Here is a 72,089-nt window from a genome sequence, read left to right on the forward strand (position 1 = left end):
AAAAGCCGCTGAGAGGTCTAACAGGACCAGAACAGAGGAACAACCCCTGTCCCGAGCCCTCCAGAGATCATCAACCAACGCGACCAATGCCGTTTCCGTGCTGTGTCCAGGCCTGAAACCCGACTGGAACGGATCTAGATAGGATGTTTCCTCCAAGAATTGTGGAAACTGTCGCGCGACCACACTCTCAACAACCTTCGCCAGGAAGCGAAGGTTGGAGACAGGACGATAGTTGGCCAATATTGCCAGATCCAGGGACGGCTTCTTGAGGAGAGGCCTCACCACCGCTTCTTTCAAGGCGGCAGGGAAGTGACCCTCACTCAACGAAGCGTTGATAACACCCTGGAGCCAGCCTCGTGTAACCTCCCGGGAGGCCAGTACCAACCAGGAGGGACACGGGTCCAGTAAACATGTGGCCGCACTAAGTCTCCCCAAAATCCTGTCCACATCATCCGGAGTCACAGCATCAAACTCCTCCCAGGTAACATTCTCAAGACTATTCCTCGTCACCCTGCCCTGATCTACCCAGTCAGAGTCCAAATCCCCCCGGATCTGAGCGATTTTGTCATACAGATATTGTCCGAAATCCTCCGCCCTGCCTTCCAAGGGATCCTCCTGCGCTCCCGGATGGAGCAGGGAGCGGGTTACCCTGAACAGGGCGGCCAGACGATTCCCTGATGATGATGCAATAGAGGCGGAAAAGTAGTTAAACTTTGCCGTCTTTATCGCCACTAGGTAGGTCTTAATATGCAACCTTACCAGTGTTCGGTCAGATTCAGCGAGACTGGCCCTCCAACCGCTCTCTAGGCGTCTTTTTCGGCGTTTCATCTCCCTCAGGCGTTTCATCCCTCCCTGCGAGGGATCGACACCGGGTCAGAGGCCGCAAAGGCACGACTCGATCCAAGGCCCCACCAGCCGCCCGATCCCAGGCAGCTACCAGGTCCTCGGCCGAGTCGTGTGCCAGATCTTCAGGAATTGGCCCAAGCTCCATCTGGAACCTATCAGGATCCATCAGGCGCCTGGGGCGGATCCATCTAATTGGGTCCGCCTCCCTGCGGTGGGGTGTAGCGGTTCGAAGGTCCAGACGAAGGAGTGAGTGATCTGACCATGACAAGGGTTTCATGTCTATATCCCCTATAATAAGACCACTCAACCACTGGCCAGAGACAAAAATCAGGTCCAGCGTGTGTCCCCCCCTGTGAGTGGGGCCATGAACTAACTGGGTCAGGTCCATGGCCGTCATGGAAGCCATGAACTCCCGAGCCATCTCTGACGTTTCACCAATGGACGGCAGATTGAAATCACCCATGACCATAAGCCTGGGTGTATCAACTGCCACCGTGGCTATCACGTCGAGTAGCTCGGGCAGGGCCGTTGCCACGCGGCAGGGAGCCAGGTACGTAAGCAGCAAGCCCATCTGAACCCCATGACCCCATCTCACAAAGAGGGACTCACACCCGGCAATCTGTGGCACAGTGGTCTCCCTCGGACCCAGACCTTCGTTAATAACAACCGCCACCCTCCCGCCCCTCCCCTGGGCCCTCGGCTGATGGAATGCTCTGAAGCCTGGTAGACACATCTCAACCAGAGGGACCCCTCCCTCCGGGCCCAACCAGGTCTCCATAATACCCGCCAGGTCCGCTCCCCCCTCTTGAATAAGATGGTAAATGAGGGGGGCCTTATTTACCACGGACCTGGCGTTGCACAGCATCAGCCGGAGGCCCAGGTCCTGAGTATCTGAGCCACCTAGTATCCGAGGGGAGCCTTGAGGACCAGGGCGTGCAATCGCTCTCAAGTAGCGAGTGCGCACCCCCGGCACAAGATAAGGTCCTCTGCTCCCGCCATATCTGCCCCTCCCATCCACCGTGCTGATGACATCCCCAATCCCTCGTCCTGCGCCCTCCAGACCGTTACCCTGTGCCAGGCTGGGCCCTGACCTAGGTGGATTACCCCCCCCATCCCCTTTGGTCGCCCTCCCAGTTCCCCTTAAAAGATTATTAAAAACCCTAATTAAAAAACCCCTCAATCCCCGCTTTAAAACATGCCACCTCTCGGGGCTCCAAAGCCCGTCCTTAAGGTAGGCCTTCGATAGAGTGGAAGGCCATCGCTGCGAGAGGGGGGCATCTCGCAGCGCAAGCAAATCTGCCGAGGTATAAGCCATACAAGTATGATGAGATGGAAAAGGGGAACCCTGGATGTCAGCGAAATTTAAAGATAGTCATTGAGGTGAGAGATGGCAAAAGAGGCTGGCCAGGATGAAGCTGGGGCCCCTTCACTCTCTCACAGTGATGGGGCGACCAGATCAGATGGTTGCAGTGCAGGCGGATGGCCACAGCCGTTCTCTCACCGCGGCTGGATGTAAAAGGCCAACAATAGTCACTCTCTCCCTGCAGATGGAGCAGCAGTCCTTGACCTGGACTCTCAGCTTCTCTCTCCAGCCTGCAATCTCTCCTCCCCTGAGCCAAGGCCTAAAGGTGGAAATCGGGCGGCAGGAATAAACTAGCCAGCAGCAGAAGGAGATAGAGAACAAACATAAAAATCCAGGAGGGTGATAATAAAGTCCCAGAGTCAGTAGTGATGGAAAAATGGGCCGACCTAATAGAGAGTCCAGGTAGCAATGGGGGGGAGGCCATTTTCATAGGGGGGGGCGAATCCAAGGGGGAAACCAGATGGTAATTGGAAATCCCCCTCTATCACTCCCCAACTCCCTTCGATGTTCTGGGCCAAATCACCCCCAATAGTCCTGCCCGTTTTCTCCGAGCAAATTCTGCCACGATCTTCCCAGGTCTCGGTCCATGTAGGGGGTTTTCAGGCGCAGCTGACCGCTGGGCCATACACCCCGAGCCTCAAATCTGGGCTAAATAACAGTTTGAAGCGGCCAACAGGCCTCCGAGCCTCCGGGTGCCGGGTCCATCACCTTCCCGCACCCCCCCTCCCCCGGCAGCCCAGCTTTTTTTTGGCCACCGTCAAATCGAAGGGAGGCTTGGGTCGCTATAGATGATTCCCTCGGCTCCCTCAGTTCTCCATCCGGCTCAGTTAGACTCTCCAGACCACCTTAACTCCTTCACCTCCTACAGTCAGTCCGTAGGATGAAATGCCCGATCTCCGGGGCTCCACAGCTGTGGAGTCATCGTGGAGGCCGCCATCGCCGCCGCCGCCCTCCTTACAGCGCTCCGATTACGTCTCTTCGCTGTAGCTCTGCCATCCCAGGGCCAATCCCGATAAGGGATGGCACATCCGAACCGTCAGACCATCGGCATGCTGAACGTGGGGCTCAAGATCACTAAAACAGCCTCCGACGTTTCCAAAGTTCTCCTTTTCCCCATCAACCTCAACAGCGAGCCCCTCGGAGGTCCGCCATCTTACGCATGCGCAGAGGAATCTGAACTCAAAAAGTTCACCATCATTACTATAGAGCCGTGATGGCTAACAATGGCACACGTGCCACAGGTGGCACGCAGAGCCATATCGGTGGGCATGCAAGCTCAGCTCCAACACGCATGTGCACACTGGCCAGCTGATTTTCGGGCCTTCGGGGCCCACTGGAAGTAGGGAAACAAGCTGTTTCCCTGCCTCTGGAGGGCCTGTGTGGGGGGGGAGGCCCGTTTTTTGCTCTCCTAAGGCTCCATAGCCTTTCTAAGAGCCTGGGGAGGGCAAAAACAGCCTTCCCCACCGCCCCAGAGGCCCTCTGGAGGCCGGAAATGGCCCATTTCCAACTTCTGGTGGGCCCAGAAGGCCCATTTTTTGCTCTCCCCAGGCTCCTAGAAAGGCCATGGAGCCTGGGGACAGCAAAATCACATGCCAAAAGCGTGGGGAGTGTGGGGAGCGTGGGAGGGTCGCGTGCACATGCGCAGGGAATGGTGCACATAGAATTATGGGTGTGGACATGCACACACGACCCTCCCCGTGCGACCCCTACTTTTAGCATGTGCTGGCAAAAAGGTTAGCCATCACTGCTATAGGGTACCTTTAACCAAGCAAGAATATATAGTCAATGGAATTCCAATTTACAGAATTCATATACTGACTATGTATTTGACAAATTAAAGCGAGCACAAATGAGGGCTACTCTGTTAGAGAATGCTACACTAATGCTATTTGTACCTGACTTGGAGGATGGGGTTTCGGGCACTAAAGAATGTATTATACATTTTCATTCCATGTCGTCACATAAAACTTAAGGGGGTCGTTTTGCCTCTGACCTATTTTGTTTATCCATTTTTCATATTTCCCATTCTTGCTTTCCTGCTCCTTACACCCTGTCCTCTCTGTCCCACTGTGAAGCAGACAAAGGTTCACAGTGCCCACTTTTGTTGGATTTATGATTGTTCTCCTTTATATTTAATGTCAAAGGCTGAAGCTTTCAGAAGTGAGAAGAAGAAGAAAAACTACTTCTCACCTTTTCATCTTCTAAATGGAAAGAGATATACGGCAGAAGGAGTTCTTTTTATGCAAAATGTTCTTGCATTTTTCAGGCAGGAAACTGAAGGGAAAGTTTTAGAGGAGGGAAGCTATGGTACCCATCTCTAATGCTGTGGGACACCTCTAATGCTTTGAGGGCAGGAAGGGTGCAGAAACCTTTCGAGCATTTTGTCACTTTAAATTTAAATTTCATATTGATAACCATTGCTTTAACTTCTTTCCATTTTTTCACTCTCTTACTTTTCTACAATTTCGGTTCGCTTCTTACCCTCTGTTTAATTTGCTCTGTTTTTATTTTTTGAAAGCAACAGCTACTGCTCATCCACTCAGAAGCTACATGCCCCCCAGAATCCTATCCTTCCTTGGGAAGGGTCATGCCAGTGACATAGCACAAGCTTTGCAGGCAAATGTCTCTGGTTCAAAGGCTGGCATCTTCAGGTAAGGCTGAGTAAAACACCTGCTCCAAAGCCTAGAAATCTCCTTGGTGTCAGTGAGGGCTACACACTGTAAGATTCATATGTTTGTCTCTCTGTAGCATTACCATCCTGGTCTAATATGTATATGTGTACAGCATTAAGAGTTGTAAATTTAATTTTGCAAAGCTTTTTTTCTGGAAATATTGTACTGCTAATTAGAGCTTATAAAACTTATGCTAAACCAAACTTAGAGTATTGTTCAACTGTTTGGAGTTCCCACCATATATCTGACATCAGTACAATCGAGCGGGTCTGGAAGTATTTCCCGAGAAAAGTTTTGCACTTTTCTGTACACAATAGAATTCCCTTTGCTACTAGGCTTGAAATTCTTGGATAACTTAGAATTGCATTGCTTGCGGTCAGATGTAGGTATTGCATACAAAATTATATGTAATGCTTTACCTGTAAATGACCTTTTTTGTCATTAAAGCAGTGGACAACTGCTTTAAACTCAATGTATATCATTCTAAACTTGACTGTAAAAAAAATATGATTTCTGTAATAGAGTTGTCAAAGTCTGGAATGCTCTACCTGATCCAGTTTTCTCAGCTTCAAATTTTCATAGTTTCAGTTGCAAATTTACTTCCGTGGACCTTACTTCATACTTAAGTGGTCAGTAGAGGGGGCCTGCATAAGTACACAATCGTGCCTATCATTCCTGTCATTGTATTTTTTCTTTTATTCTTGTTCTTGTTTTTGTTTGACAAATTCTAATAAATAAAATAAATATGTACATGTACATCAGTGGTGGGTTCCTCCCGGTTTGGCCCGGTTCGGCCGAGCCGGTAGCAGTGACGATATGATGTCACCAAACCGGTTCTTTTTGTTCGGGAGCTGGGGCCCCCTGCCCCCTGCATTATTCTTACCTTTTATTTGGCCCTATCCCCAATCTATTGCTGCCTCCCAAGTCCCAGCTGATCAGCTAGAAGGAAAAAAACAGTTTAAACTCTTGCCATGGGGCTTCAAAGGGCCGCCCTACAGTTGATCAGTATTAAAAGGCAGTGTGGTGGTAGACCGGTGCCTCCAAAAACAAATGAGTAGACCGGTGCCTCCAAAAACAAATGGGTAGACCGGTGCCTCCAAAAACAAATGAGTAGACCAGTACAGCTCTGCAATGAGTTAAAAACCTGGTAGACCAGTACCTCTGCTAAATCCTAAAGAATTGTCACATGACCATCAAGCCATGCCCACAAAATAAGCCACGCCCACAGAACTGGTAGTAAAAAATTTTAGAACCCACCCCTCATGTACATGTATATTCATGGATGTGGATGTAGATGATGTAGAGGTAGAGATAGAGGTAAAGGTAGATGGAGTGTGATGGCTCAGAGGTTAAGATGAACAACAGGGTGAACTCCCATTCTTGCCCCAGCTCCTAGCAGTTCGAAAGCATGCAAATGTGAGTAGATAAATAGGTACCACTTTGATGGCTCTGTGTGCCTCGATGTATAGTCATGCTAGCCACATGACCATGGAAATGTCTTTGGACAACTCCCTTGACTAAGAAAGGGCACCACCCCGTAGAGTCAGACATAACTGGACAGCGGAAACCTTTGCCTTTATATGTATAAATATCAAATAATTTTAACAAAGTTAAAAGATAAACACAAAAAAAAAGAAAAACAAACAAGAAAGATAAAAAAATATTGAAAACAATAAAATGTGAGAAAATAAAAAGGAAATAAAATATTTAAAGATGCACCATCCAATCTTTTTTACCACAGTTATGGATATAGTGAATGCCCCATTCAAAACTACACAGCAGAGTTCCCTTCTCCCACATGCATCTCCGTTTTTTAATTAGTGAATCCAGAAATCACCAAATTATTTCCATTTTCAGCAAAAAGTCCATAAAAGTTTTCCCAGTCTTTTATAAAAGTAGTTGTCATTCCCTCCCTGACCAAACAAGACATTTTAGCTGTTACCACCATGATCTAATGTGTTTAACCATTCATAAGAGAAATAATAGTGTTCTTGTTTTTCTTTTTATCTGCTTTTTGGCAAGATCACATGCCTAAGCCCCAACATATTCCCCCTCCCCCAACCATATACTTCATCTTTGGAAATACCTTCTTCTGTCAGCTGCACTGAGGTGATGATGCTGTGCACATTAATCATAAGGGAAGACATCTTTCTTCACTGGAAAAAAATACCTTTAGAAAAACATAACTGATCTATGATAGCTTATCTCCCCAGATGCAATTTGCAAAAGAGCAGATGGAAGCTATGAACTCTTCTATAGTACCGTCAATCCTAGCCAAGCTTAATTGAACATCTCATTGATGTCAGTAGGACACTGGGTAAAATTAGACTGAGGTAAATAAGGAAAGGCTTAGCGACCCCCCCTCCCCTCCAGAAAGCATTATATCATAAATCAGAGATAAGCAACTTACAACTCTAGGGCAGTTACTGTCATTGGATGAATTTAAAATAAAACCTTTAAAAAGAATCAGAGGTCAAAAGTATTTGACCTCTGGAAAAAGTTATCTGTCTTTTCTTAGGCACTACACTGTGTGAAAAGGAGGGGGGGAGAAGATACACCTTACCATATTTTTTAGCTCTGGCTCTATTGCAGTAGAGCTGCAGAAAAGTTTTATTTGAGGAAATAACATTGAGACAACTATTCTGTTAGCTGCTCGTTTCCACCACCCCTCTTGTCTTCTCATGTGACTAATTGTTCCGGGAGTTTGACAGGTCATTTTTCTCATCCTTTGCTTTTACACCTTATCTCAGTTATTTACACTACTCATAGCTAGTGCTGAAGGTCGTGTCTTCCATTTTTAGACTGTAAACAATTTATGCAGTGAGAAGTTATAAAAGACAGATGGATCCCAGGGATACCTTTTTTGAACCTCACTGTACATTAAGCTTGGGATGGGGTCTTCAACCTTGGCCACTTTAAGCCTGGCAGACTTCAACTCTTTGCTGGCTGGGGAATTCTGGGAGTTGAAGTCTGCCAGGCTTAAAGTGGCCAAGGTTGAAGACCCCTGATTTAGATTGCATGAGAGGCAATTTGGTTAAGATACTAGACTAGAAACCAGGAAACTGAGTTCTAGTCCCACCTTGGGCATGAAAACCAGCTGGTTGATTTGGAGCCAGTCACTCTCTCTCAGCCCACCTTACCTCGCCTCACAGGACTGTTGTTGTGGGAAAAACAGGAAGAAGAAGGAATATTAGGTTTGAGTTATTTATAAAAGTAATAAAAGCGGGGTTACACAAAAATCTTTAAAAAAAGAGAGAGGAGCTTCCTGTTAGTACGTTTTCTAAACAGTTAATAAGCTTTTGACCCAAAAAAAGGATAATTTAGAGAGAATCAATAGGGAGTAGAACCGAAACAGTGAAACCTCTGAAATATGAAGAAGATTCATTTTCTCACACAGAGCCGACAGCCATCAGACCTGACAGCGTGGAACAATCTTGCCCCTTGGTTCTGATTCATCTTAGACCAATTTTTTTTTTAAATTAAACTGTTATCAACAAATGTGCTAGCCTCACTTGCGTTCCCTTGATGCAAAAAATCATTGTGATGTCTTGTTTTTATAACTACCAGCAAATATTACTGTATTAACAGGATCAAAACCAGTGCCAGCAGAGACATGAATAGATAGCTGTGACATTCTCACGAGTGGCTCCTTTCTTCATATTAGGATTAATGTCAAGGCATCTACAATCTCATTGAATTCACTCTTCTGAGTGTTGTAGGACTGAGCGCTTGAATATATCTGGAGGGTGATTTGCCCCCCTCTGCATACCAAAGTTCCAGCAGCTGAAGGAAAGGAACCCTGCTGATTCCAGACAAATCACTATAATCTTTGCTTTCCATTCCTTCCACTTGAGGAAAGCTATGTTTCTTTCCCATTTAAGTAATAACCATCTGTTGGGAGAGCTTCCAGCATTGATAAAAATGATAGGTAACTTGCAGGTACTGTGGTGTTTTGACTCAGATTTAGTGGTGTGCTTTTGAGTGATAATGGAAAGGCTTCCCCCCCACTCCCAGAGGCCTCCCAGAGATCCTCTGTTGTGACAAGAAGACAGACTCTTAGTACCTTAAGTGCCAGATCTACAGTAAAGTGGCAGTGCTGTCAACTGAAAGGACTGTAGCTGTTGGTGCTGCCAGGATGATGGGTGCTCATGTACCAACAGAGCTAGCTTAAGAACAAAAGGTAATAAATATGTGGTGTTAGCACTCCTGGCTGGTGCTTCTTGTCTGGATTTCTTCTAGGAGCTAACATCAGTCTTGCAAGCCTGAAAATACATCTCTTCCCCTTCGCTTTTACAGCCTAAGAAACTAGGGAAGGTCCCTTCTGAGATTGCTAAACTGCTTCTTATTGCTTATCCTATGGATCTTCCTAGTCCCCTCTTTTAAGGATATTCTCAAAGATCATGACACTTCTTTGCCCATCTGAACAACTGAGTCAGTGGTGAAATCCAAATTTTTTACTACCAGTTCTGTTGACATGTCTTGGTGGGTGTGGTGTGTCTTGGTGGGCGTGTCTTGGTGGGCATGGCAGGGGAAGGATATTGCAAAATCTCCATTCCCACCCCACTCTGGGGCCAACTGGAGGTGACATTTGCCGGTTCTCCAAACTACTCAAAATTTCTGCTACCGGTTCTCCAGAACCTGTCAGAACCTGCTGGATTTCACTCCTGAACTGAGTGGGGGATAAGCATGGAAGGGAAATAGAGAGGGGAAGTGTCATTGTTTTGCATGCTATGCTCAAGTTCAGACAGCAAGACTGGCAACAAGACCTAAACTGAGGGCCTGATGGAAGCTCACTGACTGTTTTGAGGCCATTTGTTCTCTCTCTGAGCCCAGCCAATGGAAGAGCACTCTTATTATGTCACTTTGAGCTCTTGAAGAAAAGACAGGATATAATATAATATAATATAATATAATATAATATAATATAATATAATATAATATAATATAATATAATAATATATATCACTACAAAGTTATATTCTCCTAGGCCAGGGGTGGGCAAATATGGCCCCTTTATGACCTGTGGACTTCAACTCCCAGAATTCTTGAGCCAGCTTGGCTGTTGAAGTCCATAGGTTGTAAAAGGGCCACATTTGCCCACCCCTGTCCTAGGCTAAAGTGAAAAACAGCTACAAAGGGCAGCCTGCCATACTTGCAATTATTCATGGATAGGAAATGTGATAGATTATTTCTGCAAATTTTTCAAGAGAAGCAGCATTTCTCCAGAAATTTCACAAGGGCAGGACACTCTTTTAGGTGTGACAACAATATTGCTCCTGAAAATGCTTCACGAGGGAGATCTCAGATTATATCTTCAGCAGGGAACATGAGAAGCCAAGGAGGCTTCAGACCACTGGAGATAAGATAAACAAAAGACTAAGTAGACACATGCATCCTGGCTGATGAAATGAGTATAGCAACATCGTACTTCATTTAAGATATTTTTTTCTTGGAAAGAATTTCTAGAACAATTTGATTAATGTAAATTGGGATTATTAGTGGGAGGGGGAAAAAAGAGGATATTGCAATAGCAATAGCACTTATATATTGCTTCACAGTGTGTTACAGCCCTCTTTAAGCAGTTTTACAGAACCAACATATTGTCTCCAACAATCTGGGTCTTCATTTTACTGACCTCGGAAGGATGGAAGACTGAGTCAATATTGAGCCTGTGAGATTTGAACTGCCAAACTGCTGGCAGCTGGCAGTCAGCAGAAGTAACCTGCAGTACTGCATTCTAACCACTGGCCACCACGGCTCTTGTTGGTCAGTGAAAGCTAGACAGCTTCATAAGCCACACTAAGGAGGGATAGAATTTAATGGTGTTCCCTGAAAGCAGATCATCTGGGGAAACTTCATTTCCACAGCATATAAAAGGGGCAGAGAAGTGGTCTGGATTGTAGCTGCAACAAAGAAAAAGTCACCAATCCACCAGGATGTTACCAGTGCTGACTCCCTCGTGTTTCTGCTGCTCTTAGAAATTGAGTGGTCTCTTATATTTTTACAAGATCAAACATGAGGTAGAAGAGAAGGAATTAGGCAATGAACAGCCTGCCCTCAACTTGGTATTATCCTATTTCTTCTAGAGAATAACTTCCTATTTGCGTTATTTCTGTAACTTCAGCCTACCCTCATAAAATTGAGAGACACTCTATAATGAAGATGCAAGAATATATGCATGCATGTCTTTTCCCATATATAATCTCTTTCCTTTCTACCTTTCCTTTCTATCTAGGCCCCATTCATCAACATCAAAAAGAGAAAGGCAGATTGGAAATGGCACAGCAAGATTAAACTGCGGCATACCCCTGTCACAGTTGCTTACAGTGATGCCTTCACTGGCATTCATTCTTTAGCCAATGGAAATACAAAATTGGGGCCACAGTGATAATGGTACCCATAAGAGACTTTTTTAAAGTAGGGTCAGGGGATTTATTAGATTGAGATAGAAAGCAGGTATGTTGAATTCCATCATCCATCAATCAATATGGCCAACAGTAATGGCAGGAGCTGCAGTTAAAAAACAAGGGAAGGACCATTGAACTCTCACACTGTGCTAGAACATGAAAGGAAGAAAAGAACAACAAGCAGTTGAAGATCTCAGTGGAAGAACTAACCAGCATTGCATGGTCTTTTCGTCCCCACCAGCATAATATTGACTAGTGCCACTCAGGTATTGGGGCTTTACTGTACATTTTTTAAATTGTTATTTTCCCTCCTAAAAGAGTTCAGTTTGTTTTTCAGTTGAATGGTGTAGCTTATATGTCATATTAAAGATGGAAACAATTCTGAAGTGATTTCTCCTGGTCTGATTTTTTTTTTACATCTCAAAAAACATGACATATTAACAGGGGTCTAAAATTTAATGGGGGTTTAAAATTTTATTTCCATTGTATCTCTCAGACTATAAAGATGGACCACAGCCTGAGAGAGATGTCTACTGCTTTTCAATGCAGCAGAAGAATGGTGTTTTCCACTTAGCTTCCTATGATAGAAACCATCAGTGTCGCCCCCCCCCCCACCACAAAGGAAATGAAGGAAAATGTATACAATATGTGCTTAAATACAGAGCGGCAAGGTGGTGATGGGGACTAGAAGTTTTGTTTCTCCTCTTTCATGTAGAATAGAGGTGAGAAGATCTTCTTTGGTCCTATAACTGAGGTATGTAGTCTCCATGTTTCATTTCCAGTTCAGACAGTTCCCTCATGACTTCAGAATTTTGACAGTTCCAGAAGTGAAAATTAACACAATAACTATAAAGAATCGGGAACTCAAAATGGAGTAGTGTGAAACTATTCACAAACATCAGCATTTTCTGAGGCTTACCTACTCCAGCCAGGGAGCTTCTGTCTATCTTCATTCCTTCCAAAGATCATATTTAGGTCAAAATTTGGCTTACTGAAATCCTAAAGTTTGATTTGTTTTACTATAAAACCTTGCTTGAAATTAGAACAAGAATCCAGATGCAGTATCTCAAAGCTTCTGACTTGTTCTTGCTAACTTGCTCCTCAACCCCCCCACTCCTCCACCTTTGCATTTCCTGCTAGAATGCTCTCCGCATCTTTTCTGAAGTCTGCTGAAAATAATTCCTGGCTGTTTTTTCAGTTTCAGTCTCCCTCACTGGCAAATGATTTCTTGAAGCCTTTTAAAAAGTGTATCATCTTTCAAAAGAGGAACTGATAAACCGAGGTGGAAAGGGAGGGACAATGCCATATTCCTCTGTTTTATGCCCATTGCTTCCTGGCCTTTTATGAAGATATATAGGCATTTATTATGAAAATAAATTACCAGCTGCACTCCAAAGTCCTTGATAGGAAAAAGGCCCAAAGTGTCAAGCTTCGTTTTCTGTCTTCAGACATCCTTGTGCTCCCAAGCACGGAAAGAAGCATGTTAGCCAGCCAGCAATCTATCAAATTTACTATCCGACAGGGCATTGCACACCCAGATAGGAAAGTGTCCATGGGTAGTGAGGCAAATTTTTGGTTGAATTAATGATGAAGGGTCAACGCAGATTACATCTTGAGTCAAAGGGTGAACAAAGTGAAATATGAATCTAAGCTGGTCCATATTCTGGTCCAGCCTGAGCTCCTGTCTATGAAGAAAAATTTTCCAATCAAATGCATCAGAAATTGTCCTCATTTTAATTTTCCAGAATGCCCACTATTATTTCAAGGCATTTTGGGAAACTTGAGATTCAGAATCCTGCCACAGCCTACCACAAGAAACTTAGCCCAGCATTGTCTACCTCTCCACCCCACCATACATTTCAAACAACGCCGTTTAAATTTTATTTTAAACATTAAGATTCAGTGCTTGTCTAGGACTTCATTTTAACCCAAGTCTCATCAGGGCTTTGCTCCAGAATCTATATTCTCGGTATTTGGAAAGGAGCCTGGATAGAACCCTGGAGCATAAGAAATAAGGATATGAATTTAGGAAGCTGCCTAATGCAAGAGAGTGCAAGCTTTTGTAAACAGGATTCAGGAAAAGAACTTTCCTACCACGTAATGTTTACAGGGGAGGGCAGAGCAATACTGTGGTTGGAACCTGATTTATTCTATATGCAAAGCACTGTGATGCCTCTAATCAAAAGTGGCAATCTACAGCTTTAGAATCCTGGGGCCTTCGGCCTGATTTCAAAAGCCCTTTGTAAGTAATCAAGTCAGATCAGATCTTTTCCAAAAGCAATTTATCCTTTTCTTTGCAGCGGAAGAAAAACAAGTGTGTGTGTGTGCGCTTGATGTCTCTGTCTACATCCACTTTTTGTCTCTTGCTCTGCCCACCGGTGCCACCTCTAGCAGATTACTTCTGTACGAAAATAGCTCTACAAAAAAAGAAAAGAAGGCTGTATATCTTTGCCTTAAATAAATTGGATTATATCCTCCGTCTTTCATTCTCCCAGAAATACTGCATAATCTTCAATTCCCAGTAGCCACAGCCAACCTGACCAACCTCCAGGAATGTCTAGACCTGTGATGGTGAACCTATGGCATTCATGCCACAGTAGCATGTGGAGCCCTATTGGTGGGCACGCGAGCGTTGCCCTAGCTCAGCTCCAGCACGCATGTGCACTCTGGCCAACTGATTTTCGGGCCTTCTGGGCCCACTGGAAGTTGGCAAATGGGCTGTTTCTGGCCTCTGGAGGGCCTCGGGGGGGGGATGCTGTTTTCACCCTCCCCAGGCTCCTAGAAAGCCTCTAGAGCCTGGGGAGGGCAAAAAACAGGTCTACCGGGTCCACTATGCCAACACATGCCAAAAGCGCGGGGCGCACAGGGGCCACGTGCACATGCACGGGATGCAGGGCACATAGAATGCGACCACCCCACACTCCCCCCCAATTTTGGCATGTGATGGCAAAAGGGTTAGCCATCACTGGTCTAGACCATCAGCATTTGGAAGATCAGCCTTAGATCTATGAGGTTATGAGAAAAGAGATCCTGTGCTTAAAAAAAAAAGGGGGGGGAAAGACTTTTAAAACCTCAAACCTTTTATTTTCAGATTAATCTCTTGAGATCTATTCCCAGCTCAGACGATTGCCTCTAAAATGGCTAAAAGAAATAATACTCTGACTTACTTCTTCCTCTTTTAATTTAAATTTTCCCTCTGCTTTTATACATATCAAGCAGCATAGCAATACAATCTCTCACTTTCCTCCCATTACCAGTGAGAAGGTGGAGAGCAGTAAATCACCAACCTAGATACAATCTATATTGCTTGCTTAATGAAGCTAAGTTACCAGAGATAGTTTAAAATGTTAGATACATTTTAAGCTATTATATATAGCTCTGCAGCTGGGTGAATCCCTAACAACGTGTAGGGATTTTCTGCAGGTATAAATGACCCTTTCTGAACCTTTAAGGTAGTAGGAAATATGAAATTATATCAATTTTATATTCAGTACAGGAGAAAATATAAGCAATGTCTGTGAGGGGAAATTCTCTACCTTTTAAAGTGACCTTTCTTTCTTTCCTTCTTCAGCAGCAGTAACTCTTACCCATTCATAAAAATAAATTTTAAAAAGAAGCTACCTAGTTTGTACTATGTTCAAGATCCTTAACCAAATTAAAGACAAAGCTGGTCACTTCTCAGGCAATAGCAAACTTTTCAGGACACAGGCACTGCTATTTCCCTCAAGGTGATGAGCACAAACTGGTTCTAAATTTTAAATACGGGTAAAAATCTCATAAACTTTCATGTGATAACAAAAACTTTGCCCATTGTGGCAGTAATCCTTCAGATTTGGATCATTTGATTCCTTTTTAAAATATTTAATTTTGGAGATCCAGGTAGAGTTGTGGGCATTATGACTTCTGTAAATGCCACATTACCAAGTTAGCCATTTTCAAAGAGAAAGTATAGCTCAAGCATATTTTGTAAATTTATACAAAGAGGCCCAGGTCAACCATATTATTGGGTAGGGCCAAGTTGGGAGGGGTGTGTGCTGTGATAACACACATTTAATTTGTTATGATAAAACACTGGTAGGATTTTCCACTTGGGTACTAAAATTATATGCAATCCTGCACATTGATTTGAAGGGAAGAGGGCTTATTTTGTTCCTAGTTTCCTGAAAACAAAATATCAAGAGCTGGCTGAACTGCAGGTGAAATATTTTGTGGAGACAGAAAATTGAGAAATTGAATTGAAATGACTCAAGGCTGAAATGTGAGGTTCTTGGTGCTCTCTGAGCTTGATTGTTTGCTTGCAAATGTTTTACTCCTGGACTAGTAACATCATCAATGCGTGTGTAAGTTTACTGCCTGCTTATATATAGTGCATTGCAGCACACCTCATATTCAGTTACATTAATGTTGTTACCTAGTTGGGTAATGAAATGTGTCTGCAAGCAAACAAGCAAATTCAAAATACACCAAGAACTTCACATGACTGAATTTTTGCCTGACATGATGTTCTTAAAGGCTTAAAAATAATATATTGTCATGTTGAAGGGATTTATTCATTTTACTGAGGAAACATTGTGGAGGGAATGACTAGAAATAGATTTCATCTCATCTGGAAGAAGCTCCAAAGTAGCCTATCTAGGAGATCTGGGAAGAAATCCAGCTGGAATTATTTTGTACTACCTGAACATTTATTCTCTTTGCACATCCTCAAGTATTTGAACAGGTGGTACAGGCCAAGCCTTTCTTGGAGTTTCTGTTGTGAGCTAAATTGGTTAGAAAGCTCCTGGCATATATAATCTTTTCAGAATATTTGGTAATTTATTTCCATTTTCTGTTCAAAGTTGCCTTTTCCCCCCATAGATATTTCTTCATCCTCATTCCACAGGGAGATGTATGATACATGCTAGTCAACTAAATAAATAAATAAATAAGCAAACTCCTTGAGGATTGTCACCATTAGCAAAAAGGAAGAACAACACAGGTGCCTCATTCAAGGAAAACCTTCACATTCATCTCCTGTGCTTGCACGTGATTTGACTCTAATATCTATTCGCTGTGCCTGCTGGAATTAATTCACCTGCCCTGTTGCAGTGCCAAAGAAGAAAAAAGAACTTGGTGTCTGAATTTCCTTGTGCACAGAGCCCTCTTCAGGAAGAAAAGAGAGAAAGAAGAACCACAACTGGAGATAAAAGAGGCAAGATTATCTATAGAAAGGAAAAGCAAGACGTGGAATAGTCACTGCTCTTTCATACTCAAGAAAAAAGGAGTTGCTCATTTCCTAGCTGTAATTCATTATTACAATCACCATGCACATAAGTAATCCACCTTCTAAATTTAGCTACCATCTATACATTATGCAAATAGCATAGCACCCACAATTCCTCTTTTCGATTGTTCCGTCTTGCCCAGCTTAAAGAACAGCAAAGAAATGCAGAGGTCACCACAGCCTGAATTTTGCACTAAATGTTTGTTTAAATACTAATTTATAGTACAGTATAGTATAGTACTTACAGGACAAGGTAATTACTGCAATTAAAAAGACAAAGTAATCTAATTAATTCATAAGAATAATAATGCATAAATAATTCAAGTAACAAGTAAATATAACAATAGAAACTAGAATAGATTATATATTAGCTAAAACAGAGGGTGCTAGAACAGAAAGTGATTCTGCATAGATTGGCATCAATAAATCTTTATTTCTACTCTGGTATTCACACATTTTCAGACTGTATTTCAGAATTATAATAGCTCAGTGCTACTACTACTGATATTATTCCAAAAAAGTACACTTTATACACTTCTTCCTGCATAGCTGTGGAATTGCTACCAGCATCAAACCTTGATTATATTCAATGTTATCTATAATTTGTTTGGAGTTGCTTGTTAAAGTCACAGTCTTTCTATTATACATATTCCCAATAATCTGGGGAAATCAGTTCATGTATCTCCAATTTTAACATGAGAAATTAGGATCACACTAATTTCTGAGTGTGAGCCAAAGGATCACACTAGACATGCTAGCATTCCTCACATCCCTGAGCTTAAAAAACAAATTGTGAAAGGTTTGTAAACTAGGTAGGTATAAAATATTATTTTTTAAAAAATGTTTATGCTTTTCCATTTTTATTAGTTTATAATATATAATACAAAAATAAAAAAGAAAATAGTAGGAAAATAGGGGAGGGAAAATGGAAGGGAAAACTGTAGGGCAAGGGGAAAAAAGAAAGAAAGCATTGACTTCCAATTCCCTTTGGTGCAGTAAAATAAGATAGTAATGTCAAGCTTCAACTTTTACATAATAATATTATAAACAAGTCATTTCTATAACAATAAACCTATTAATTGGTAAAACCCAAAATCAAAGTTTCATTTTTTCCCACCTCAAGCACAAAGTTGATAAGTGGTTTCCAAGTAGAAACAAAAGTAATTGTATTTTTTTCTTTAATCAAAGCAGTCAATTTGGCTGTCTCTGCCAAGTCCATCAGCTTTTGCAACCATTCTTCCATTGTAGGCATCAAAGTGTCCTTCCATTTTTGTGCATAAAGTAATATTGCTGCCATCAACGTATATAACATCAAAGTTCCATTTTTTTCCCCAAGTCTTTTTCCATTAAGCCCAGAATAAAAGTTTCTGGTTTTATCTTTATATTCACTTTGAGAATCTTCTGTATTAAGATGTGAATCCTACTCCAATATTTCTTTGCTTTATTACATACCCACCATAAAGGATAACAGTCCACTTCTTTATCTTTACATTTCCATTCATTTGAAATACCTTTATACATTATTGACAATTTATCTGGTGTTAAATACCAAAGATACATCATCTTATAATTTTTTTCTTTTAAATTGTAATTTAGTGTAAATTTTAGGCCTTTCATCCACATATTCTCCCATTGTTCCAGTATTACACTATATCCAATGTTTCTGAATCATACAATGCTTTACATATTCATTCTCCAAAATATTCAAATTCAGATAAACATTTCACTCACAGGCCAGCAGTTGGCATTCATTGTTTGTCCCCTCATTGCTGTCTGGTCCTTTCAGCTATGCATGAACTAACCCATGATGGGTTCATGTCTTATACTTTTACCTTAATCCCCACAAATCAGCTCTACTACATTCAGGGAGGGCATCACCATTCTTCAAAGTGCTATGTCTATGGACATAGTTTCTCAGTCATCCAGGTCATGGTTGTCTCAAAAGTGTTTTTTCAAAAGGCAACTGGGCTTTGTTTTTCCTTGAAGATACTTCGCTTCTCATCCAAGAAGCTTCTTCAGTTCTGAAGAAACTTCTTGCATGAGAACCAAAACATCTTCAAGGAAAAAGAAAGTCCAATTGTCTTTTGAAAAAGCACTTTTGGGTTCCTCAGAACACTCTCCTTTTTGCAAAATATCTCTCAATCTAATCTGAGAATTATGGATGTTTCCCACCAGAGTAACCACTTACTCTGAATAATTTAGGAATTATTCTATTCCTAAAATGACAGAATTGTAGGCACTTTTCTAAATAAAGAAATCAAATTTAAAGGATATTAATTCAATCCCCCTATATGAATTATTTTGATAGTGATCTTATTTAATTCATCCATTACATGTATAGCTTTCCTGCAAATCTCATTTTATTCTGTAACAATTAAAACAAATGAGCACATGTTTCTTCCATGTACTAGAACTATACATACTATACAATCTCTATGCAAGAAGAGCTCTCTTCTCTCAGAATCCACTTAAAATCATGGATTAAAGTCAGATTGGATCTTTCCAGTGAATTAGTTCAGATGATATACTTTAGGAGTGCCGGATAAGACTCAAAATTGACTTGTATTTTTTTTTTGCCATGTATATTCCTTATTCTGAATAAGAGTACATCTTCTATATCTTTGAATGCCATCAGCTTCCAAACCTGTCAATGTTAATATTATAAGCTATTTTATATCAAGCTATTTGTTGGGCCATCCAAGCTAGACTTTCTTACTTTGACTGAATTTTCTTTCTTTGAATAGGGTTGCCATTTGGTGAATTTAAGACTTTTCATATCTAACAAATCTTTGGTATTTTTCCAAATTGTATAGTGGGATTCATAAGAAAAAAGAAAAGCAATAGAGACACATAACATACCTCCTGCTTCTGTTTTATGTTGATAAAATAAAAACAAAACCACAAGTGTAAAAGACCTCAAGATGTTTTTCATTTTTTTCATTTGAAAAGAAAAACAGTTATTTCTCCATCTGTTTGTATCAGTGTGGAAAACAACACACCCGAATTCTGGCTAAGTGTGCATATGGGAGTGTATTTTAATAACAAGCAACTCTTTACATCTCCTTAAACAAAAATATCGTACTACTCATTAGCATGCAGGCATCATTCTTACAACAATCCAGTTCTTCATAACCACGTTAAACAAATGTTATTATTTTACAGAACTCATTGTATAGATGAAAAATTCAGACGAGAAGGAAACAATTTTCCCACGATCACTATGGTCAAGATGGAATTTGAATGTAAGTCTTCCAAAGCAAAAAAACAAAAACAAAACTAGCTTTTGATCCTCTAGGCTAATGAATGTTTCAGAAGAAAAGAGAAGTAAACAATTATCCATCTGTAAACACACTTTTCAACTGTTCCAACACTGATGGACCAGCCAACTCAAAGAACATAGGAACTAACAACTCATTGCATTGATTATTGTTTAGAGCCTGACTTTGGCTGGAAGATTCTGTCCTAAAAAAAACCCTAACATTCAGGATTACCACCAACTTGGCAATAATTCCCAGCTCCAAACCAGCCATTTGCCAAGCTCAGCCACACAGTAATGTGTGTTTATTCTGGCCAGGTTTCACAGCATCTCTTGAGTCTAATAGTTCACTTTGTCCTTCATCCTATTATTCCAAGTAAATTTATCTCAGATAGCATCATTATTCAAGAAACTTCAAGACAGTGAGTCAGAGTAGGCAGGTGTCAATGTAGAAAAATCTAGTCTTACAGGTATTAAAATATTGTTGAAACCATTCCCTGGTTTCCATCATCCATACCTAGGCACATGCACACAACTATATCCTGCTCCATTTACTCAGAAATCCGTGCTTGTTTTCTGTGCAGAAAGAATTCCTGTACCAGTTTCTGATTCTGCATACGCTGACTCTAGAAAATGGAAGCAGGCCACTGATCATCCTTTCATTCTCTTGTCTGTCTCAGAGATGGTTGAGGAATTTTGCCATTACAGACTTCAAATAAATATTTTCTTGGTGTTAATCATCCACCAAACAAGGTGGTACAAGCCAGAAGGTTCATTTTTTGCTGGTAACTTTTTTCTTACGAGCAGCAACCAAGTCATAGAAGGGATCTCTAGTGATGCTGGTTCTAAAATAAAGAAAAATAGAAAGAATATTAAGATTTGGCTGTTAGCAAAGCACTGATTGCCTCCTTCACAGAACACAGTGAAATCTTTAAGCCTGAAGCTGGGAAAAGCAATGTGATAGCTATGTATTTCCATGCTTCTATGTACTTCCAACATCTTCCATGTTTAGAGGTCATGTGTCATTGAAATTATACAGGCAGGAGGGCTTGACAATGGCCTTCATATTCTTTCTAGGGAACCTTGGTGGTTACCCTAAAAAGTTGGATACTGGGTTAGAACAGGGGTGAAATCTACTTACCTTGCCTACTGGTTCAGAAGTGTGCATGAGTATCACATGCAATTTTAGACCCTCTGCGCATGTGCAGAGGGTCAAAAACAGTTTACTTCCTGGTTAAAACCAGGAAGTAATGATGTCCGGGTGGGTGGACGGAGCCTCGCGTTACCACCGCTACCAGTTCACTGAACCACCCACCACCGCTGCTACCGGTTCTCCCAAATCAGTATGAACTGGTAGCATTTCACCCCTGGTTTAGAGAGTTCTTCTTATGCTTAAAATGATCATGGCAATGAAAGTAGGAAATAAGAAAGAGAGTACTGCTGAAAGGAATACAAAACATTATTCCCTCCCAGTTTTTGGTAGTTAAGTGGATATTTTTTATCAATTTTTGAAATGTTTGTCAGAACTCTCTTTTCTTTGATTTATAGGATGAAGTGACCCTATCTCTTCTCACTCCTTGGCAAATTTCATCACCAAAAGTATCCCTCTTGTGTCATAATTTGTGGGGAGGAGACCTCAAAAGTAAATGTGGTCAGGTGATTAATGCATGCATGTTTCTTACTTGATGATTGCATAGGAAGTCAAAAACACCAGAGAGAATAATGCAAAATTTCAAATACAATATCTCACAGAAGAGCCGTTTCATGAAATGATGATAGGTGCCTCTGTTAAGCCCATACTAAAATATTGTGATATTCCTTATTACTGAACTCTCTCCTTCTGGGGCCTTCTTTTCCACATCATTGTTATCCCACCAAAGAATGACAGCCTTTCCTCCTTACTGTATGGCTTCAATCCACAGGTCACGGTCCTCCTGGGAGGTTGCAGAGATCTTATAGGATTGGTGCTTGCCTTCAACCACCCTTCCATCCCCATCAGTCTTGCAAGCTTTGATCTTCTGCCCTTTGCAGTTTGCATTGAAGAGCTCAAAGCAATTCTGAGAGGAAAAAGGTAGAAAGCAGTGAGAATCAACAATGCTACTCTCTCCAATATCTGATATGGATACATCTCTTTTGTGTGCTGTAGGTGAGAACCATCCTGGACCTCTAGGTGGAAAATAGTTAGAATCAACAATACTACTCTCTCCAATATTTGATATGGATGTGCACATCTCTTTTGTGCTTTGGTCCTGGATCTCTCTATGACCCAGGACAAAGATCCTAAAGGACTTTCATTTACCTTGACCTGGATAGCTGGGGATGATAGGGCTGCTAATTCAATACATCTGGAAGAGGATGCTATTTTGCACACTTGTTTCATTTACATGTGGATTTATGTATTCCAACTGGTTTCACCTAGTCCGCCACTTATGGACTAATATGCAGAATGGAATGCAGTTAGTTATTGCAATTATTATCTTACAAAATGAGAATTTTGCATTTCTCCAAATGATGCAGCATAGTTCCTAGACCACCCCCATCCATAAAATACCAACATTTATTTTAAAATGTACATCATAAGAGGATATTGGGAGCTAATTACATTCAGTTCCAATAAAATGCTAAATCATGGAAGATATTACATGAAGGAGTCCTCTGCTCAAGCACTTTCCCCTCTCTGTTTTCCTCCTGCGCTTTCCTTCTCTTCCATTAGTCATTTGATGGATTTCAGCATGCCCCAGTTTTAATTGCATTTTACCATTCTTGTATTAGCCACCTGAGACCGTACAAGGAAAAGCAGAAAATAAGCATCTTAAATAGATCAATTGATTACTGCTGGACCGGCAAACTATGGTACATGCGTATTTTGTAGTCCATGAGTAGACATTAGTTCCTGTTTTCTAACCTTGGTTTTTGATTTGTTGAAAATAAGGAAGTAATCAAATCAAAGAGTGAAGGGATAGAAGGACGAGGCATCAACATATAAATAAGCTTGTATTCATTGGATACTTATCTGAATACATCTGAACAGCCCGGATCCTATGTTAAGTCCATTTTTAATTAGATTTTGAAGATTTGGGATACAGAAAAACTGATTTTGTGGAAAAGGCCATAGTTGAGATTTCACTTGAATCCCAGATCTTCAGAATGCTTGTGAACTGGGAATAGGTCCATGTTATACCACCAATCTTATGCTGATTTTTTTTTTGAAGCAACTCCCAGTGAGTAAGCCTGTGTAAGCTTGGCATAGTGTCAGCTATTTAATGAAAGGAAAACACTGGCCAGGAATTTGTTTTTGATCATACTTAACTGGTCCTTGGCAAGAATCAGCCATTTGGTCTCATTAGGATTATCCATCCAAATTATATGCAAGAAGTTAAAGGATCTGATATCAGCTTTGTAAGGCAGTTTAGCTGTTTTAACTTGGTCTACTCCTTTAATAATTTTCCAGCATGGCATATGGCATTATGAATAATTGACAAAATTTCCTCTCCCTTCCATTCTGATAAATACACTAGGAGACAAGGTAGGAAACTGGCTTCTGAACTGGTAACCAGTTTTTCTCCAGTGGAGTTTTCTGATGAGATCATCCTGACCTCTGTGAAGTCTGTATATCTTAGGTCCTTGAGGAGTCCAAACATTAAAACAAAGGGCTTCAACTCATCTTTTGAAAGACAATTTTAATGTAGATTTCACAAAACATTCTCTTAGAAGCTCCGTTCCAGGTTGGATTTCTCTTTAACCAGCTTCCACCCATTGCTTTTTGCCCTGCCCTCAGGTAATTTGGAGAATAAGACTAATCACTTCTTCTTTGTGACTGCCCCTAAAGTACTGAAAGATCTCTATCATGTCATCCCTAATCCTTTTCCTCATTAGGCTAGATATATCTACTTCCTTTGATCACTGTACAGTTTAGCCTCCAAACTCCTTATCATTTTGTTGCTCTGTCTAGGGACTTTTTTTCTATTATGGCAATCAGAACTGGATGCAATATTCCTAGTGTGGCCTCACTAGTGCAGTACAGAGCAGTACTATCATTTCTCGTGATCTTGAAGCTCTCCCTCTGTTGATGTAGTCTAGGACCACATTGATTTTTTTGGCAGCTGCATATTGGCAGCTGCATATTTAGTGGGGTTTCGAGCAAAGAAATTACAGAAGAAAAGGCCTTATGGGAGAAAGATATCTTTAAGAAATTCATGGCCACTTCAGTTTCAAGTTTTGTTAACCTCCATTCTGAAATTATAACCCCTGGAATTTCCAATATGACCAACTATGCAGGACTTTGCAGATGAGTCCCATCTATTGTATTAATCCAATCCCAAAGAGATGTCTTGAGAGGCAATCTTGCCTCCAGACTGAGGAGGCTTGAATAGAGAAATAGCATGAAGCCTGGATTGAAATGCTTTGCTGTGCAACATATTATTTCTGATCTATGATATATTGGAATCCTAAATCAACAATGTACAACACAGGAACAAAGGGAATTTAGGGACTGGATTCCATAGATTTCATGGTCATGACTAACTTCTAAAGAAGAAGTTATGTGGGGGAGGGGGCATAACCCAAAAAAGGAAGCAAGTAAATTTTTACAATTCAGATAATTAAATGGTTCATATAACACACTAAATTGTAAATATGAAATAATAAAACATATTTGTTGAATTTCCATATCATGCTATGCCCAAACAAATAAAACATATATTTAACATAATGATCTTGTTTTCACATACTATTTATATATTTGTATTATACTGATTATATTTTTATTTTTGTGATAAAAACATAATAAAAAATTAACAGCAGTTAAAACACAAAATTACAATAAAAATATAATAGGTGCTATGGCTGCATCTAATAAAATTGTTCCTGCAATACACTGAAGCAGAAATTAACTTATTTTAGCCCAATCTAGCATGTTTTACAAACCCAACGGCAATGACTTACTGGTTTCTTGGGATCATCTACTGGTCGGACTGATAGGTTTTCCAGTGGGATAATCCCTAGAGGCTCTTTGTCCTAGTAAACAGCAGAAATCATAAGTGAATTGTCCCAGTGTACACATAATATCAGTGAAATTAATGTAAATCTTAAGTCTCCATTTCAACATGTCTGGTAGAAGACTTAATTCCTTTTTCTTGCATGGGATTCCAGTTTAGCAAAAAAAAAAAAAAAAAAGAATTGTCATCTTACAAAAAGTCCTATAGCTGGAATGGGAAGCAGAATAAATGATTTTTTAAGAGTTTGGAATTAAGATTAAGACTAATCTTTATTGCCATTTTGTACTGTGGGCACACTAGCACACATTAAGAATGAAATTCTATTGCCTGCTTTCAAAAGAAGGTGTATATCTAGTCATACACATACATAACACACATATACACATGCTACACACACACACACACACACGTGTGTGTGTGTGTGTGTGTGTATACCAAGGAATGACAAACCAAGTCATACAACTTCTGCTTTAGAAAGGAATCAGGGGAAGAATTTATTCCAGAAAGACAAAGTAAATGAGAATGTGATTGGCAGGTGATACACATTCCCCCATATAATTTTGAAGAGCTACAGAGCCTTCTGCAAATGCAATCAGATTGTTGTGGCCTGTTGGACACCGGCCCCTCCAGCAGCTGAATCAAAGGAGGAGGAGGAGGCATGGGAGTCAGGTCATCATCAGGCAACCTGAGAGCTCTGAGGAGGAAGAGGGAATGGAGCTGGCAGAAAGAGAGAGGGGGGGGTGGAGCCTGGGCCATCCGTCAGCCCTCAGATGGAGAGTCAACAGCCCCCAGGTCTGGAGGTGGCTGATGAGGAAGAGGAGGATCAGTTGGGTCCAGTGCCTGACGCGCGGATGCACAGAAGGCAGAAAAGAGGAGAGCAAGGTAAATCTATGGGCCTTGGGACAGAAGAGCCAACACTGCTAGCGAAGCCCCACCCTAGCTCTGGAGATAAAAGGCAGGGGGTGGAGATGAATAGATGTGGCAGACAACTATTCATCTTCCGGCTGGACGGACTTGTTCACCTGCGGTGAGAGAGAAACTTTTTGCCAGGGCTGCTGGCGCTCCTAATAAAGGAATCTTTGAGTTAAATTCAGAGGGTGTGTCATGTTTGAAGAGCTGGGTCAGAACACAGATATCCATTCACCTCACCATGAACTGAAACCATCATCTCAGTGTCATGAAGGATTCAGCATCCTTTCATCAATTTTTTTCTCATGTTGATTGCTTACCTCTACAACCAGAAGTTGTGAACCAGGCATAAACAAACATGAGGTGTGGTACAGGGGTGCTATTCAGCAGGTTCTGGAGAACTGGTAGTGGAAATTTTGAGTAGTTTGGAGAACCAGCAAATACTATCTCTTGCTGGCCCCAGGAGTGGAGAGGGAATGGGGATTTTGTAGTATCCTTCCCCTGGAGTGGGGTGGGAATGGAGAGTTTGCAGTATCCTTCCCCTGCCATGCCCACCAAGCCACGCCCACCAAACCACACCACACCCACAGAACCGGTAGGTAGTAAAAAAAATTGAATTCCACCACTGGTGTGGTAATGTGAAAGACCATAAAGCTGGAAGACTTCTGCTGGGATATATCAGCAAGATAAAGTCAGACTTTCCTCCTTACTCTTCCTGAATACAGCTATGGCTCAACAGAGCAGTCAATGTGGAACTTGATTCACCTAAGCTCTAGTTTCTAGCCAAGAAATCTTATACATCGAAGATCATCTCGGAGGATGCTCTTACCGTGGTGTATTCAAAATAGTAGAGGCAATTATCTGTCAGAATGAACCAGCGGCGTTTCCAGGTCTTCACTCTGCCTCCTGGAACAAAAAGAGAATGAAATGAGCTAATTAGGGTTTTTTTTTTAGATATATAGTGGTAAAACTTCTTATCACACATCCATAAAAATGTGAGGTACTATCTATCTCAATATGAATTAACGAACAAACAATGATGATCGCAGGGCTCAGCTGGGATCATCAGAGGCTTTTAAAAACATTTTTTCTACAACCTCTTTCCTACAACCAAAGAGGTTGTAGGAAAAAAAATGCCTTTAAAAGCATCTGAGTTGCCTGATCGTCAGAGACTTTTAAAAGCATTTTTTTCTGCAACCTCTTAAGGTTGTAGAAAAAATGCTTTTAAAAGTAAAAAAAAAAAAGTTGGACACGCCCAATCAGTCACATTACCTCCCCCCCACCAAGCCACACCCACAGAACCGGTAGTAAAAAAATTTAGATTTCACCACTGAATACATGCCACAACTATGTGCTCCTCAAACAAGGCTGCAGAGCCATATTTTAACCCTGTTTCAGAAGGCCAGTGTCAGGGTTCTAAGTAACACTCCCAACAAAAGAAAACTCCGAGGCTTGAGTTTCCTCAAAGTCACATTTTATTAGAGATGTCATAATGGCACATCTGGGGAAACCCGAATCTGAAAACTTCCAGGGTTTCCCCACCCAAAGGAAAGTTCAAGTCCCTGCCCAGAACTCATAAATCCATCATATGGTCAATTCAAAGCACCGTCCCAACTGAAGATGCCTCCCAGTTCTAGCCTCCCAGGTGCAGGGCAAGATGTCCTTGAACCTCTGAGAAAAGAATGTTATTGTGGCTATATATCACTCATGCTCCATACAATCTCCATACAGTAGTAAATGTGGCAGGTCTGAAGGCCCAATACAAAAGATGGCTTCCAGGCCTGACAGCCAGGAGAGTGGGAGCCTCCCTCCCCTCCGGTGTGGGAGGATTTTCCATAGGACAGGGAGCAATGGCAGAGAAAGTTCTCTTCTTAGAGCCCACCAGTAGGAATTCTTTAAGTGATGGAATCTGCAACCTATGTAAGAGCCGAGGTGGCACAGTGGTTAGAGTGCTGTACTGCAGCTACTTCAGCTGACTGCTAGTTCAGCAGATCAGCAGATCAAATCTCACCAGCTCAAGGTTGACTCAGCCTTCCATCCTTCCGAGGTGGGTAAAATGAGGACCCAGATTGTTGGGGGCATATGCTATTTAGTATACTGTCGATTGTTGTAAACTGCCCAGAGTCCTCGGAGAGTGGGCAGCATAGAAATATGATTAATAATAATAATAATAAATAAATAAATAATGGGATGAAGCCAGTTCCTTAGATAGTCTGGCCCCACGTTGTGTAGTGCTTTACAGGTCATAACCAACACTTTGAATTGGACCTAGAAGCAACTGGCACCCAATGTAGTTTGCGGAGCATTGGGTGTTACATGTGCTCTTCCAGGGCCATCCAGTATAGCTCTTGCAGCCACATTTTGTACCAGCTGAAGCTTCTGATACTTTTCAAGGGTGGCCCCATATAAAGTCGGTGGAAATAGTCCAGACAGGAGATGACCAGGACATGAGGGACCAAGCGGAGAGCCTTCCTATCCAGGAAAGGGAGTTTGCCTACTCCTGATTAAAAGAGATGAAATTAGAATTCTACCCTATAATAGCCTACATTTCATGGCACAACGTATAAAACTTGTTTCTAGGTCCATCATCTAAACCTGAAGCTCTTGTTGCTGTAAAGATAATTTTTTCAGCTAATTTATGCTAGTTTTTTTTTTTTAACCAGGGTGTTGATTTAGGGCAGGAACAGAGGAAAAATATCCATCTCAAGGGCCAAATATTATTTGACATAGGTAGTCCTCAACTTATAACCACAATTGAGCCCAAAATTTATATTGCTAAGTGAGAAATTTGCCCCATTTGCCCCATTTCACAACTTTTCTTGCCCCATTTATTAAGTGAATCACTGCAGTTGTTAAATTAGTAACATGGTTGTTAAGTCAATCTAGTTTCCCTGTTGAATTTGCTCGTCAGAAGGTTGCAAAAGGTGATCACATGACTCTGGGACTCTGCAACCGTCATAAATATGAGTCAGTTGTCAAGCATCCAAATATAAATCATGTGACCAAGGGGATGCTGCTGTGGTCATAAGTATGAAAAATGGTCATAAGTCACTTTTTTGGAGCTGTAACTTCAAACTATCAGTAAGAGAACTGTTGTAAATCAAAGACTACCTGTACTACCTCCAGGGAGATGATTCACATGATAAAATGGCACCAAAGCAGGAGTGAAATGCTCCCGGTTCAGACCGGATCGCTCGATCCGGTAGCGATGGAGGCGGGTGGTTCGGAGAACCGGTAGCAAAAATCCCTGGCCATCCCCCATGCCCAGCTGAGTCGCACAATCATCAGATGCTTTTTTTTTTACTTTTAAAAGCATTTTTTCTACAACCTCTTCGGCCGAAAAAATGCTTTTAAAAGTAAAAAAAAAAAAAGCCTCTGATGAACGCGCAGCTCAGCTGGGATCATCAAAGGCTTTTAAAAGAAAAAAGAACCCATTTTTTCTTTTAAATGCCTCTGACGATCCAAGCTGAGTTGCTTGATCAGCAGAGGCATTTAAAAGAAAAAAAGTCTCTGCCGATCAGGCAACTCTGCTTGGATCGTCAGAGCCTTTTGAAAGCATTTTTTTACAACCTCTTCGCCGAAGAGGTTGTAGAAAAAATGGTTTTAAAAGTTTTTAAAAAATTGGCCATGCCCACCCAGTCACATTACACCCCCCCACCAAGCCATGCCCACAGAACCGGTAGTAACAAATTTTAGATTTCACCCCTGCACCAAAGGCCCTCCAAGCCTATCTCCCAAATCCCCTTTTTTTCTCCCCTAGATGTCATCCAGTTCCCACAGTGATATTGAAGATGACACTGTGTTAGAGAACCAGCACTTGAAAAGTTTCACAAGTCGAACATTCAAAATTGCTTTCTTGAGATACAGCAGATCTGCAATTGGCCTGCAATCACTCCTTTAGCGATCACTTGAAGTTACAATGGCAATGAAAAAATGGCCGGTCTTCTCACTTAGAACCATTGCAGAATCCCCATGGTCATGTGATCAAAATTTGGGCATTAATAACAATTGCAGCATCCCATGCAGGATCCCAGGGTCGTGCGATCATCATTATAATCATCATTTACAGACAGCTTTTGACAAACATAATCAATGGGGAAGCAAGATTCATTTAACAACTGAAGTGATTTGTTTAACCATGACAAAAAAAGGTCATGAAATAGGTCAGTTCTTGACAAACAGTTTGTTTAGCAACAGAAACTCTGACTTATGGTAGTAAATCTAGGACAGGGGTGTCAAACTCACGGCATCACAGAGTCATCATGTGACATATTGGGACTTTTTTCCCCTTCGCTAAACCGGGCATGGGCGTGGCCAGCGCATGATGCATCTGGCCTGTAGGCCACAATTTTGACAGCCCTGGTCTAGGACTACCTGTACATTTATTTCCCTTTTAAAAAGCTATGGAATGGCAAAGGTTTCACAGTATCGCTTGGCTTCTCGGTGAAAGAAGAAGGGAGAGATGATGTTTAAGTAAAATTGGGACTTTGCCCCAGGAAGCTTATGGATCTGATTCAATTGGAGCCAAAATACTTTATCCTTTCTTTACGGCTTTTGATTTATACTTTTAAAGAGCACAGAGGAGGACTTCAAAGAGCAGCCAGGAAGACGAGTGCACTGTTAATCAGAAATAAGCCTCACCGGCTTAATCCTAATAAGCAGGTTGATGAATTAGTGAAACAAAGTATATGGATGAGAAAGGAAAGAAAAGAGCATTTCATTAAATCATCTCTCTTTGAATGGTGAGCTGCTGTACAAATTATTGGTTAAATTATTGGTTCTTGACAATTCCGGTTCAAATCTCCTGTTCATAAATTCTGTTTATTATGCACGCCTGGAACGCCTGTCAACAGAGCCACATAGCTTTCAATTTATCCTTTGAAAAAGTGTCCCCAGCAACTGGCTCTCCAGGTGGCTTTCCTCCAGCCCATTAAATGATGCCAGTCAAGATACCCAGGCCAAATGAGGAGCAGAAAAATCAGCCACTCTGTTATGGCCTTGTGCCATTTGCAGGAGTCTCTAGAGAAATATATACCAGAGCCAAACACCAGGGGTCATTCTCGCCCCATAGCTGAAAGCTGGCTAGCTGATTTCTGCTGCTGCAGTCCTCTGCTACCATATGAACACAACCCTTTTCCTTGCAAAAAGATTTAAATTTGAGTAGAAGTCAGGAGCAAGGCTTGTTTTTTTTCTTCTTATTAGCAAATTACAAGCGGGTTACCTAGCTTGAGGAGCCAGCCTTCCCGACTAGGGTTGAAGAAAGTGTGGGTGAGATCATTTCCGTCGTCCTCTGGGATGGAAAAGGGTTCGTTTTTGATACTCTCAAATAAATTCTGCCAGGGAAAAGAAGAAGAGAAAGCAAGGGAAAATTGTGATGAGCTTTAATATTCGGTGTACCAGGTCAATGTATTTATTTATCTGGTGCAGTAATAGACCTCCTGATTTGAATAGGTGTCAGGTAGAGCGTCTCCCTTCCCAGGCCACCTGTTCCTTTTGATTGCTCTGAACCTTGACTGGATCTGGAACCAGTCCTTTCAATGGACAGTCCTTTCTGTTTATTAACTGGCAATTGGCTCTTTCTTAAGATTAACCATATAGACCAGTGATGGCAAACCATTTTGGCACCAAGTGCCAAAACTGGAACGTGTGTGCATGTGCACACCCCGGAATGCCGGAAACCCAAAGATCAGCTGGCTGGGTGCATGTGCGCATCGGCCAGCTGGTCTTCGCATTTCCCATATGCACATGTGCGCTGGCCAGCTGGTCTTCGTGTATGCTGGAGTACTGGAAACCTGAAGACCAGCTGTTTGGTGCACGAATGCCTGTTTTTTGGCCATTTTTAGGCTGTTTTTCGACCTGAAAAAATGGCCTGTTATTGGCCATTTCCCAGCGCTCTAGCACCCGCGAAGACTAGCTGGCTGGCACGCACGTGCACCCCAGAAACCAGAAGACCAGCTGGCAATGGCGCACGTGCCCACAGAGAGGGCTCTCTGTGTTACCTCTGAAATGCATGCCATAGGTTCGCCATCACAGATATCGACCAAACCAACCTGAGTCTCTAAACATATGTAATATAGTTGTGTTGTTAGGAGTACACATACAGTTTTGACTGAATCACCGGACATCTAGTGTTACCACTGATACAGTGGAGTCTAAACAAACTTCTTCATCCATCAAAATGAGATAGAGATATGTTCTGCAATTTTCTTTTTTTTAAAAAATGAAGGAAATTAGCTAAACCACTTCATTCTATCAGTTCTCTCTTTACGTATGTATGTGTGTGTATCACTTCCTGTAATGAAACTATGTTTTCCTGCCATTCCTCTCAATCTAATTTGAAACCACAATCATAAAGCATATGCTGTGAATTACACATAAGCCCCACCAACTTAGTCCTAATAAGTAAGTTGAAACAAATGAATGAAAAGTGAAAGAAAAGAGCATTTCAGCACTACAGAAATTAATTCACTCTATGCTCGAGAGTCAGTTTGGTGGGGTGGTTAAGGTATCAGGCTACAAATCAGGAGATTGTGAGTTCTAGTCCTGTCTAAGACACAAAGTCAGTTTGGTGATTTTGGGCCAGTCACTCATAGCCATAGGATGGCACCCAATTCTGAAATCTTGCCAAGAAAACTGCAAGAATTTGTCCAGTCAGTTTTCAGGAAAAAAATTTTTAAAATGAAGATAAGCACACTCATATATGCTCAGGAAGTGTATTTCCATTTTACAAACCATAAATTCTGCGTATGTGCATATAACTTATTGCTAGGTTTCCGGGGTTTTTAAAAGTGATTTCTCATCCAATGAAGTAATAACACTGGGCTACTGGGATATGATGTCATATATTATGTAATGTTCCTGCAACTTCCTGAAATCGCTCACTCAGAAAGCTCCGCTTTTACTCACAAAGTAATTTCGGATTCCTACGCAAAGTTGCATAGGAGTGTTTCAAGTTAATTTTTGAAAGCCGATACTGAATTTGTACAGATTTGCAAACTTTTACAGAAAAAACTTGTAGCTCTATAGTACAAATCAAACATGCTATGAAACCCTATTTAAGAGCCTGAGTACTGGAAGAAATAAAATGAAAAGGACTGTATAATTCCAACACTCGCTCACATTCAATAGAAAAGCGAAAGGTCATATATAGATGCAAATGGTCATGTTCATTTATGGCTATCAAGTATGATTCTGTTTGTTTTTCATATAATTGATCACGGTGGCACAGTGGTTAGAGTGCAGTACTGCAGGCTACTTCTGCTGACTGCCGGCTGCCTGCAATTTGGCAGTTCAAATCTCACCAGCCTCAAGATTGACTCAGCCTTCCATCCTTCCGAGGTGGGTAAAATGAGGACCCAGATTGCTGGGGGCAATATTCTGACGCTGTAAACCGCTTAGGGAAGGCTGTAAAGCGCTGTAAAGCGGTATATAAGTCTAAGTGCTATTGCTACTAACTTAACAAGTGCAGTGATTCACTTAACAACAGTGATTCACTTAACAGCAACTTGTTAAGTGATTCACTTAACAACTGTGGCATGAAAGGTGCCACATGAAATGGTGCCACATGAAATGGGGCAAAATTTACTGTCTCACTTAGCAACAAAAATTTGGGGCTCAGTTGTGGTTGTAAGTTGAAGACTACCTGTAATACTACTGCAGAAGTATGCATTATAATGGGTAATATGTACATTTACAATGTATGGTTGCCTACATTGTATATAGTTGCATATACCATACATATCAGAATATCTATTATATATACATCATTCTGTGCTATCAATGCACCACAAAATAATTTGAATATCCCTATCTAGTTTAGGGATCGTAGAATAGATACAAATATTACCGCAAGCTACAAATCCTAGTGATTATATGGACACATCCAATGTCATCTTCTCAGCAACAATTCAGAAGTGGTTTGACATTGATTTTTCCAAGTTTTTTTTAAAATTCCTTATCTAGCCTACACCCTTGTACTTTCTTAATGTTCCATCCAAATCTGACAAAGTTTTTTTTAAAAAAACTAAGATCATCTGGATGGAATTCTTTACTTGAATATGTGATGATTTTCTTTTGTGTCTCATCTCTAGTACTCCCTTCATTTGTTAGGATTTAATGTAATTAAAAGTTGCCAACCTGGTCTACAAACTGTGCCAATCAACCTAGCTCTTTGGGGTACTTGGCAATAAATTAGTGTATCTTCTTTAGACTTATGACAGTGTATGTCTAATATGCTCACAGTAATTTGTTTTTTCTTAGCAAACAATGCTATTTGTAGATACAATTAAGCAAATTCTCCTATCACTCCATGAGTATGCTGGGGATAACTGCATTTCTGAAGTGTACACAACCATTAAAACCACCAGAAATCTTTTAGCAAAGATGTGTTCATATCAGTAAAAGAGATGACATTTTTAGTTTATTTTTTACTTTACCTTCAGAAGCACTTCTTGAAGATCTGCTCCATTATTGATGCCTCTGTTCATGGACATGAACCGCTCAAATGGAGGCTTATCTTTGACATTTGGATTGTGGAGGCTGGTATTCAACATGATGACTGAGAATGAAAGGATGTAGCAGGCATCTGACAAAGAAAAATCTAGAGTTAATAGCTGACTAGTGGGTTTCTGAAAGATATAGCTTAAGTAAAATTTTATATATATAAGCTAAAAACAGCCCAGAATCTTCTGGAGTTGGCAGCCATAGTAAATGTAAATAAGTAAGACAGTAACAGTAGGTTCTAACCCTTTTCAAAGATATTGTGCTATCTTAGGTATTGGGGAAAAAAAATAATACCAACAGATGAAGAGTTAATTAAAAAAATCTTGGAATGTGCCGAGATGGACAGATTAATAAAAGAACTTAAAGAAAAGGAGGACACAGAATATTACAAGATTTGGCATAAATGGTACAAGTGGTTGGAGGAAAGGAAAAATGAGAAAGAAAAATCCCTAAACCCACTAGTCAGCTATTAACTCTACATTTTTCTTTTTTTTTTCTTTATTTATTATTTATTATAACATAAAACAACAATACAAGACATACAACATATATATGAATACTCTTTTTATAGCGATTTCATGATGATCTTTCTTTATTATTCACAATTTCCCCTTATTTCTCTTTATATTATTCCAATTTATTACTTGTCCCCTTCATTTTATTTACAACATATTTCTCATCATTCATAACAAATTCTTAATTCTAATGCTTAACTAATGCTTTAGTTTTTAACATTTCTATCTTTACCTAAATAAGTAAAACAGTAACAGTAGGTTCTAACCCTTTTCAAAGATATTGTGCTATCTCAGGTATTCTCTGTTCAGCTTGGCACCTAATAATTTTTGCCTTTAGTTCCTTAATGGCTTTTATAATTTTCAGGAAGTCCTTTTTATTGTAGGGGTGCAGAACATACTCTTCCATGTTAATACTTATCAGGATGTGATCAGTGTTATCCTTATCTTGTTTGTTGCTTTTAATTAGTCCCCTAACAATGAATTGAAAGTAAGGTAATGGAATCCCTGAGGGTTTTGCTCTGCTGATCATAGCAGACTTTAGGAGTGGTGCTCATCTCCATTTTGTTAAGCCATTGAGCTAGCACTGTCCAAAGACATTTCTGTGGATCATGTGGCCAGCATGACATCACACCACAGCATGAAGTGTACAGCAAAACATGGAAAACTATTGTCTTCCCACAGAAGTGGTACCTATTTATCTACTCACATTTACATGCTTTTGAACTGCTACCATGTTTCCCTGAAAATAAGACCTATTCAGAAAATAAGCACTATGAATGTTTTCTGCGCATGCACCCAATATAAGCCCTATCCCCAAAATAAGCCCTACTTAAGCACCTGTGTAGCTGGCTGTCTGTCCATTCCATCTGGTTACTCATGGTGCTGCTGACACAAGGTGACGTGAAGCAGGAGGTGGAGCTACCCCAAGTACACACCAGCTTACCTCAGGGCCCCCATAGCCAGGCCATCCACACCCCAACAACTGCCTCACAGCGGCAACACCAGCAGCCATATGCAGCAGGAACCAATGTGGCTGATGGCCCACTTCTTCCAGCACCAGCCAGCACTGGAACAGGAGGTTGAGTGATGCACCAATGCTGCAGCCATGAGATGAGGTGCTGATACACACACACACACACACACACACACACACACACACACACCTGGCTTATCTCGGGGCACCCACAGCCAGGCCATCCACAACCTGACAACTGCCTCACCTTGCAGCCACAGCACCAACACATCACTCAGCCTCCTGCTCCGATGCTACACCAGTGCCAGAAGAAGACGTGGGCCGGTGCCACGAGGCAAGGCAGTTGTCAGGGCATGGTTGGCCTGGCTGCAGGGGCCCTGAGGTAAGTCGTGCGGGGTGCATGGGGCAGCTCCACCCACTCATCTTGCGGCGGCAGCACTCAAAATAAGACATCCCCAAAAATAAGCCCTAGTGCTTATTTCAGAGCCCAAAAGAAAATAAGACTGGGTCTTATTTTTGGGGAAACACAGTAGGTTGCAGAAGCTGAGGCAAGTGATGGGAGCTCAGTCTATTCTACAGTAGTAGGACTTAAACCACTGGAGTATTGACCTTCTCCAACATCTTTTAATCCACTGAGCCACTCAATGAGTTGAAAGGCAGTGAGAAAATATGCATTAACTGAAGCAGCTAGATCTTGGGCTTGAAAGTTAGTAGTTAATACAGAAATAGTATAGACACATTGATTTGAAGCACAGATTGAAATCAGACAGGCATCTCTATCCACCCTATTAGGACTAGTATTTTAGTATCCTAAATAAATATCTCCATCCATCCATTCACCTGTTGACTGAAAAATGCCTGGGTTACATTGACAATACCAATTGGCAAAAGCTTCCATCATACGGTCAATCTTCTGGGCTTCTCCAGGCAAACGGAAGCTCCACAAAAACTGCCTGTAAAGAAAACCATATATTCAGAATCTTCTGTCAGAAAATGTCATAGGAAATAGAAACTTTACCCTTATGATGTTCCAGACATTACTGAAAGCATGGTTAGTCTCCTAAGCCTTGGTAAAGGTCAGTTGTTGGAACCCAGTTTTGTTTTTCTGGTGAGGACATTTTCTCTTTTATATGCATTTATTTTTTTGTCTTTTATTTTATATGTCTCTGTTACATATAAACTGCCCAGAGTCACTGAGGAGTTAGGCGGTCTTAAAATTCTAATTAATAATTAAATTAACAATTCTACTATTTCTGATAATGATTTTCATCTGATGATTTATTAATTGCATAGATATTTTGAGTTGGTTGAAAGGAAGAGTACAATCCTTTCTTTTTGCAACAAACTGAAGTGCGAGTTAGAATTGCGACTTCACACATGTGACCTAGGATTTTCTTCATACAAAGCAGCTGTGTTCATCTAAGACAGTGTTTCTCAACCTTGGAAGCTTGAAGATGGGTGGACTTCTACTCCCAGAATCCCTGAAGCAGCACTGGCTGCGGGATTCTGGGAGTTGAAGTCCACCCATCTTCAAGCTACCAAGGTTGAGAAACACTGATCTAAGATGTATAACCAGTTCAGTTATGAATCTAGAAGCTACATTTCCACAACAGACTAAAAACTGGGTTAGGTTTCGTGGCTTAGTTACTTATTTTGTGTACTTGAGCCATTTGGATAGCTTCTGGTTCAAGTTATGATACAAGCTCAGTAACCATCTTGTGGGAACACAGCCAAGTGCTAAACTATTGGATGGATTTCTCTTCCATGCCACAAATTTAGAATCATTTTTCACAATGGCAGAGTCTTGAATCCTTACTGGTTTTGCATAGCAAGGCTGGAATTTATCTACATATATATGCATAGAAGTGGAACAAAAACCACTTAAGTGCATGAGAGAATGTCTCCATTTCATTCACATTGGCAGCATCTCAGTTGGTTCCCCTCTAGAGAAGAAAAATGAGCATCAAGCTCAAAAGAGAGCCATAGAATAATAGAGTTAGAAGGGATCTTGAAGGTCTTCTAGTCCAACCCCCTGCTGAAGCAGGAGACCCTGTACTATTCCAAACAAGGGGTTGTCCAGACTCTTCTTAAAAGCCTCCAGTGATGAAGCACCCACAACTTCTGAAAACAAGCTGTTCAACTTGTTAATTGTTCTAACTGTTGGAAAATTTCTCCTTAGTTCTAGGCTGCTTTTCTTCTTGATTAGTTTAGTATCTAGGACCTAGCCTCAATCTTTAAGTTACTTTGCATGTTTTGGAACTTACCGTAGTGCTTGAACAAGATTGAGATTGGCAAACTGGTGACATTCTACAAAAGCCTGGAGAACTTGGAGATTCAGTGGATCCCTGGCAGGAGAACAGGAGCAAGATGAGAGACATGGATTTTTCCCCCCACCCCCCAAGCATATTTTCCTCTGTGGCCTGAAGGCCAGAAGTGAAACATAGATGTGTTTATTCACTGACAATGCACTTACCTTTGTCCCAGGTAATCTCCTATGGCTGTTTTATTGAGTCCTTCTCCCTGGTAAAGAAATTTAGCAACTTCATGTGCATCTAAGGAGAGTATCTTGTGTTCAACCAGATATTGAATACCCTGTTTGGGAAAACAGAGGAGTCCTATGAGTTAACTGTGAATGGACTGTTGGTTTCAAGAAATAAACAAGAACATGTAAAATAAGGGACTATAACAATGACTGATGGTTATTGGTATATGAACAACTTAGCTTAACTGGTTCTAGTTAAATAGTACCAGTTCCAGTTCTGATCACCACAATACAAAAAAGATGTTGAGGCTCTAGTCTAGAAACAGTGCAGAGAACAGCAACAAAGATAAGTGCCTATCAAAGAGAAGGATTAGGAGGGTCATGATAGCTATCTTCCAGTACTGAGTGGCTGTCACAAAAAAGAGCGGTTAGGGTTCTAGAAGTTGAGGATGCTCCATCACTGAAAGTTTTCAAAAAGAGATTGGACAACCATTTGCCTGGACTGATAGAAGATCTCCTAATCGAACAGGAGGTTGGACTAGAAGACCTCCAAGGTCCAAACCTGTTATTCTATGTTCTTTGTTCTATGACTTGAATTTATTTTAAGCCATGAATTATCCATTATCTCAAGACTCAGGAACATTCAGTGGCCTAAAGAAAGAGATAATAGGTTAATAATTTCTTCTCTGTGTATTTTAAGATTTCCAACAGTTTTCTTTCTCAAAATTCAGCTACAACAGTTGGGCCATATGTTCCTAGTAAGCAAAGTATAGCTGGATTCTGGAGCTCTGCTTTAGGCCCTGTGATTGTTGGAAATTAGAACTGAGATTTCTTAAGAGATTTCTCTGTGATGACATCATAACCATAGAATTCTCTTTCATGCATAAGTAACTTCCTTAATTAATTGCATCAATTAAGTGAAGATATTTTGTTCCACCAGTTCCTTATTGTATTTTTAAACGTGTTCAACTGTCTTCAACTTGCAGCTGTGTTTACAGTAGCACTCTTCAATGTGAAGGTAAGTGGGAAATGGTTCTCAGTGTTGATATTTTAGTGTTTACACACACATTCATATTTGAAGAGGGGTTGTAAATAGGGCTGAATATATTTTCTAGTTGAACTAGTTTTGCATGGGTAGGTTCTTTAATAATAACCTACAAATTGATCAGAAATAATAACACAACTAATAAAGTGATCTTAAAACACAATGGATATCAATCATCCTATCAAATTAAAACTGCAGAAAAAAACAATTACTACCAACCTGCCTTCCATTGAGGACCTGTATACTGCATGAGTCAAAAAGAGGGCTGTGAAAATATTTACAGGCTCCTCGCATCCTGGACATAAATTGTTTCAACTCCTACCCTCAAAACAAAGCTATAGAGCACTGTACACCAAGACAACTAGACATAAGAACAATTTTTTCCTGAATGCCATCACTCTGCTAAACAAATAATTCTCTCAACACTGTCAAACTATTCACATTAGGCTATTACTATTGCTATTGGTCTTCTCATCGTTCCTGTCGCCCATCTTGTGACTGCATGACTGTAACTTTGTTGCTTGCATCCTTGTGATTTATATTGATATTGATTGTTTCCTGATTGCTTATTTGTTTGCTTTATTTATTGCTGATTGCTTTATTTATTGCTTATATGACTATCATTAAGTGTTGTACCTTATGATTCTTGATGAATGTATCTTGTCTTTTTATGTACACTGAGAGCATATGCAACAAATACAAATTCCTTGTGTGTCCAATCACACTTGGCCAATAAAGAATTCTATACTATTCTATTCAAATTGTCCTTCGTGTTTTTTCTTAAAGGCCTTGTTCATATTCAGCACACCTTTACCCCATTGTAGTAATGTAGGTAGCTGTTTTTCTATTAAGATTCTAACTACCATTTAATGATTGAATGGTCACTTTTGACTGTAGTGTTGTTAGTAAGAGGAAGTAATTACCCTGAAAGTATCAGAAAGAAATAGTTCAGTGTGAAGTGCAATTCACAATGGGTTACAGTTAGTGGAATGCACAGAGATAATTACATCTAGAAAAGAAAGATAAGGATAAAGACAACCTCAGTTCCATCTTTGTGTAGGCAAGCCTGGTTGTGACAAATAGAAAGAAATATGGTGAAACCAAAACATGGGCATATATAAAAGCTCCAAGATGAAATTAGCTGTAGTTAACATAACTGTTTATTAGTAATTTTGATTTTCCATTTCAAGTGTAAGCTATCAATTCCAAAGAAGGGAAAGACGACTGGAGAAAATACCAATGCACTCTTCATTCATTTGTTTGTTTAAGGAGGCGGATGTTGAAAAGGATGGACCCGGACCACAAAAGAGCAGAATATGTTGTGTATACGTAGCATTTTTCATCAGAAAGAGGATCTGGGTTGCTTTCTGATCATTTGTTAGAAAGAGGATCTAGATTTCTCAGAGCTGGACCTGCCTTTCATTATATGGCTTATTTCATTTCTTGTAATTTCATAGTGGTCTCATTACTTGGCTTTCAAAACTTTTATTCAAGTTCTCTCATCTTGTCCATTCTGTTTTTCATGTAGTATATTGTGCATAAATGTCTATGGTTGTGGTGAAATCCAATTTATTTTATTACCAGTTCTGTGGGCGTGGCTTGATGGGCATGGTGTGGCTTGGTGGGCGTGGCTTGGTAGGTGTGGCAGGGGAAGGATATTGCAAAATCTCCATTCCCACCCCACTCCAGGGGAAGGATATTGCAAAATCCCCATTCCCTCCCCACTCTTGGGGGAAGGATATTGCAAAATCTCCATTCCCATTCTGGGGCCAGCCAGAGGTGGTATTTTCTGGTTCTCCAAACTTCTCAAAATTTCTGCTACCGGTTCTCCGAACTGCTCAAAATTTCTGCTACCGGTTCTCCAGAACCTGCTGGATTTCAGCCCTGGTCTATGGAAATTCTCAGTCATTCAGGTCATGGTGTTTTTTTTCAAGAGGCAACTGGACTTTCTGGTTTTTCTTTGAAGACATTTCACTTCTCATCCAATATACACCCAATCTATGTATATTGTACATAGTTATAAAAATTTGGCTTAGATAATAATGGGTGTGTGGTTTATTTTTTTAAAAGAAAGCAACTAAGAGCCTTTCTCCAAGACTGAGTTAAAGTGCTATCCATCAATCTTTGAGCCAAAAAGTCAAAAACTTTATTGATGTTAAAGTTGCTGCATCCATCAGTTCTCTATTCTTCTATTGGCACAATGCTACCAAATGGTGTCATCCTTATTCATTACCCATGGGGCATATTAAGAAAGGACTTTGGAGAATTTCTTCCAAAGGAAGAAATTTTCCTTCCTCTTTTTTTTTTCCTTCTGACCATAAACATTTGAACATAAATACATTAAAATCTAAAAAAAAAAAAAAAGAAAACCCGGTCCGGTCGGAGAGCAGACGGTTTTTGTAGAAAGTGGATTCTTACGCAGCAAGTATTGCTTTACTATTGTCATTAGGCCAGCCAGTAATACAACGTGATGAACTGGTCCCAGTAAACAAATTACACCTTTTTGTGGGGGTCTTGAAGCCATCTTCAAAGAATGAGAGCTGGGGCTGCCGATCAATCCAAGAAGAAGATATTGTTGAACTGGGTTGCACAGAGTTTCTTTACTTCTTCTCTGCATTTCCTTCTGTTTCTTCTGCCTCAAAACTTACAACCTTTGTTGTAATTTTCCTTCCTCTTATCATCATCTGACTGATAACAGCTATCAATTACACTCTTTGTTGGGGGATTGGGAGGAGTTGAATTTTTACCAATGGCTGGTCTCGCAGATTTAGTCATCTTTAGTCAAAATTCACTCTGACTTTGAGCAAATATTTCGCATACCTGAGTTCAACAGGAGCCAAACTATTATCTGACAATGGGGATTATTTTGATATGGGTTTAATGCACTAAATCCACTCTCAAATGGAACAAAAGCTTTAGTGCTTTTCTCAAAGACCATTAAAGCCATATTCAAAAGCAGGGCAAACAATAGATAACTCGGTGGGGGTTATGTCCTGAAATGGCAGAGAGAAAGAGAACTACTTTCTCTCTCCCTCTTAACCATCCAGCCCAAGTACCAACACCTTTGTTTCAGCTGCTATTTGAGCTGGTTCCTAAGATGCACATTGGCTTTGAGACATGGTGGGCATAAAAGTAATTCATTCCTTCCTTCCTTCCTTCCTTCCTTCCTTCCTTCCTTCCTTCCTTCCTTCCTTTCCTTCCGATGTAGTTCGTCAGCAGCCTGCGAAGCTGGCAGCAGAGTCGGACAGCGATGAGGCTGAGGAAGAACAGGGGCCAGTCCTGGAGGCTGGGGAAGGCCCGGATGAGGGCTGTGCGTCAGAGGCAGAGATGGGGCCAGGGTCATCGGGGAGTGATGTGCGGATTTTGGAGCCTCCAGAGGCTGACAGTAGAGAGGCAGAGGAACAGGAGGAGCCTGTTCCTAGTGCATGTATGAGAAGAGCTGCCAGAAGCCAGGAGCAGCTAAAGCAGAGAGGACGATTCAGGAATAGGGCCAAGAGATGTTTGGCCCCTCCCATAAGACTTAAAAGACCAGCAATGGCTCTTGGCCTCTTTGCCAGAAAACAACTGTTGAGAGAATTGCTTCTTGTTTGGCTGTAGTTATTTCTTCTGTTCCTGAACTGTTGCCAAGAAAAGCCTTTGGCAGTTTGCCTAATTACCCCAAGGTCAGAGATAACTAAAGACTGGTGTTTTGAGGACTTTGCTTTCGTTTAATTTAGAATATGCTGAAAATGAGTTAATTCTCAGCTGTTTTAATAAAATCTGTTTGTTTTTTGGAACTGTTTTGCATTTAATATCTGCTACATGGCCTGGGTCACAACACCTTCCTTCCTTCCTTCCTTCCTTCCTTCCTTCCTTCCTTCCTTCCTTCCGTCCGTCCGTCAATCAACTGTTTGAAACATGAAAGCTGAGATTGTCAAGGACCTCAATCTTAAATTTAATCTGAAAGACTTGTTCCTACCTTAACAGGATCCATATTGAATTTCTTCCGTCCAACGCTCAAGTTCTTATCCCTTTGAATAAGTTTGCTGCAAATATAAAGATAGGATCAGAGCACAGGGAAAAACAAAGGAAAGCCACTTTCTCTTTTTTCTAGCTGTTTTTTTGCTAAGTCCCAAAAAGTCCCAAACTTCCCTCATTGGATGCATTCAAGTTCAGTTTATACAACTGATTTACTTAATTTTAGGCACATTAAATCTCAGTTTTATATTAGACAAAATATAGGTACAAATTAAACATTACTAATTTATAAAATAAAAGGAACAGTATGAAGCAGAGCAGATCTCCCCTGGTGTCTCTCTGTGCCCATTTTATGGAGCTTTTCATGCAAAAGGTTAATTAATTATAAGTAATATTATAAGCAATAGAACCAGAGTCAGTTTGGTCTAGTGCTTAAGGCCTCAGGGTAGAAAGCCAGAGACTAGTGAGTTCTAGTCCCATCTTAGCCATGAAAGCCAGCTGGGTGATCTTGGGCAGTTACTCTCTCTCAGCCCAACTCACCTCACAGGATTGTTGTTTGTAAGGAAAATAGAAGGAAGAAGGTATGTTGGATATGTTTGCCACTTTGAGTTATTTATAAAAAATAATAAAGCTGGTATATAAATAAATATTTCTATTCTATTACATACTACTACTTCTATAGTATAGTATAAATAAGACATATACTACTCTTGGTCTCTGTAATCTTATCTTTCAAATCAAAGTTTCTATTACATATATTGTTTAGAAGATCACTTTAAACACTTGTTTGGCTAAGTATTTTTGCAATTTTGGCTTAGTAATGTTTTCAAGGAAACTAGGAAATGCTGTATGATTGATTTGTCAAGTTGATGGCATATAATTGTTCATAAAGATACGCCTATCCTAACCAAATAAGCAAAGCAAAATAGCAATTTAAATGTAGAATTTAAAGAAGAAACATTTTGCATTTTTGACTAGTCTGGCTTGAAAAAAACATTAGATTGCTTGTGTTCCTTGTGCATATAAAATCCAGCTGTTTTTTTGGATCAGTTTCTAATCCCCCCATGGAGCTCTCCCAGGTCCTGAATACCTGATACAGGCAGCCTGTAACTAGTTTTTTTAAAATAAATAAATCCAAAAACTGCTGTTACAAATTGTAGGCAGAGTTAAATGACAGAATGGCAATTCTCATTTCAGACTAACAGATTAATCAAACAGACATTAGGATGCAAAGCAAGCTGTATAACTCTGAGTGCTCTTAAGTCTCAGCTGCTGCAGCTTTTCCCTTAGCGTATGTTGCTTAAAATTCAGTGTTTTTAAAACTTTGGCAACTTTTAAAATATATGGACTTCAACTCCCAGATTCCCCAATCAGTATTCTGGATCATGGTTAAACTCAATTCTTCACTAATTTAACTAACATAGTAAAGGCTGTTGTAAATGTTTCCACATTTGAAATGTGGATTTAAGATGGCTGTTACGTATAAACTGGGTTAATAAAATCACAAATGAGGAGGTGATAAGCCACCTGGGAAAGCAAAGGGAAATAATCAAAGCCATTAAAAAGCAAAAGTCAGAGTATTTTGGACATGTGAGGTGACACCCAGAAAAATACAGCATCCTTCACTTAATCCTCCAGGGAAAAATTGAAGGCAAACGAGGCCCAGGCAGAAGGAGAACATCATGGCTTGAAAACCTAAGGGACTGGTTTATTTATTTTTATTTATTTATTTTCATTTATATGGTTTGAACAAAACTCAACAGCACTTTTTCATACAGCTGTTGACAAAAATAGGATTGCCAACATGATCGCCAGTGTCCAATGATGGACATGGCACAAGAAGAAGAAGTAGTAAAGGCTATTAGCTGCAACAGGAAATACCCTTTTTGTATAAATTATTTGCAAGATCCCTTGTATTTACGGGTAGAATGACAAAAAAAACTTTTTTCCCCTTCTATATACAAAGAGAATTTCTATGTGGAACATCCAACATTTCCTCATTTTGTTTTATATACTGTATATTTACTGTATGTAAGTATGTATGTATGTATGTATGTATGTATGTATGTATGTATGTATGTATGTGGCTGGCACCTCACCATGATTGTGCTTGCTGGAAATGATCAATCTCCAGAAATATTTCAGCAATCTCTTGATTTATTTTCTGGAAGCAAGAAAAACAATGAGAATGAATATAGGGAGAAGACAGTGACCACACTGAATGTTTTCCAAGTATTCTGTATAGAAGATAAGGTGGTCAAAAAAAAAGACCAATAATTACATGCCAGGTAAACAGATACTATATTTTTCGGAGTATAAGACACACTTTTTTCCCTCCTAAAAGAGGCTGAAAATGTGGTGCGTCTTATACTCTGAATGTAACCCCACCCCACCCCCGTCGGTCCTCACCCTTCAGCCTCCGCACAACCTCTTCCTGGCTGCAGAGACTGCCACCGACAATGGGGCTCTGCATGTCATATTTTCAGCCTCCAAACGCTCTGTTTGAGAGCCCTTCAAGGCTGCGGGGATCGTCAAAGCACATTGCTGCCAATTGCTGCCCAAAAACGCGAGATGTTTGGAGGCTGAAAATGTGATGCACGGTGCCCAAAATGGCTACCCAGAACAGCTGCTGCCTTCTCTTACCCCTTCCGTGCTTCACCTGTTTTAGTCATTGGAGCTCCCTCTGGCAATCAGCTGTGCTTTTGAAGCTGTTTTTCAGCCCCAACACGAGCAAAGGGATCTTCCGTGCTTTGTTTGCTTTTCTGATTGCTGCTCCCTCCCACGATCAGCCGGGCTTTAGAAGCTGTTTTTAGCCCCAACCAGCCCCAACCTCAAAACCAGAGAGCAAACTAATGTGCTTAAGCTGACCAGGCTAAGGGTGCTAGCCAGATGAATACCTGATAGGCAGAATTTTTTTCTCTTATTTTCCTCCCCAAAAACTAAGGTCTGCATACTCCGGTGCATCTTATACGCCAAAAAATACAGTACTTGCATTTTTCAGTCATTTCACTTTGATGCAATACACACATTTATTTATCCTTATAATATCTGTCAAGATATATTGTTATTATGTCCATGATACAGATGAAAAATATATGTGGAAAGGTAGAGATTCTTGAGATCAATAAGTCACAGGCCAAGTAGAGATGGTCAAGCAACAAACTTCTAGTAATAATGTCAGGAGTCTTTTCCCAAAAGCATAGTCATTATCCAAACATACAGTTCTATCTCACAAGAAAATACTCTTGACTTTATAAGACTTTTTCTATTACCTATAACCCTATTAAATCCAGGGTCAAAAATTACCTAGCTGCATTATTGATTCAGATAATCCTTCGCTTTCTCTCAGTCATCCCCAATCAAATGCTCTTGACTAGACCTCCTACAATTTCTACTCCACAGTCAATAGGCATGTGGAATGGGATTTTGCAAATTGTAGTCTACCCCATCTAGTTTCCAATTTCATTTTAAACTGTATCTTATTCCAATTTCATTTTAAATCGTATTTTATTCCAAATTCATTTTAAATTGTATTTTATCCAATTCCATTTTAAATTGTTTTTATCAGATTTTAGTAACAATTTGTGTCTGGAACTCTGCACTTTAATATGGCCCATGAGCTAATCAATAAAGTAAACACAACTCAACCCATCTAGTTGGTGAACTAAAGTGATTCCTACCTGAATGTCTTCCATAAAGTCTTTCTGATGCTTCTTCATTATCTCTAGCTCAGTCACCTCAGCATCATTTAAGTCAGAAGAATCTGAAAGAGAGAAACTTTTTTATTCCCACTATAAAACACCCTGCAGTAATAAGAGTAAGACCCCAAATGGCATGTATGGTAAAAAAAATAAAAATCCCAGATACATGTAGATTCTTTCATTCATCTTCATTGAAAAACAGTCAGGTCTAGACTGTCATGAAAGTTTCAGGGGACAAAATTGTTAGATTACTCCAGAACAAAACCCACGAACTCTCATTAACAGAACAAGTAATATAAAGTGCTCACAAGGAAAGAAATTTGAGTCAATGAATGAGAAGTCCAGGTACCAGGGCAAACTTCAACTTCAAGTGGGTAGTCAGAAGATAAGTTTGGAAAAGAAGAGTAACAGTACAAGGCCTGAAGTAGATTGATGATGTTGATCCCAGAAACGGAATTTGCATTAACTAGAAACTTTTATAATGAGAATTCTTTCTGGTTATGCTTCTGTTTCAGCTATTTCTCAGATAAATGACACCATATGGATGTTATTGAAAAGTCTGTTTATGTGCTTTTCATTGTTAAAAGCAGAAGCTGTGATGCAAATCCATGCAGATGCTGCTATTCCTGAGAATTTAAAAGGAGTTCCAGATTTCTTTTCTGGCTTAGATGCAAGGCAAGCTAAACTGATTATTCTTTCCTATTGTTACCATTTTTAGAACATATCATGATGCCTGCTGAGCCATCTTCTCTGAATAGATATCTTCTTCTGGAGAATGAAGTTTGGGAATGAGTAGGGATTTGAATCCAAAGTTTTCAAGTGCTAGTCTGTCACTTGAATTATTCTACTAAATTCTATGCCCTTATCCACTTAATTTTTAAAAATTAACATTGTGGGAATGACAGACCCGTTTCCACAGAGCTGTTTCAAATTCACTTGAATTAAAAACTTAATTTGGGAATTGCTGTCATCATATCCTAATAAAGTGAGTGGTTAAAAATCAGAATAGTGCAAGCAAGAGCATTCCATGTGACGCTCTGTGGAAGTGAAAGTTGAACTTTGGAGAAGCAAGACAGAAAGCATATTGATGTTTTTGAACTCTGGCATTGGAAAAAATCCATCACAATATCATGGACAATGAAAGAATGGATCATTGAACAAATCAATCTAGAGTTCTCACTCAAGACACATAGCACCAGGCTGACATTATCTTACTTTGGACTCATTATGCAAACATCTAACTCCCTAAAAACATCCTTAATCCTGGTAAAGGTGGAAGGAAGGAGAAGAAGAGGATGATCAGCTGCATGACGGATGGGCTTTGTTACAGTGGCAATGAGTGCACCCTTGGAAGGTCTGAAAGACCTAATTGGGGCAGATTGTCATGGAGAAAACCTATGTGGTTGCTAAGAGTCAAAAGCTTGATGGCACATAGTCAGTCAATGAATCAGTCAAAACGAGAGGTTGAGCAGAATAATCTTATGGATGCTTTTAACCAGTGGTGAAATTCAATTTTTTTTTACTACCGGTTCTGTGGGCGTGGCTTGGTGGGTATGGTGTGGCTTGATGGGCGTGGCAGGAGAAGGATACTGCAAAATCTACATTCCCACCCCTTTCCAGGGGAAGGATACTGCAAAATTCCCATTCCCTCCTCACTCCTGGGGGAAGGATATTGCAAAATTTCCATTCCCACCCCACTCTGGGGCCAGCCAGAGGTGGTATTTGCTGGACTACTCAAAATTTCCACTACCGGTTCTCCAGAACCTGTCAAAACCTGCTGAATTTCAACCCTGCTTTTAACTCAATACAGCCCTTTTGAATGGGGGAAAAGCCGGGGAAGAGAACAAATAGATAACCAAATGGAATTACAGCAATACATTTAGTGAATGATCAAGTACTTTGTGTTATGAGAATGACTGCCTGTAGCTGTGGAAGAAGAAAGGTGGATCTGTTTTTCTTCCTGCCAGGTGTGCTTATGCAGAGGTTTGCTTTAAAAGCAAGCAGGCTTTAGCTTTAGCGGAGACAGTCTATAAAAAGGTGAGAGTTGGGTGAGTTGCTGTGTGTTTGAGCTGGTATCTGCTCCCATTTGCTCCAGTAAATTGCTTTAATCTTCCACGATTTCTTTCAAGGAAAACAAATCCTCTGTGTGAAGTGCTTGGGTCCCAGAAAACTCACAACATGGAGGACTGCATGAGTAATTTCTTAGCGTCATTTCCATGTATATCCTGAAAGTGGTCCAAATTGGGCAACTATTTTGTTGTGACAGCATACATATGCAATGACAATGAGAGCATAAAACCTAAAATTTATGCCAGGACACCTGTTGTAATATCCTTATCTATTTTCCTCCCACTTGAAGGGAGATTAAGATGGTAGAAGATTTTGAAAGAAATGGAGGCCTTATCAGAAGCTGTCCATAAATCTTACTCTAGGCTGTGCATAGTTTCTGTTTAGTTCTCAGAAACGGGGTGGCTGAAGTCAGAGATAAAAGCCACAAAATGGTTTACTAAAGAAGCAGAAGTAGCAAGGCGTCAGAGTGGCGGTGGAGGATAATACTACAGTTAAATCATGAATGCTTAGCAAATATTTGTCTATTAATGAGAAATAGCTATTGTAACTGCAAATAAATGTATTTATTTGATGTATAAATTGTACCATTTATGAGGCGTTCATTCTAATGGAGAATAAAGGTATCACAGAAGCTTATCACACAAATGTAAATGTCAGATCTCTCTCTGAGGGTTGTGCTTTGCTTTAGCTAAATACTGATATTCAGAATGGACCTTAGTTAGTTTAGGGAAATTAATGTTTAGCAGGGGTCAGGATTAGTTCTTCCATTAGAGAAAATGAGATGGTTCATTTCCAATAGGAGTTCTGCAAATTTAACTCACAGTGGTTATTGTAATTATTAGGACATTTTAAATCGCACTCACATTGGTTTATTTGATTGGTCTCTGCTACATGAGAACAAATATTCTTTGCAAGCACATTCAGTAATTTAGTAGCACATCATTTTATTTTTGTCTTGTTTTCTTCTGTCGGGTAGAAAAAAGGAAGTTTAATCCATTGGTCCTGGAAACTCTTTCTCTACTTTGTATTTCACATGCAGATTATTGCTAAATATGGTCAGGAAAAGGGAAGCCACCACCTAGACCCAAGGTGAAATTTGGATAGGAAAAAGGAGGGAGAGGAACAAGAATCCCATTCAACATGCCTTTTTTTGCCTTGGCTAAATTTTTAAAAGAAAAAAAGAGGAAGGCTGATGTCTAATTATTTTTCACAGCCTTGATGTGGAGCCTGACAGAAATGGTGATATCAACAGAGAAGAAGGACTGGGTTTTTTTTTTAAATGAACTTTTGTCACTGGGAGAGGCTATTGATACATGACATTTTAAAAAAAAAAACTTCCAAGTTTGCGTTTTTCCATTGAATTTAGCAGTATGATTTCCGAACAAAAAAAATGTTCCAAATACACTCATAGATTGCACAATCTCTGTTCTAGATCAGAAAACATTTACATTCTCATATTTTTCATTGGCATCGAGAGATAATTCATTTCCTAATGTTTACCAAAAATTGAAGTCAAACTCACCTGCATTTTTGAGATTTGTTAATTCAAAGGTTTTTAATAGATTAAAAAATAGTTAGCAAGCAATTATCAAACAGGATTAAAAAAAAAAAGTTTGCAAACTTAGTGACTTCTAAAAAGCATCAACCATAATTGGGAAGATGGTTATTCCCATCATGTCCCAGTGCTCAAAACCCATCAAAACCGGGCTGGCCTAATTTTTAAATTTTTAAATTGTTTAATTTTAATCTGAATTTTAATGGGGTATTTAAACCGTTCGGCCAAATTATTTAATTTATTTTAAATTGCTTTTAAATTTTGTATTTTGTGTTTTTACCTTTGGATGTTCACCACCCTGAGTCCTTCGGGAGAAGGGCGGTATATAAATTTAAAAATAAAATAAATAAATAAAATAAAATCAGAGATTGCTATCTTGTGGTCTCCGCATTGGGAGTGACTGTTCTAAGCACATGTAGACAATCTCCTATCCCCTCCTTGTCCAAAGAGATTCTGAAGAACCAGGCTACTCACTGGCAATACTCTTTATTGCAGTCACCGGCTTGCTTTTTGTCTTCAGTCTATTATTTCTTCCACTGGAAATCTAAGATTCTTTCCCCTTAGCCCAGGGGTCAGCAACCTGCGGCTCTGGAGCCACATGTGGCTCTTTCACCCCTCTGCTATGGCTCCCTGTCACTCAAAATATGCGTCACAACTGCCAATGTGCGACACCTGTCAGCACCTGATTTATTGAGCTTTTCAACCCCTGGTAGGCTAACTATGGATAAATCCAAGAAAAGAAAAGTTTCAGAAGAAAAAAGAACGTTTAATTCAACTACATATGCTAGTTTTGTGGCCATATAGTCAGACACGGGAAGGATTTTGTGGCTCATGGTGTTTTTTTGTTTTGTTTTTTCTGTGGGAAATGGGGCCAAATCAGTGGTGGGTTTCAGCAGGTTCTGACCAGTTCTGGAGAACCGGTAGTGGAAATTTTGAGTAGTTCGGAGAACCGGTAAAAATTCTGACTGGCCCTGCCCCCGTCTATTCTCTGCCACCCAAGTCCCAGCTGATCAGGAGGGAATGGGGATTTTGCAGTAACCTTCCCCTGGAGTGGGGAGGAAATGGAGATTTTACAGTATCCTTCCCCTGCCACGCCCACCAAGCCACGCCCACCAAGCCATGCCATGCCCACCAAGCCACACCCACAGAACCATGTGTAAAAATTTTTGAAACCCACTATTGGTCCAAATGGCTCTTTGAGTGTTTAAGGTTTCAGACCAGTGCCTTAGCCAATGTAGAAGTGACATTTAGGAAACTGGCTAGGACAGAGTACTTTTCCAAGCTTGAGATTTCGTATATATTTTATTAAAAGTGCTCCAGACATGGAATGTACCCTTACGTGCATTTTCAACTTCCTCTATAAACAGTTGTTTTCATACATTTCCTCTGAGCAATGTTCTACACAGTAGATACAAGGATCACAGAAAAATGTACATTGAAGGTACAGTTGCAAGGTTTCCTAGGTGAGCCTTTAATCTGGGAAGACCAAACCAGAGTGTTTGCAAAAACAAAAGCAAAAAAAAAAAAAACCCAAAGTAGAATGGCTAACAATGAAGAGAGTTAACATATTAGAATCCCCAAGAATCCCCAAGCCAGTGAAACTGGCAAAACATCCCATCCAGTACATGCATTCTAACCATAGACTGTTTAGTCCAACTGATAACCATTCTTTCAACTGGCAAATTCCCCTCAAAAAAGTTTATTCTGAAAGCAAATCTGAGTCTGGAATCCTATACATGTAGAGTAAGTCTTTTGGACATTGCTGGGCTTCTTTTTCAGGAGAAACACAAGTTCTGTGAATGCAAATTTCAGTGAAACTAAAATGCAGAACAAGATGCAAAAAAGGAACAGAATTCTTTTAACAGCTGAGAAGAACATTTTATGCATAGCTACAGCTGTTAACTTTTCCTCTTCAGTAGTATAACTATTGTCTGCAGTATATTGTCAGTAGTATGACTATTGAAGACACTGAAATACTTGTCTTCTTTTCATCTGGCCACATTGGGACATCTTTTCTTAAAGACCTCCAGAGTTGTAGTACCCATGATTTCTGGAGGCAAGTCATTCCACTGATTCATTGTTCTAACTGTCAAGAAATTTCTCCTTAGTTCTAGGTTGGGTCTTTCTTGATTACTTTCCATCCATTGATTCTTGTCCTGCCTTCAGGTGCTTTGGAAAATAGATTGAACCCCCTCTTCTTTGTGTCAGCCTTTTAAATATTGGAACACTGCTATCATATCACCCTCTAGTCCTTCTTTTCTTAAACTAGATATACCCAGTTCCAGCAACCTTCTTTGTATATTTTAGCCTCCATTTCCCTGATCATCTTTGTTGGTCTTCTCTGCACTCTTTCTAGAGCACCAAAACTTTTTTATATTATGGCAACAAAACTGGATGCAGTATTCCAAGTGTGGCCTTACCAAGGCATTATGAAGTGGAATTAACGCTTCATGTGATCTTGATTCTAGCCCTCTGTTACTGCTGCCTAGGACTGTATTGGCTTTTTTTTTGGCAGCTGCAAATACTGCTGACTTATGTTTAAGTGATTGTTCATTTAGAAAAAAATAAAAAAAATATATCCAGAGTTTAAAGCAATATATATATATATATATATATATATATATATATATATATATATATATATATGAATAATGGCCAAGGTGACTCACACAGCTACTCATACCAGCCATGTCATGGACTCACTTATGGTATCAGCAGGTCAGGCTTGATGGCAAAGCCAGGTTTTTAGTGCCCTGCAACAAAAGAAGGGGCAAGTCTAATTTCTCAGGGGATGAAGTTCCAGAGGATGGGTGCCACAACAGAAAGATGCTCTTCCTTTAATAAAGAGGAGTGGTTTAAATAATGCAGAAATTACAATAGCTTGCCGCAAATGTTTATCAAGAATCTTGTAGCTCCAGACCTGAAAGACCATGGTCTCTTACCTGTATACTACTGAGCCAGATTCAAGATATTGATGCTGATGTGCAGAGCCCTAGGTGACTTGGGAGCTAGAAAGAAATAGTTCTTTCTGCATCCTCTTGCTAATGTTTATTTGTTTAATGTATACTTCCTTCAATATTGCTGGTTTCAGTCTTTGGAAACGTATCTTCATGTTGTCTTTTTATTAGAAGGAGCTTATTGAATGTTAACACATTAAGAGAGAAGAACTCTCTTCCTTGGAGAGAGTTTCCCATTTTCATGGCATCATCATCCCCAGGATGATGACCTGAAAATGGGAAACTCTCTCCAAGGAAGTTAACTGGTGACAACTGTATTGGTACTTCAGTTTCTGTTTCAGGACTACATAACATGTCTATTGTCTACTCTACTCTAACAGGTGTTTCATTAACTTATATTGATTTTCAACCTTATTACACATTCTTGGAATAATGTGGGCACTCCACTGGTTCCCAGTAAGCCTCCAAATGCAATTCAATGTTCTGGTTTTGACTTCTAAATACTTAAAATATCTAGTTCTTAAAATACAAGCAGGACTACCTTCTCTGTCTAGAACAATGATGGTTAACCTTTTCTGGAGCCAGTGCCCAAAGTGTGCGTGCGATTGCCCAAATACTTGCCAGAGTGCCTGAACCCCCAAAGTGCACCCCCCCATGCACATGCAGCTCCTTCAATGACCCACCCCTGTGCATGCATGCATGCCCCCCTGCACATGTCCCACCCCCCACATATGCGCGGCAAAGACCAGAAGACCAGCTGGCTGGCAGGAGGTGCACTGGAGTGATGGCTTGCATGCCATCAGAGACGGTGCTGTGTGCCCCCTCTGGCACGCATGCCATAGGTTCGTCATCAAGGGTCTAGAACCATCTTATATTTGTTTTGACTGGAAATGTTATGGGGTTTGACTTCACATGAAGTGAAGCCAATGGGTGGCCTCAGAATGGCGTTTGTTGATGGTGGCTTGATGGTGGCCTGAAGATCAAATCAGCAGCAACTCTGGCTTCATCCAGAAATGCAGTGAAGGTTGAAATATTTCAAAGAGCTTTTGAAAATTGAGGAATGGGTAATAATTCCCAGAATGGGAAAGTTGCATGTGGATCTGTTCTTTACTTCTTTAGGGCTTGGTGATTGTGTTTGTGAAAAAGGTCTTGAAATAGTAATTGATAGAAAACTGAATGTAAGTAAGAAGTATGGTATGGCTGCAAAGAGTAGAAATTAAATTTTAGATTGTATGAACAGAACTATATTTCCATGAACTCAGTTTAAAAGTGGCAACTGCGTGTTGGGGGGAAAAATCACTTTGTGACAGTAAGAGAAATTTAACAGTGGAACCAATTACTGAGAGTTGGGGACAGGGAGTTACTAATGATAGTTGCAAAAAAAAAAAAAAAAAAAAAGAGGAAGAGATGTTTCTCATTGAATTACAGTCACCATAGTTCATATGGTAGCACTATGAGTAGGGTAGCAATGTATTCCAGATGCACAAATTAAAAAGGCAGAAGCTTTACACCATATAAAAGTAACCACTTGCCACACACTGCACATTCTTTGCTATGTATTTATGAGTAATGCATTTATAGCACACTTTAAAAGATGTATTTTCAGAATGAGTTGACTATATCTTCTGTCCACCAAATGGAAAAGGTTTTCTCCAGGACCTATTGACCAGCACAATACATCACAATATTCAACAGGAAGAAAAGCTCAATAGCAGATCAGGTATTTTGCAAATGAAAGGCTACTCCCTTGAGTTTTCAGAGCACAGAGATACAGATGTTACATTACATCACAAAATAATAGCTGGCTAGCTGTATTGGATAATTTAGTGAACCAATAACATAATACCTGCCTCCTGGTGGTCTATGCGTACATTCAATCACAAGCATTTTCACTTAAAAGCATAAGGTAATAGATGATAAGAAATATATTTGCCAAAAACCTGGAAAGCTACCACTGGACAATTAGAATTCTTAGTTCTGGTTGAGATGCACTTTGAGATAAGAGTTACTATGTAGTAAGATAAGATGGTTGGCTAATAAATTTTACAAATAAATAAATAATCTGGACATAGCTGAATTGGATTTGTTCTGATAAGGCATCAGTTGACTGGTCAATATAAATGTAGCCCTGCTGATATCAGTATCCTGTTTCCAGTCTTATGTGGCAAAACCCTTCTGGGAGCAAAAAGGACCCCTGGAGAAATGCTATGGATGGAACTTCTTTTCCAATAGAACTCAAAAAAGCAAAATATTTTTTTAAAAAATAACATAGTTCTCTTTCACAGAGAAATATCAGAATGCATTAATAGAAAATCATTGTATCAGCCATGGAAAGCAGTCCTGACAAGAAGCACATCCAGAAGAACTTGTTCTATTTGATTAAGGTTATATTAATTACAGGCCTACTGGTTACATGAACAGAATTTTGCAAGTTTGAGAGTACATCTCTCTCCTGTTACCTTTACAGCCCAAGAAATTAAGGACAGTCCCTTCTGAGATATTTGTCATGCCCACTTTTCTGCTATCAGCTAAACTTCCCTTTATCTGACTGTTCCAACTGTAGTCCTTGTCTCTCAAGGTCATTCTCATATACCATTACATACTGTGACATAAAAGACTGTAATAAATGCAATTTTCTATCACCCCCAGATAGAGAGGTTTACAACATCTAGTGGTGAAATGGTGCATAAAATCAATAGATGTTCTAGAAAGCTACGTTTAAAATATGTGTCAGGTTTCAATACATACTGTATAAAGTTGGCTGCTTAGAAAACGTATATAACAGAGCAGTCATATAGGTCACATAGAAATACTTTTAAACTACAAGGGGGAAGAAACAGACAACATCCCTATGAAAACAGCTGCAAATAATTCAATGGGAAAGTTGTCAGAATAAAATGTGAATATATGTGGCACTGCATCGGCCAAGTTTCCAGCAACTAACACATTGTATGTGGCACTGAAATGGAACCAGACCTAGTATGGTGACTTTGGGAGCAAGCAGGAAATTAAGGAAGAAATCTGTGGAGATTACAGTGAATCCACATTAATGTGCTGTTTTGTCTCAACAAGATGCATCATTGCTTTGATGTGATGACAAAAGTGAGACAAGTTGCTTCCTGCAAGCAGCAAGCCAAGGCCAATCTCACTTGATCTGCTGCTTCATTCCAGTGAAAGCAGCTTCTGAGCATGGACTGTTTTATACTTTCAGAAATTTTCTGAATCTCTGCTTATTGGAATTTACATCTAAATCTGAGCTGTTCAATGTTCTATCCCTACGAGAAAGAAAATCCTGTAAATTACTGCATATTACATTTCTTCTATTTTGCTTTGTAATGTCCAGATAGTGTTGCTGGCTAGGGATACTGGCAACATCTAGATATTGACCAGCCATATTGGGAACGATCTTATTTTTAACTAAAACCAGAGATAGTATGAAATTTCATCTTAGCATGGAAATAAGGCCTTCCATTGTCTTTGCTTAAAGCAGGGGTGTCAAACTCAGGTCGTCACGGCAGCATCACGTGACATATTGGGGCTTTCCCCCCCTTCCCTAAACCCGGCGTGGGCATGGCCACACATAACACATCTGGCTCATGGGCTGGGAGTTTGACAGCCCTGGCTTAAAGCTTTTCCCATCATTAATAAATCTCTTTTTATTTGAAAGGCGGAAGAATGTCTTGACTGAACGAAGTTCCTGGTCACATTCGAGCAGGGGAGAAGGATATGTTTCTCAGGCAAGTGTTTTTTTCTCTTTAAGAAGCTGAAACATTTGATTCTGTTAAAGACAGTAAGCTCTCATGGCCATGAGATGTCATGGGACATCAAGGCACTTCATGAAGTCACTTTGGAAAGACACTTCACTTAGAGCACTGCTGAAGTGAAGCTCTATTTCATTTGGATTTGCTTTTGTAAGAAGCAATATTCCTCCAGGCATGTCTTCAGCTGATGAAGTTGTTTTTAGTACTGGCACAACAGGTCATACATAAATATTTTTACATACAAACCCTCTGTTCCCCAAGCCTTCTGTATTTTAATAATCTAATTTAGGAAGGGAAAATGCATTTTAATTTCATTATTATTAAACTAGTGGAACCCTTGTTGGAATCTGTCAACCTTCTGCCCGTCAATGGTCTAACCTTTGCTAAGAACTATTTTTTTAATGAAAAATCATGACAAAAAGGTGAGATGAACATACTTCCGCCTTAACAATTATGCTTATAATTTTGTGCTCTGCTGAAAAATTATCCTTTTTTAAAAAAAATTATTCTAATTCATTCTGATGAGGGAAAAATACTTCCAATATAGAAAAGAGAAGAAAGTTTCAGAAAAATCTTGATGGCTGGAGTACGGGATAATTGTGTTTACTGGAATAATAGGATTACTAGGTGGGAGTAACCTTGGTTCTTTTAACCATTCGGAGAGATGGGCTGAAGCTACCCTGCCTTCCCTTCAGTTATATTCTATGGAAGTCAATATAAAGGAACTTGTCCGGGGCCTTTTCAATATATCAGTGACAGACAACTACAAAGAGTCATGAAACACAAAAGAGAAGGGGAGGTGGGGGGTAATCTGTTAGGAAACTGGAAAACAGTCTAGCTGGCTGTGAAAGTCCTCTAAATTATTTGTCATCCATTGTAGCAATGGATTCTCTTTACTTGCCTCAACAGGAAGAAATGTAATACCCTCCTTGAAAAACAAGAATCATACTCAGCAGGGTTATTGGATACAACAAGAATAGTCAGGTTTTTTAATTTCCTTTCTCAGATGGAGAAACCAAAGGTTTTATAGCTTAGAAGAGATACTAACCTTCCATTCCCCCGTTCCTGAGTAGCTGCCCTGCATGTAGCCAAAGAAGAAATGACGCTTTTGGAAGAGAATCAAGATTGTGGATGACCCAACAATCAAATAACTCTCCATTTCACAAGCACTTTCCCTAATTTTTTATTTGGGGCGGGAGCACTAGCTCTGGTCTTTGCATGTAGACTTGTTTGGCTTTTAAAACTTCCCCAAAAGGATCAAGTTAGCCATTTCAGACAGCTGATTATAGTTTTTTTCTGTAATTTCATATTTTCTGATCTGAATGATTGGCATAAAACTCCATCTCTGAACAGTGCCTTTATGAGAGTGTGTTTGAAATAAAAGACTTGACAGTTTGGGCTATCTGATTATTTCTTCTCCAATAGTTCACCTTTTTCTAAGTTCTTAGTCTGCCTCTTTATAACTTTATTCCAAGATATTATATCTACCTATCATTATCTCAAAGTCACAAGGAAACTTTATTAAGGGCCAAGTCAAAGTACATCTAAGCCTCACCAGCTGGAAGCCTCCTTTCTATATCACCCGAGTGGAGATGAATGAAAAGACATTTTAAAAAAGTTGTATCAAACAAGTCTTCCTGGCTCTTTAGTTCTTTTTCACTTTTACTAAGGTTTTTATATCGTTTTTTTTTAATTTGATTTATATGCCACCCTTCTCCGGAGACTCAGGGCGGCTTACAATGCGTTAAGCAATAGCCTTCATACTTTTGTATATTTTATACAAAGTCAGCTTATTGCCCCCACAAACTGGGTCCTCAATTTACCTACCTTAGAAAGGATGGAAGGCTGAGTCAACCTTGAGCCTGGTGAGATTCAATCTTACTTTAATTGCAGACAGCTGGTGTTAAATTACAGAGCTCTGTCTGTTGAGCTATCCAGGCTCCTCCATCAATCTTTCCATCAATCATTAAGCTCAAATAGTGAGCATGTTTTATAAAGTGATACAAATATCCAAGAGAACACATGCAAAATAATGAAATGATATAGCAGCTGGAATGGTTTCCCTTTAACATATCCTTGGCTGAAATTAAGGGAGCAAAACAACAACAAACATCCACCAAGCCAGTTGGACAAACTTATATTCTACCCAGTTGTCTCATTTCTTTTGGGTTCTTTAAGCTGATGAAATTCCTATGGGACAGATCTCTCAGGAATCCTATATCTAGAAAGCCAACACCAAAGTTCTCTATTTCTTTTAAGAGAAGACTTACCAATGAGACAAGCATCCATCCTGAAGATGTCTGAAAAGCAAGGCAGCAGCTCCTCCGATTAGTCTTCCCTTTCTTCAAACTTAAGGTAACTTGAACATAATAATAACTAAGACAAGTGACTCCACCCTTTGTTTCTGGTTCCTCCTTGAGAGTTCCGATAGACAGAGGAAGCCATTTGCCCACAATTCAGAACTCTGCACAAGTAGTTTGGTTATTTCCTGGAAAAAAAATGCAAACCCACAGCACTGTTGCTCACACTGCAATGAATGTCTTTGTTAAGAGGAATCTTAAATCACAGAAATATATTCCTCTCTTAGAAGGGATTCCCACCAACTTCAACATGCTCATTTGTAAGTGTAAGCCATTCTATAGTTAAAGCTATCATGCTCAGGAAGAAAATGGTAGCAAACATATGAAAAACCTCAAGTGGTGTGACAATTAGACACTTTATTTGTGTTGCTAATTAGACTAAAACTATCTGTTTTAGGTTTTTGGGTTCCTTCCAGGAAGCCAGAACTAGAAATAAAAGAATGCATCTCTGAGTATTCGTCAGGGGTAGGCTTCAAAAATTTTAGCAACGGGTACTCTGCCCAGTTGCTGAGTGGGCATGGCCATGGTGGGCATGGCTTAGTCAGCCTCCTGCACCACGGTGAGGGGGGGCGTTTTTGCCCTCCCTGGGCTCTGGAGGCTTTCCTCGAGCTCTGGGAGGGCAAAAATGGCCTCCCCAGGCTCCAAAGGCCCTCTGGAGGCCAGAAACAGGCTCATTTCTGGCCTTCCCGAACTTCCGGTAGGCCCGTTTTTCATCCTCCCTGAGCCTCCGTGCACGCCCTGCACTTACCTGCATCCAAAAGAGGCCGTATGGGGACTCCTGGGAAGGGCGGGATAGGGTGGGCGGGGCCCAAGAGTGGGATTTGGGAGTTCTCTGAACTGCACAGAATCTTAGCTAGAGGTTCTCTTGAACCTCTGCGGACCCCCAGCAGCCCACCCCTGGTACTGGTATTCTTTTTGTCAGTTAAAAAGAATTGGGGGCTTATATGTATAACTTACAGGGACACTGTGGATAAGATGCTGAGCTTGTCGATCGAAAGGTTGGCAGTTCAATGGTTCTAATCCCTAGTGCCGTGTAATGGGGTGAGCTCCCGTTACTTGTCCCAGCTTCTGCCAACCTAGCAGCTCGAAAGCACATAAAAAATGCAAGTAGAAAAATAGGGACCACCTTTGGTGGGAAGGTAACAGCGTTCCGTGCGCCTTTGGCGTTTAGTGATGCTGGCCACATGGCCACGGAGATGTCTTCGGACAGTGCTGGCTCTTTGGCTTTGAAATGGAGATGAGCACCGCCCCCTAGAGTTAGGAACGATTAGCACTTACGTGCAGGGGAACCTTTACCTTTACCTTTATGTATAACTTATTTCTATTTATTCAGCATGAGCATGCTTTTTTTAATCCTATGTAGCACGTTAACATTCAGTTCTGATAAAATTGTACTGAGCTCACGCCTTTTCACCCCACTTTGGCCTATATTTGGAGCCACAAACTCCGTGTTGCTGTTGTTTTGCAATCCCTTTATTCCTCATTCAAAGCAAGTTGAATGTATTGGACACTTGCATACTTTGTACACCTATCCTGTGAAAAGAAATTTAGCTCCACAAATCCATCAGTGAGGAGCCCTAGACAGTTCTGACATGTTGACAAATATAACTGTGTGTATGAAATTGTAGGCTGCCTCTGGCTTCCTGAACAGACCAAGTGAAACAGAAGACCACACTGTACCTTTAATTACATACGTATCTGACATTTCCTCTTCTCTGCACAAAAGCTCTTATTTTGCATCCAGCTTCCTAGCTTTCTCTCTAGCTCAGGGGTGTCAAACTCGATTTCATTGAGGGGTGCATCAGGGTTGTGTTTGACCTCAGGGGGCCAGGGTGGGTGTGGCCAGGCTGGGCATAGCCTGCTCAATGTCACTCATGTCGGGGGTGCCTGTAGCAGCCCGAGCACTCTGCCAGCGAAAACAGTTTCCTGAACTCCGTTTCTGGCTGTGACGGCCTCCTGCAGCCCTCTGCCAGTGAAAACTGAGCTCAGGAGGGCCACGTGGCAGAGGGCTGCAGGAGGCCGTCACAGCCGGAAACAGAACTCGGGAGCCTGTTTTCACTGGCAGAGGCACCATGGGCCAATCCCTCACTGTTTCCAGGGTGGCCCCACGGGCCAGATCTAAGCATCCCATGGGCCACATCTGGCCCCCGGTCCTTGAGTTTGACACCCCTGCTCTAGCTGATTCAATGCACCCCTTCCCGCATCTTTTCATTCCATCTTACAAGAGTGTTGTTTAAAAGGCAACTAAATGGAGCCAGCAGATCAAAGAATACTTCTGCTTCTCTTTCACAATTTCCTCAATCAGCAAGGGTGAAAAAAAGGAAATGCTCAGAAGGCAGCACCACCCTTTCTTTCATTTCTTCCAAATAATCTGGAGAAGCTGCACCACCAGCTGGCAAGAAAAGAGAAATGCAACAATTACAATTCAAAGAAACCGGGTTCCCAAAGTTTCCATCTTAGGATCTTATGGCAGTGGTTAGGACAATATGTAACAGCATGTATTGGATGTAATAAAAATAATAATAATATGTCATTATTTTGAATCTATCCATGTAGTGAGTCAATCTTAAGAAGACATGTGAAGTGTCTCACATCACATTTTATCCAAGATGTTGGATAACCATTTGTCTGGAGTGGTGTAGGGTTTCCTACCTAAGCAGAGGGTTGGACTAGAAGACCTCCAAGGTCCCTTCCAACTTTGTTATTCTATATTCTATACATCTGTCTGAATTGATGAGGATATGGACAAGATGGTAGGCTTCTCTGTGGCCACTACCACACTCTTAAATCCTCAGGTTCCAGAGATCCATATCTATCCACCTTGGTTTTCAGGAGATTTTCTTGAGGTGGAAAAAATGAAACTTTGATTTGGGGTTTTACTGATTAGATAGATCTGTTGTTATAGAAATGGCTACATTGGCCATTGGCTATTATGTAAAAGTAAAAAGTTGAGATTTGATGTTACTATCTCATTCTACTGCACCAAAGAGAGATGGAAGTCAATGCTTTTTCTTTCTTTTTCCCTTCTTCTCTACACTTTTGTCTTCTTTTTCCTTCCTTTTCCCTCCCCTATTTTCCCTATTATTTGCTTTGTGTTTCTGTATTTTATATTATAAACTAATAAAAAAAATTGGCGGTTTTCAGGACATTTTCAAAAATAGATATATTTCATCAGGCTTTCAATGCTGTCTAGGTTTTTTTGTCTTTTGATGAAGGAAGGAAGGAAGGAAGGAAGGAAGGAAGGAAGGAAGGAAGGAAGGAAGGAAGGAGCAAATTATATAGCAGTAGATGTAATTGTGGAAAGAAAATAGGGAACTTTTTGATGCATATTTTGTTTAACATTACATTTTACCTTTAAATCAGAAGTGTAGTGGTAAATTTTGAAATAATGTTCCTGTCACCAAGAAGACACTATAGTCAAGCTTCATGAACATATTTATTTTTAATTCCTGTTATTTATACATAAAGAAGAAGAAAAGAAAAAGAAAATCAGGAATCAGTTGACGCCTTTCAGACTTACAAATCTTATTAAATTGTCATTAGCTATGTGAAAGCTATGTGTGATTTTTGCCTACTATAGATTAACAACAGCTCTCTTACAATTTCTTGAATGGTTAAAAAAACAAAGGCATTCAAACAAATTGAACAAGCAAACTACTAATAAAACAGCACCATTAAATTTATGGAGCATGACAACAATTCTGCACACAGATACCTGGAAATAAGCAGCATTTAACTCTCTTGGGCTTACATTTGACTACAGAAATGTTTAACTTGTAAAACATAGTGAATTTTAACAAAAGATCTTTGGGAAGCTCAAACATAACCTTTAGCTTTTAATTAAAAATGCAAGCAACATTTTAAATAACTCTTAAGTAATAAGTAAAGCAAAAACCATTATGTTGATGGAGGGAAAAAAATGACAATACCTTTATTAAGCCAACACTTTGTCACTTAGCTTTTAATTTAAAAAATGCAAGCAATCATTTAAATAACTCTTATAGGTATAGCAAGAACATTTATGTTGATAGAGGAGGGGAAAATGACAACTTTATTAAGCCAACACTTTGTCACCGTCATGCAAATTACTGAATATAGAGGCACAGAGAGACAAAAGTGTGTAGCAAGGGGGAGGGGAATATATGATGTCTATGAATCTCAACTGATGAATGAAGAAGCGAACTTTTCAAAGCTGAGAAAAAAGTAGACAACCTTTATGTTAGTATTTTCTTCGTTCACTTATTATTTTAATGGTAATATCACACATTTCGATGAAATGTGAAAGCCAAGAGAGCAGAGGTGGCGCAGTGGTTAGAGTGCAGTACTGCAAGCTACTTCAGCTGACTGCTAGCTGCAGTTCAACAGTTCAAATCCCACCAGGTTTAAGGTTGACTCAGCCTTCCATCCTTCTGAGGTGGGTAAAATGAGGACCCAGATTGTTGGGGGCAATATGCTAACCCTGTAAACTGCTTAGAGAGGGCCAGTGGTGGGTTCCTCCCAGTTCGGTCCGATTCGGCCGAGCCGGTAGCGGTGACGATATGACGTCACCGAACCGGTTCTCCCCCCCACCCCCCCACGTTATTCTTACCTTTTATTTGGTCCCACCCCCAATCTATTACTGCCTCCTGAGTCCCAGCTGATGACTAGAGGGAAAAAAAACTGTTTAAACTCTTGCTGCGGGGCTTCAAAGGGCCGTCCTACAGCTGATCAGTGTTAAAAGCAAACAAATGAGTCGGGTCCTAAGTGCGAGGACTGGTCGTAAGTGCAAGGACCTTCCAGAAATGACTCTGACCAGTTAGCCATGCCCACCTAGTCACATGACCTCCAAGCCACACCCACAAAATAAGCCACGCCCACAGAACCAGTAGTAAAAAAATTTAGAACCCACCCCTGGAGAGGGCTATAAAGCACTGTGTAGCGGTATATAAGTCTAAGTGCTATTGCTATTGCTATTGCTTATTAGCCCCTCTTCTTTTGGCAAAGCACAGAGTGCTCAAGAATTCTACTGGTGATCCGCCAAAAGATAATATCATGACTCATCTTAAGGAAAAGTGTGCAGTTGTGTTGATAGTGCATTTCCACTGTATTTTTAAGGAAATAAATTCTAATCATTCAAAATGTCCAAGAATATAAAAAACGATTTCATAACTGCAGTGCCCCCATAACTGCTTTTTTAGCAATCTGAATTTTCTGTCCCAATAGATTGGTGTCTAGATGGAGCAAGACTCCCTTTTCAGAGCTTGGGGTTTGCCAAGAATTTACCCACTGAGCACAGAAACAGCAAAATATGTAATCTGCCACTATCTCCTGTAGACTGTGAAAGGAAAAACTTTTTTTTTTTGGTTGCCTTTTTCCTGGCAATAACATTTGATTTTAGCCTTGACCCATGGCAGTCAGAAGGCCAGGAAAAGGGCTGAAGTGGTGCCTGTATGATAAAAGAGCTAAATAATAGCTAAAATGTGTTGTCTGCTGGGGGTAGACGGAAAGAAAGATTGCAAGACAGAAATCTTTAGAGGGTAAGAGAACTGCAGACTGAAGCATAAGTCACTGGAACAGGAAGACAGATTGAGGGTAATTTAGCAATTTCCTCTTATGCTGTATAATAATTGCTTTGTTGTTACAATATCCTCTTCTGAAAGGTGAAGAATGCCACAAAAAGCAGTGTCATTCTGCTTTTTGACTATCTGAGGATACAACTCCATTGCCCCTCTGCAGTGGCAAAATTATCTCCATGTAATTCTGCAGCCAACACATCATCAAATGATAACCGGCAGTTTTCTTCCATAATTCCTTGGTATGATAAGAGGAAACTGCAATAATTAATCATGTGATAATTTGATGTTAGCAGGGCAGATTCATGGCTAATGAAAGCAGTTATTTAAATGATCAAATGATATAGCTTCAATTATCATATTAATAATTCATTCCCCTAGTTAATATACCCATTTGCCTTTGATGGAATATAGTTCAAGCAGAGGTATATAATTTTTTCTCGGGTGTTCTGTATGGTCTAGTCCTGCAAACAAGGACATGTACAGCTACTCAAGAGAGAGGAACTATCAAATTCTCTCTGGGGAATGGGTGGGAAGACAATACAAAGAGGAAGAAGCTTGGTAAAAGTGCAGCAATTCAGTTACTTTCCTTGGTATAAGTCTTCACTCACAATCACATCTCTAACACAGAGAAATGGCAAAGGGTACTCCTGCTAACTCAGTAGACAGTACTATAAAGTTTTGAAATGTTCACAGTGGACGGAGATGCCTTCAAAATATTGTTGATTTCTGGTAACCACCTGAACAAATTCCTGCAGTGTTTGGAAGTGTTTGTCATTGGCTTCTAGATCAGAAATTTTATCAGAAGCAGCTTCTCTGGACAAATAGGATATTATGATCAGTTAATTGACAATAATTGGAAAGATATCATGCTATAGGAAAAGGTTCAGCCTCCTATGGACATTTTGCATAAAAAGAATAAAAAGGACTTGTGACTTATAGTTTTGATTAATAGACAGATTGTAAAAAGAAGAACCATATGATGTAACTTTAGAGAAAGAGTTCAAAATATATTTGCATTATAACTGCATAACATTGTAATTACTGTGAAGACTATTGAAAGCTACTTTTTTATACTTTCTTTTCTATTTTTAATTTTTTTTCTTTGCTTGCACTTTTTTCTTTAATTTCTTTCTTTTGCTTTAGTTTGCATTAGCTTTAATCTTAACATTTTAAATAAAATTATGTACATTAAAAAATGGAAAGGTTGTCCATATTATTCTAAATCCAATTTATTGTACACTTACAAGAAAAGGCTAGTATGTCTGAGACATATTAGCTAAGAAAAAGACAACTTAGACAGGATACGGTTGAAATTGATAAATTCATGTGTGGTTTGTGGACAGTGGGCACAGGGAATTTGTTTTTTCCATTCTGTTCAAATACCAGAGGGTATCCTATAAGAATGTGAGCAGTGCCTGCTGCTGGATAAGATGCCTTCCCCATCTAGTCCAGCAGTCTGTTTGCACAATGACCAATCAACTGCCAAAAGAAGCCCACTAGTCTCCTGGAAGGCAGCTTTCCAAGACAGTCATAATGTTACCAAGATGATTGATCCCCATGATTGCCATGGATTGGTCCAACTGTTTCTATGAAGCCACCTGGGCCTTTAGCCAGCACTACAACTTGTGGTAATGAAGCTGAGTAATACAAAAAGTTGAGTTCATTGCCCAGGAAGTGGCTATCTCAGCCATCATATCACCCACATTGAGCCACTCAGGGTATCATTCAAGAGAAGTATCAGTTGGAAGAACAATATTTGGTGAAGTATTAGATAGGAAATTTGGGAGAAGATCATAACCAGCTCTTAAATAAGTCTGATTTAAATAGCCCAGCTCAATATAATTTTGTAACAGCAGCTAAGTAAGCATCCACAAATATCATCTTCTGTTCTTATTCTGAATCTATGATTCAGTAATATACTCCAGCACATCTGAGACCATTTTTAGATCCACCTCCTCCATCACCAAGAACCAGTTTGGTTAAAGACACCAAGTTAGAAACCAGGAGACTGCGAGTTGGAAGAAAAGTTTCCAACTCCATCTCCTTGAGTACAGGTTCCCCACAGGGCTGTGTCTTGAGTCCATTATTGTTCACTTTGATGACCCATGACCCATGCTGTGCCAAACCTGCTACGAATCATATTGTGAAGTATGCGAATGACACAGCAGTGGTGAGTCTTATCCAGGACGACAATGAAGATGCTTATAGGGAAGAGATGAAGGCTCTGGTGGACTGGTGCAATAAAAGTAACCTGATTCTAAATGTTAATAAAACAAAGGAGATCATTGTAGCCTTTTGAAAGAGCTGGCGTAGTCACACTCCACTCAGTATCAAGGATGCAGCTGTAGAGGTGGTCAACAGTATTAAGTTGGGGGGTGCAGATAACCAACAATCTGGTCTCTCCAGACGTCATCCTTAGTGAAGCGTGCAAACCAGTGTCTGCATTTCCTGCGTCAGATGAGCACATCTTTCTCCTTCTGTCCTGGCCACTTTTTACAGAGGCACAATTGAAAGTGTTTTAACAAACTGCATCACTATTTGGTTAGGTGACAGAAGTGCCTCAGATAGAAAGTCCATACAGAGTGGTAAGGACAGCTGAGAAGATTATAGGAAGCTCACTTCCTGTTACTCAGGATACTGCTTATAAGCACTATGTGCTTACAGCTCAAAGCATTGTTAGAGACCCCACACACTCACTTTATGGTCTGTTTCTGTTGCTCCCTTCTGGGAGGAGGTTTTAAAGTATTTCTAGCAGGACTACCAGATTCTGTAGCAGCTTTGTTCCCTATGCCAGACATCTGGTAAATCTGCAGGATTCAGTTTTCTCGCCATGTCCATGTACACATCCGAACTAGACTGTGTTGTTTTTCTGTGTCATATAGTATATGTGGGTATAGACATAATTTTGTATTTTTTTTTATTTTGTCATGTTTATGTAGTGTATATTGGAGGTGGTGACCCTTTGAGAACTGTATGCAGTGAAATTTCATTTTAATGCATGCCAATTAGTGTACATTCAAAGTGACAATAAAGTTATTCTAACTCTAAGTCTCTTCTAATTTAGCCTTAGGCACAAAGCCAACTGGGTGACCAGTCATTCTCTTTCAGCCCTAGGTGGAAGGAACTGGCAAGCCATTTCTGAAAAATGCTGCGAAGAAAACTATAGGAGGTGGTCACCATGACTCAAAACTGACTTGAGGATGCAATTATTTTCCTCTATTGCTGCCATGCTACTCACTTCTAAAAAGACGATCAACATGCTGGCAGCAGCCACCCAATGCTGCACCTGCCTCTTTATTGTCTTCAGAAGCATCCCCCTTATTAACTGCACCTGGACTGCCTGCCACACACTACACTTCTTATTTTCTTACCCAGCCTTAGCAGAAACAAGAAACAGACTCCTTGTCCCAAAAAAACCCTCTTTAATTATCTCCTGTCAATTAATGGCATTCACATATTGAAAAGTCCAGGCAATAATCCTTCAAATACTTAATTGCAGTAATAGACCTTATCGGTTCATTGAGATAATTGCCAGGCCGGGAGCTTCCAGCCACAAAGCTGTAAATAAAGTTCTGGCAAGCAATCTCTGAGGCACGATGAACCAAATCTTCTGAAATGTGAACGGTTTTCTCCCACAACCACCACTCCCCTTTCCTTCTATTTATTCCCCAGCCAGGGAGGGGCCATTCAGCATCCACATGTGCTTTCTTCCCGAGTTGACTCCTTGTCCTCAGTTGTTCTCCTCTCCTAGCAGCTCTGCACATATGCGCATCTGGAATAAGCCCCAGCTGTTCTTCCTTCCCACTTATCTCAGCTTCTGAAGGCAGCTGCCTCTCCGGTGGCTAGGAAATGTTGGACAGCCTGGCATCTGCAGATCATCCATCAGAGCTTCCTCAGACTCTAGAACTGGCCCAAGTTCCTCTCCAACCTCCTCCTCATCCAAGTCTGGTGGGGCACAATACCCTGACACACCACTGCTGTGACTTATTCTGCTTCAAGTAATCACTGTATCTTTTGTGGTTTACTTTATTTCATCAGTTGTACCATTCCTCCTCTACTAACACGTTATCCAGTCAAGACTGAAATTTGGATATCCATAGCTCAGAAGAAGTTACCCTGTGTATCGCAAGACTCCAATCTTCTCTTACTGGAATGAAATGCCACTGCACTCTCATAGTCACTCTTGAAGAATGTCCCACCTGAAAAAAGGAAGAAAATTAAGTATCAAGCCCAGGAAGATTCACAGCTTTCAGTAGGTGAACCAGTGGTGGGATTCAGCCCACCTGCCCGGACATAATGCCATCCTATTTAGCCACGTTTTGGAGGCCGTGCGCATGCGTGGAAGGCATGCACATGAACAAAGAGCATGAGTGGAAGGCCGAGCATGCGTGGAAGGTGGCGCGTGTGAGCAAAGCTTGCATACCAGTGGTGGATTGCCCCCGGTTCGCACAGGTTCTATAGAACTGGTAGTAAAACCTTGGTAGCATAGTGAACTAATGCACTGTTATTAACATCTGCTGCTTGCAATTACTGCAAATTCAAATCCCACCAGGCTCAAGGTTGACTCAGCCTTCCATCCTTTCAAAGGTAGGTAAAATGAGGACCCAGATTGTGGGGGCAATAAGCTGACTTTGTATAAATATACAAAAGTATGAAGGCTATTGCTTAACGAATTGTAAGCCACCCTGAGTCTCCGGAGAAGGGCGGCATATAAATTAAAGCAAAAAAAAAAACTGGTGGGAGGCTCTGCCCACCGACCCTGATGTCATCAAAACGCTTCTGCGCTTGTGCAGAAGAGCGCACGTGTGTGTGAGAAAAGTAAGCGCGCGTGCATGGCCCCACTGCAAACCAGTAGTAAAGGTAAGTAGAACCCACCCCTGGTGCATACATGCGCTCACATTTGGAAACCAGTAGGGAAGGTAAGTGAATCCCACCTCTGAAGTTAACCAGGTGGTACTGTGAAAGACAACAGCAAAAGGTGAATTTAATAGAGCCTAAAGGTTAATATGGATCATCAAGCAGACTGCCTGCTCGAAACAAAGGGTTTATACAACTAGAGACATAGCTGAGGTTTAGTAGCAGTTTTGGGCCATGGGGACATGGTGCAAGACTCATGCTATAACATCAAATATTTCACACTGCAATAAATACCTTGGTTCCAATTCTCAGCCCTTGCTCTAATTCAGTAACTTCAGATCATGGATCTCCCCATTTCATAGTTTTTCCATCCACCTGTCCTGCTTCATCTATAATTTGATAAATTGGATTGCATATCTTTCTTTCAGTGACGTAGGACTTCATAGGTTTGTTTCTGTAGGTGCTTTATTGCTGCCTTCAGTCATAAATGTGGCTTGTCAAGAGTTAAATGGTTAGCTTCTATTGGCAAATGTTATAGACATGAATATTATCATGATTTGTGGAGCTGTTCAGCATGCACATTCATTATAATGTATTCACTCTGCTTTATATATTGTGAGGTGGGGAACCAAGAATTCTGCATGTATGTGATTGGTTCAAAATGTGCAAAAACATGCAAAACATTTCACAATGTTTTCTGTGAGTATCCAAGTTTGTGAAAACGCAAACAAAATGTTCTTAAATATCACTCCTAAAAGGAAGACAACGAGGTCCCGTTTACAAAATACACACACTTTGTTTTGCCTTAGACTGATATGACTTGTTCTCTCTCCCTCTCTTTGCAGTGAGACCAAGCCAAACAATTCCTATGCAAGCCATCTTCTCTTCATCTGAAGTAACTGGGAAGAGGGAAAAGGCCTTCTTTCTCTAAGCATCTCTCTACTTCACCTTCTCCATCTGCTGCTCTGGGCAATCTATGTTGGGGAATGGATTCAAAGCAACCCTTTTCCCGACTGTCCAAAGTGTGGAATCACAGATAAGAGGAAATGCTGAACCATCTGGGATCTGCAAAAAAAGAGTTCTGCTTTCAAATAGCAAGCTTGCCCTTCCCCAGCAAGCACTTAAAGCTGCCTGGTAAAGGAAGAGACTAGTGGGCGGGCTGAGAAATATTCTCTCTCTTCCGCTTCCTCCCTAACCCACAACCTGCTGTTAATTCAGCTTCAGTTTTGACATATCTATAGAAGACTTTCCACCATCAACATTTTGTTGAGCTGCTTCGTTGCTCAAGAGGCTTCCTGAACTCCACGGTGCTGCTAGGCCGGAGACATGCAAGCCATCAAATGTGTGGTGGTAGGAGATGGGTATGTATACCCTTCCTTTGAGAAGCAAGGGAGTGAGTGGGTCTTTTTTTTTTCCTCAGCTGCCTTTCTGACAAAATGTATGTTTTCTTGTTCTTTCTTAACCTCCATCTTTCAGAAAGAGAGAGAGAGAGAGAGAGAAAGAGAGAGAGAGAGAGAGAGAGAGAGAAGGGAGGGAGAGGGAGAGAGAGAGAGAGAGAGAGTTGTTGATTGTAAGCTCCTAGAGGCTGAGAAGAATTGCTGCAAAACTGAGTTTCATAGTTTCATGAGACACCATAGAAACCAGGGGAGAAATTTTATTTGTTTTCTGTGCAATATGACTGGGGAAGTAATGCTTTTATTTTTCAGAAATGTGATTTTAAAAAAAAAAGTCAGCCTGGATAGAACATATCTATCTAACATATCTAAGATTAATTGTGGAATTGCCTACCTGATAACTTGTTACCTATCAAATAAACCATGGCCCCTTTATTTAAGTACTTTAAGGCAGAACCTCCCCAGCCTGTTGCTCTCCAGGTGGGTAACTGGGACCGCAGCTCCCAGAATTTCCAGTCAATTAGCCCAAAGACCTCATGCATTTGAAGAGCAAAACCTGAGGGAAATCTGATTTAATTACAGTAGTTTCATTATTGGGAGTTAAATGTTGCAAGCCTGAAATAATGTAACTATCTTTCAAAGGGTTTAAAATGGAGATACAGGCCTGATATCCATGGCTCTCTGCCTAGGCT

The 72,089-nt window shown here is 40.4% G+C and overlaps 3 protein-coding genes across 3 annotated transcripts in view; 1 reads left to right on the plus strand and 2 right to left on the minus strand.

The window, feature by feature from the left end:
- Positions 1 to 20,579: 20,579 nt before the first annotated feature.
- On the minus strand, positions 20,580 to 36,604 carry LOC139319118 (cytohesin-4-like). The gene is made up of 7 exons (XM_070946803.1): positions 36,544 to 36,604; positions 34,149 to 34,297; positions 30,935 to 31,046; positions 26,543 to 26,619; positions 24,752 to 24,823; positions 21,710 to 21,864; positions 20,580 to 20,652 (listed from the first exon to the last, which is right to left on the minus strand). The coding sequence occupies exons 1-7, from the start codon at positions 36,602 to 36,604 to the stop codon at positions 20,580 to 20,582; spliced, it is 699 nt and encodes a 232-aa protein (XP_070802904.1).
- A 1,568-nt stretch (positions 36,605 to 38,172) lies between these two features.
- LOC139319844 (cytohesin-4-like) lies at positions 38,173 to 50,486 on the minus strand. The gene is made up of 6 exons (XM_070947894.1): positions 50,481 to 50,486; positions 49,544 to 49,562; positions 46,868 to 46,950; positions 45,287 to 45,351; positions 43,189 to 43,255; positions 38,173 to 38,295 (listed from the first exon to the last, which is right to left on the minus strand). The coding sequence occupies exons 1-6, from the start codon at positions 50,484 to 50,486 to the stop codon at positions 38,173 to 38,175; spliced, it is 363 nt and encodes a 120-aa protein (XP_070803995.1).
- Positions 50,487 to 71,269: 20,783 nt separating this feature from the next.
- Positions 71,270 to 72,089, plus strand: part of RAC2 (Rac family small GTPase 2) — a 17,770-nt gene continuing 16,950 nt past the window's right edge. The window contains exon 1 of the mRNA XM_070947806.1: positions 71,270 to 71,364. Coding sequence (XP_070803907.1) covers positions 71,330 to 71,364 — 35 coding nt within the window. The 5' untranslated portion in view covers positions 71,270 to 71,329. The remainder of the gene's footprint in view (positions 71,365 to 72,089) is intronic.

The sequence above is a fragment of the Pituophis catenifer genome, unplaced genomic scaffold (assembly GCF_029215685.1).
Source record: "Pituophis catenifer annectens isolate HBS135680 unplaced genomic scaffold, rPitCat1.0.hap2 SCAF_7, whole genome shotgun sequence".
In the NCBI taxonomy this organism is placed as follows: Eukaryota; Metazoa; Chordata; class Lepidosauria; order Squamata; family Colubridae; genus Pituophis; species Pituophis catenifer.

What these genes read in the sequence shown, in the direction of transcription:
- LOC139319118 (XM_070946803.1), bottom strand. Translation starts at nt 36,604, where the DNA reads ATGATGGAAGCTTTTGCCAATTGGTATTGTCAATGTAACCCAGGCATT. An exon ending in AGGCTGGCTCCTCAAGCTAG is followed by an intron (nt 26,620 to 30,934) that starts GTAACCCGCTTG and finishes TTTTTGTTCCAG; the next exon opens with GAGGCAGAGTGAAGACCTGG. An exon ending in CTGTGGATTGAAGCCATACA is followed by an intron (nt 20,653 to 21,709) that starts GTAAGGAGGAAA and finishes TCTTTATTTTAG; the next exon opens with AACCAGCATCACTAGAGATC.
- LOC139319844 (XM_070947894.1), bottom strand. An exon ending in TTCCAGCAAGCACAATCATG is followed by an intron (nt 43,256 to 45,286) that starts GTGAGGTGCCAG and finishes TTATATTTGCAG; the next exon opens with CAAACTTATTCAAAGGGATA. An exon ending in TCAATATGGATCCTGTTAAG is followed by an intron (nt 38,296 to 43,188) that starts GTAGGAACAAGT and finishes TTTCCCAAACAG; the next exon opens with GGTATTCAATATCTGGTTGA.